Source organism: Podarcis erhardii, assembly GCF_964252035.2.
Source record: "Podarcis erhardii genome assembly, chromosome: 1".
Lineage (NCBI taxonomy): Eukaryota > Metazoa > Chordata > Lepidosauria > Squamata > Lacertidae > Podarcis > Podarcis erhardii.
The window spans coordinates 21,283,491-21,355,579 of NC_138497.1; the positions used below are offsets into that span (position 1 = coordinate 21,283,491).

The following is a 72,089-nucleotide window of genomic DNA, read 5'->3' on the forward strand; positions in this document are numbered from 1 at the left end:
GCCTGGGATTGATAAATGAGATGGTCTGCTGCAAAGGACTATTCCGTGATAGCAGGCAGAAAGACATCGTCCAAGAAGAGAACTCAGTGGAATACAGGGAATTGGCATTGAATTTATTGCACGGTCCACTGTTATGGAAACTTTTCAAAATGTGCTGAGCTCTTCATCATATATATATGTGTGTGTGTGTGTGTGTGTGTGTGTGTGATGGGATGATGAGCTGCTTGTGCGTAAAAGCTTAGTCCCTCAGAGTTTGCTCAGTGTAGCAAAGCTCTGTCTTTAGCGGAGCCCTTAAGCATGGCTCCGTCAATCGCTGGCAGAATCCGACAGTGGGTGTTTACGGAATTTACTCCAGCATAAAAGCTCCTTGACGGAAACGCGTCGTCTGGATTCACGGTGCGACAGTTTCCGGCGAGGAGTGGGTGTACCTATGGGAGGTCCTGAGACTTCTCCGCTGTTATCGCTAGAAGACTCCCTGAGCCATTCCTCCGCCTCCCTCTCTCTCTGATCTCCCATTCTCCCCCTGCTGGTGCCTTCCTCCGCTGCTGAGTCTCTCCTGACTTCTGAGAGCCCCTCCACCTCCTGCCTTTCCGATGGCAGTTCCCTGACAATATATATATGCATGAAGTTTTCTGGTTAGATATTCATCTCACAAGAGACTTAATAGTCTAGGACTAGATTTTCTTTAAGAACTGGAAGAGGGGCCATGGCTCTCTGGTTTTGCAGCGGAAGGCCTCAGGATTATTCCCTGTCACATTCAGTTAAAAAGATCTTAGGTAGCTCAGCTGGGAAAGGCATAGGAATACAGGAAGTCAGATGAATTGGTCTCTCTATCCCAGTATTGTTGCCATGGACTTGCAAGAGGCTCTTCAGAATTTCAGAAGGAACTATTCCCAGTCTGTTCTGGAATTGCTGGGGACTGAACATGCAAAGCATGAACTCTCTTACAGAGCTGCGGTCCTTGAAGCCCCTCCCCACCCCCACCCCCACCCCCGGTGCCTGGCTGGAGTATTTCCATCATACAAAACCACCTTAGGAAATAAGGGCCGTCTGAAAGCACCGTAAGAAATGTTGGACCTGCAAGCTACTGAACAAGCTTAGCAGTAAAAATGGCAACATGCGAATGCAATTTGTAACAAATTCAATGTTAATGTGCTCTAATTTGATTTGACATCAAACTCTGAGCCTTCATCTTTTATATGATGACCCTTGCCAAGATGCAATTTTATTGTGAAGTCTTAAATTTTACCTTTGGTACATTTCCAGCAGATGGAAATTGAAAAGGGAAACTTAGAGTGCAAAACAGTGGACACATGTAAATCAAAATTTGACTTTATGATTACATTTTATTTTTATTTTTTTGGCCCCTGCTATCTCTTTGGCGAATATTTATCTTGAAGGCCATCACTAAATAATTGCTTGGTGTCCAGAGCTCTTTCTTTTTTATGACAGGCAATTCAAAACCTTCATCAAGGTCAGTTGTTAAGGTGCCAGAATCTTAAAGTTTAATCATCGCCAAAGATGAGAATTATGCCCTTAAGAGAAGCTGCTGTTAACCGGGGAAAGCATTTATATATACACACACAGTGATCATAGTAATTTCTAAAGTGAGCATCTGAGAATTTGCTCTGACTTATTCTCTCGGGGAAATAGCTATTTGTTCACTCACTTGCTGGACAGCTGATCAGAAGAACAGGCCAAATCCAGACCAACAGTCACCCAGGCCTCATTCAAAACAACTAGACCAGTGTTTCCCAACCTTGGGCCTCCAGCTGTTTTTGGACTACAATTCCCATCATCCCTTGCCACTGGTCTTGCTAGTCAGGGATGATGGGAGTTGTAGTTCAAAAACAGCTGGAGGCCCAAGGTTGGGAAACACTGAACTAGACAAACCTAGTGTGTTTTTCAGTTGATTTCCCCTCAGATATGTCTGGAGCAAACTGAAGAACAGCTCTGTGTCTCCTGAAAACCCACACATTCTCACCAAGAGGGAAAAGAAATAGGCAGGCAGCCTGGTAGGCAGTGTTTTTAGAAATTTTGTTATATTGCAGCTGTATTTTCCCCCCTACTGTATAGTAATGGAAGCTGATGCTGGAGGTTAGGTTAGGAAAAATATATGGGTGGTGACAGCAGTAAATCACACCAAGCAAGTTGGAGTTAACTCTTTATTAGCAAAAACAGAATCTGTGCAGGAGTGTCGGCATCCAGCCAGTCTGTGACAGGTGGAAAGAATTAACCCCTCCCCACCTAGCACGGCTGTTCCACTCGAATTTGGAGCTCCACATAGCTACTTTAAAGTGTAAATCAATACACTGTGAAGCGCTGTAGGGAGATCTGGTTTTGTAACTGGGGGGTGCTGCAGACATGGCTTCCCAGCACTGATATCCCTGCAGCTTCCTGGGAAGGGGTGAGATGAAGCAATGGGGAGTTTGGTGCTGTGCAGACACACCAGCAGAGCCAGTCTGCTGTTCCTGCTGGCGTGTCCGCACAGTGCTGCCACCTCTCCTTTCCAGTATGTTACAATGAAGCTAGTGCCCAGATGTGTGCCATTGCATCACACCTCCCCCCAAACCTGGCATCCTGCCTAAAGATACAGTAGTTGTCATCATCTTCTCCATCATCTGCTCTTGGATTTGGCATTCTTCATTCTTGATTACATCTTATTGTTACTTTTGCTTTCCAGTACCCTTCCACAACTCTGTAGTCTTAATACATTCCTTTCAGTCTATTAAGGTATGTGCTACCCAACAAAATTTCCAAGCAGTTAATTCCATTACATTTTTTCCTCTTTTTATTGGATTAGAAATGGATTTTCAAGGAAATGGCACTGCTGCAATTTATGAACGCACAACAGGCACTTTAGGAGACAACTGTCTCTCTTGCCTCTGGAACAGGAAACTATTAAATGGGAATTGAGAGAGAATTTATGAGCTTTATTTTCCCGCCACTGGAAACCCCTCAAGAACCTGATCTGAAAAATAGATTACAGATACTTCTCCCAGTATTTGGGAGACAGTGCCATAATTACTGTGGATATATAATAAATGCAAGTGAATGCAGCCTAGGTAGGTCATTAAAAAAAAACTTGCCAAGTTATTTTAGCAGAAGCAAGATTTGTCTGTGACGGGTTCTGCCAATGTGTACAATTGTGGGCCAAACAAGACTTGGCTTCAATCATGTCTTCTGCTTTGGCATATTTGCTTTAAAAATAACCAAGCCTTTGCCCTTGCTGCAGTCTTGATTTGAATCACCCTCCTGCATCTGCTATTTGCAATGAGAAGAAACTTCCATTGGCACTAAAAGGGGAAAGCTTCCATTAACGTTAATTAGCTACTGGGTCCAATACAAAGTGCTGTTTTTGACCAATAAAGCCTTTAACGGCTCAGGACCACAATACCTCGAGGACCACCTCTCCCCATGTAAACCGCCCCAGACTCTGAGTTCATCTTTTGAGGCTCTTTTTTGTGTGCCTCCTCCATGAGAGGTTCAGAGGGTGGCAACATGAGAACGGACCTATTTTGCAGTGGTTCCCCATTTGTGGAAGGTTCTCCTCAGGGAGAGTCACATGGCACCTTTGTTATATACTGTATTTTTCGCTCTATAGGACGCACCCGACCATAGGACACACCTTGTTTTAGAGGGGGAGAACAAGAAAAAAAATCCTCCCCCTCTCCGCTCAGCGCCCCTTCAGCGAAGTGGCAGGAGAAACAGAGCCCCTTCCATTTCTCCTCCCGCTTCGCTGAAGGGGCGCTGCGCAGCTCTCCCTCTCTGCTGAAGCCAGGAGAGTCTTGCTCTCCCAGCTTCAGCAAAAGGAACCCGAAGCCTTTGGAGCGCAGCACGAGATCCCGCTGTGCTCCAAAAGCTTCAGGTGGCTATCCCTGAAGCCTGGAGAGTGAGAAGGGTCGGTACGCACCGACTCCTCTCACTCTCCAGGCTTCAGCGAAAGCAACACATAGCCTCCGGAGCGCAGAGGGAGCGTTCCCTCTGCGCTTCGGAGGCTTCGCGTTGGTATCGCTGAAGCCAAGGAGCTTGCATTTGCTCCATAGGATGCACACAAATCCCCTTAATTTTCAGAGGGGGGAAAGTGCATCCTGTAGAGCGAAAAATGTGGTGAAGCTTCTCTGTGCCTAAGCTGAGCAAGCCCCTGTGCTGCTCTGGCTTACACGAGGTGGTGGCAGGGTGCTTGTTAAGATGCTCAGCTGAGGTGTGGAAGGCTGGCTTCACTTGAAATATTTGGGGCACCCGACATTTGCTTCTCCATCCACTGGCAGAGGAAGAGGGGTGCGGGGGAAGCGCACCGCCCTCGGCAGCATGATCCCAATGGGGTGCCATCGCGGCTGCCCCCTCCCACCCATGCTGGGTGCTATGCCCCCACAGGTGGTGTGCCATGCCCCCAGGATGCGTGCCACACCACTGCAGGCAGCATGCCATGCCCCCGGGACGTGCGCCAGCCCTGCCCCACCTGCTCTCCATCCCCCAGTGCCGGAGCATGAAGCTCTGCCTCTGTCTCCATCCCCTTTTACGCCTGACACCACCCACCCCTGGCATATGGTCCTTGGGAGGTTACATAGAAGGAAAGATGGCCCTCAGGCTAAGAAGTGATTCCCCACTTCTCAGGTAGACCCATACATACAATTGTTGTGAACAGTGGATTCCCAAAGGCCCTGTGAAGTTTTAATGCAAATCTCCCTTGCAGAGGACCACAGCGCCTGGAGAGAGACAGCCAGGTCATGTATCCATAGGAGTGACCAGAGGAGGAATGACCGCTGGGAGGAGCACACAGAGAAGAATTGCCGTGGTGCATCTGCAGCAGCACAGCCAGACACCAGACCCTCCAAGTGTCCCTATTTTCCAGGGATATCCCTGATTCAGAGAAGCTGTCCTGGTTTCTGATTTGATCCCACTTAAGATGTCCCTATTTTCACTGTCTGAAGGCAATCATGTATAGGATTGTTTAATGTTTTATTGTGTTTTTCTATATGTTGGAAGCTGCCCAGAGTGGCTGGGGCAACCCAGTAAGATGTGTGGGGTATAAATAGTAAAATTATCATTATGGAATGGGATGTCCCTATTTTCACTGGAGAAATGTTGGTGGGTATGCCAGACACCTTTATCTGCCCCAGCTGCAACACAATATGTCTCTCCCATATCGGTCTCTACAGCCACAGCAAAGACTATAAACTTCTAACAGCTTGACCTCACCTACAACGGTGCACCACTCCTCCACAGTCTCCTGAGACAGGTATATGTATGCCAACAACAGGATGCGTACAAATGTAGAAAAGATAAGCTCTGTGACCTTCCACAAGAGCAGTAACTGGTGATAATGGCACAGTCCTTCAAGCTTTGCAATGCTAATTTAACACCTGTACTGAAAGGGAACACATTGGCCTAAGTTGCATCCTGACTTACTTACAAACACAGCTACCTTTGCTTAATACTATTACTATTACTACTTAATATTTAACTCTCAAAATAAATCACCAGGGTAGTTTGCAAAAACCATTAAAATACAGTAAAACAGTATTGAAATAAAGATGCAGTATATGAATATCATTTCCCTCTTTGTTTCCCAGCAATGAATTTTTTTGACATTAAACTGCATGTTGGAGCAGCTTTGAATTGCACACATTTCAGAAGTTATTAATGAAATTAATACCCACAATGAAATTAATACATAGGCAGACTAACCCTAAAGATTCTGTCCCATCCACCTCGTATTTTTACATTTTCATATTAGCAATTGTGTTAATTAGTACTCTGAACATCTCCTTAAAATATAAAGAAGTTCATCCATCCAACATTTTTTTTATTTAGAAATGTTTTCACACTTACACACCCTAAAGAGATAAGCAGAAAGGTGTGATCATGTTCAATTATGAGGGACATCTTCTAAAAGACAACGTTTTTTTTCCTGAAATAACAAACTATCATTGGCAAGCTACTACCTGCAGTTAATGATCTGTTTATTAGTCAAACTCTCCAGCTGTTAGCACATGAGAAAAATCAGCTAACTTCTGATAAGCATCAGTTTAGACTTGTTGCGAGTTTGGTGGGGAGTAGGTAGGCTGTATGCCGAGGCCCTTCTAATTCTTGGATCCAGCATGGATTCAATTGCTGGAAGAACCAGGCCAGCCTGGTAGTAGCCCGCTAAGTATGGGTCCTTAAGGGAACAAAGAGAGTGGCTCTGTCCTACACAGCAAATTGGTGGGCATCCCTAACTCAACTGTCTATTGGTTAGAAAGAGAAAAGGTCAGAGTTGAGAACTGAGTGATGAAACCTCCTTCCTTGGAGATTTTTAAGCAGAGGTTGGATGGCTATCTCTCATGAATGCTCTAGCTAGGATTCCTTCGTTGCAAGGGGTTGGACTAGATGACCCCCAGGATCCCTCCCAACTCCACATTCTGCTGTACCCCATTCTGAAGGAAACATGAATCCTGGAACACCTGTCATTTCACACCACTTGGAGATTGGCATGGCGTGCAACACTGGTGTTAGAAGTGGGATCCGTGTTTCCTGGAGGAGGGCCTTTGAGCGAGGAGTGCCTGGGTCAAAATGGAGGGAACTCCTTGAGCAGCTGATGAGTGGTTGCGAAATTACTGTATATTTTCTCAAGTCCTCAGTGTTGCCTCTTGTTCACTGCTGAAAACCAGGCTGCTGTTCTTTAGGGAGCCAGTGTGGTGTAGTGGTTAAGAGCGGTAGACTCGTAATCTGGTGAACCGGGTTCGTGTCCCCACTCCTCCACATGCAGCTGCTGGGTGACCTTGGGCTAGACACACTTCTTCGAAGTCTCTCAGCCCCACTCACCTCACAGAGTGTTTGTTGTGGGTGAGAAAGGGAAAGGAGAATGTTAGCCACTTTGAGACTCCTTAGGGTAGTGATAAAGCGGGATATCAAATCCAAACTGCTGCTGCTGCTGCTGCTGCTACTACTACTATTCTTCTTCTTCTTCTTCTTCTTCTTCTTCTTCTTCTTCTTCTCCTCCTCCTCCTCCTCCTCCTCCTCCTCCTCCTCCTCCTCCTCCTCCTCTTTTTAGGATGCCCATGCAACTTTAAGCAAAAATAGAGCATGTGAATCAAGTTGTTGAATGGTCCTCTTTCTGTGATGCGCAGGCTCTTTGTGGCAGACTGCGGCCAGGACTTGGTAAATTTGGCAGGGTGCTTGGATGACTCTGAGTTGTAGGAGAATCTTAAATCTCTTAAATCTCTGTGTTCTGTTCAACTCTATGCACAGACAGGAGGCTCATTGCATAGATCCCCTAAATACTTTTTATGGGGTTTTCATGTATACAAAAACCAGGTGTCCAGGCCTGATGTTAGTAGGCCCTACTAGCAGCAGGGGAGACTGAAAAACTGTGATACACTTTAATGTGAATACAGGCTATCCAGTGTACAATTTGCACACGAACTAAAATCTGTACCCAGCTAGCTCCTGCAGCTCACTGGTCCTCAATATCTCTTGTAATATAAATAATAATGACTTTGCTATGACTCCATTCCAGAGTTGTTTAAAATATGCTATGGCTGGATTGTATTTGGTCATACCTTTCAAAAAGTCCCCATTTGTTACCTTTTTTGTGGTCAGAGTTGCCTGAGAGATCAGGCAAGAAAGTTAGAAAGCCTAGAAGCATGGCAAATGGAAAAAAATAGGACCCACAGGGAGTAGTTAATTCTGCAGTATCATATGGATACGGGGTTTTAGTTTAGCTCCTTAGCATTTGGAAATTGCATTGAATTCCCCAAACTATCATTACAAAGAACAGACTACACCTCCCCTCCTGAATACATAAATTAGAACTAAAACAGGGATGAAGGCGATTCGGTCCTGCGATTTAAATGAGACCTGGTCGAAGGATGAGAGATTTCCTGGTTCCATGAAACACAGTTACTTTTGGCTAGATATTTCTGTTTTATTATTTTACTGTGCATCCGGCCCAGTCGCTGGTTACTGAAACTAGCTATTTATGTCACTGTTCCAAATATTTATTTTATGACTCACCTATTTAGAGAGGCAGCATGGTGTAGTGGTTAGAGTGTTGGACTAGGGGATGGCACCCTAGTCCGAAGCTCACCTTGAGCTTCGAAGCTCACCTTGAGCCAGTCAGTAACTTTCTACCCAATCCTTGTCATCAAAAGTGATCACATAGATAATACTGTAAGCAAAAATGACATTGGGACATAAAGCATTCATAAAGCTGTTGTTTTTGCATTGGGCTGTTTTTTGTCCCAGAGAATAGAATGTGTTTTAGTAAAAACAAATGTCACGTGTGGGTTTTCAGGCTGATCCAGGGAAGCTGATTTAGGCTGCAATCTTATATCCACTTACCTGGCTTGTGGGTAGACCTCTATACCTCTATAGGATTGCACTGTGACGTATCCTTCTCTGAACATATCAAACATGAAAGGAGCCCCTTGCAGAGGTATCTGAAACTCTGGAGAGCTGTTGCCAGCCAGTGTAGACAATACAGAGCTAGATGTAGTCTGACTCACTATAAGGCAGCTTCCTCTGTTGTATACTAGGCCTGAATGTGGCCGAAAAAGAAATTCTGGAAGGCAAAAGTTGTAGATTAGGAAGAAACCTCATACAACTGGAAACTGATTTGCATTATACTGCATGTGATTTGGGGTCAAGGCTATTTGAAAGACTGCCCTTTCTTGGATGAACCTGTCCATCAATTGCAGTCATCTTCTGGAGCCCTGGTCTATGTTCCTTCACTAAGGCTGGTCCTTTTCAATGGCAGCACCCCAGTTATGGAACTTCGTCAAAAGGAAGGTTAAAGGTAAAGGTAAAGGGACCCCTGACCATTAGGTCCAGTTGCGGATGAATCTGGGGTTGTGGCGTTCATCTCGCTTTATTGGCCGAGGGAGCCAGCGTACAGCTTCTGGGTCATGTGGCCAGCATGACTAAGCTGCTTCTGGCGAACCAGAGCAGCGCATGGAAACGCCATTTACCTTCCCGCTGGAGCAGTACCTATTTATCTACTTGCACTTTGACATGCTTTCGAACTGGTAGGTTTGCAGGAGCAGGGACCGAGCAACGGGAGCTCACCCCGTCGCGGGGATTCGAACTGCCGACCTTCTGATCGGCAAGCCCTAGGCTCTGTGGTTTAACCCACAGTACCACCTGCGTTCCCAAAAAAGGAAGGTTAGAGTGGACTTTTTCCTCATTGTTCTTTAGGTAGGCAGTTAAGGCATTTTTGTTGTGCTAGATTTTTAATGTGTTTTCATTGTATCAAGTTGTGAATGCTCATGTGTGTGTGATATTTTATTGTTATAGATAGCTCTGAGGCCCTGAGGGTAGTATTGATATTTATTTATTTTTTACAAATAAAATGATAGTGACAAAACACAAGCCCAGACCTGTGGACGCAGAATGAGGTAAGGTTTCTGGTGAGCCTACTCTTTTTTACATAAGTTTTTATTTTCATTTCCTAATACAAAAAAGCAATAACAACAGCAATAAAGAAGGAAGTGAAGAGATCAAAGCAGGATAGAAAAAGAAAAGGAAGGAAGGATCAGACTAGAGAAAAGGAGTGGTAGTATTCCAAAAACTGTATTATAATTCCAGACAATTGTTCCTCATAAGTGTATCCAATAATGTTTTTCCAAAGGAATCCACAAGAAAAGGGTAGCTACCAATTATGTTCCTTTACTTTAATGTATTCAATTATGAATACCAATGCCAAACTTTAGAAAAGTTGCAACCAGCCTATTCTTGTGATTGCAATTTGTTTTAAACGGTATTTAATATTATATTTTGATTTGCTGTCCCATGCCCTAGGACCTTGGGGGTGAATAGTGGGTAAATAACAACAACGGGTGGGATGTGGGTGGCTCTGTGGGTAAAACCTCAGTGCCTAGGACGTGCCGATCGTATGGTCGGCGGTTCGAATCCCCTCGGCAGGGTGAGCTCCCGTCTTTCGGTCCCAGCTCCTGCCCACCTAGCAGTTCAAAAGCACACTAAGTGCAAGTAGATAAATAGGTACCGCTTTATAGTGGGAAGGTAAACGGCGTTTCCGTGTGCTGCGCTGGTGCTGGCTCGCCAGAGCAGCTTCGTCACGCTGGCCACGTGACCTGGAAGTGTCTCTGGACAGCGCTGGCCCCCGGCCTCTTGAGCGAGATGAGCGTGCAACCCTAGAGTCGGACACGACTGGCCCGTACGGGCAGGGGTACCTTTACCTTTAACAACAACAAAAAATAAAATAATGTGAAGCTTAAGAAGAATAACAACTTGGAACTGTTGACATTTGTAATAAAGGGGAGAGGCAATACAGTATATGAATTTTTCTCCTAAAACGCAGCATGCTGAACTTGAAGCACACATGGAACCTGCATTAAACCCATTTTGCCTCTGGGTGTCCACCTTCACAGACACCTTTGTGGGATTCTGTCTTCTAAATTAGTTTTCACCCCCCCCCCTGAGAAATATGTCCTTGTTATTAATGCATTCAGAATTACTATTGCATCTGAACTGTATAGAAGTGCCTTGCATCCATCTCTTGCTATAATCTTGACGAGTGTGTGTGTGTGTGTTTGTGGGGAGGGGGTTGCCTTAAGGAGCTAACAAAAGGTGCAGTGTGTCTCAAGAAATCTGTGCATGACAAACTGACATATACAATAAATATGCATTTCTTTTACTACAGTAACAGATTGCAATTATATCACTCCTTCCAATCCCCTTCCTAGATTCAGCTTAGCCCCAGGAAATAAACATATTGAGCCGTCTGGCACCAGGCAACCCTCCCAAGTCCTGTTCTGTCTAGCACGAGGGTGAGACTTCTCCCTCCAATCAACATTAGGAGTGTGTGTGTGTGTGTGTGTGTGTGTGTGTGTGTGTGCAGTAAGTGGATTTATTCAGTAGCCCACTGGATTTATGCACTTTTGAAATTCATTGCATTTGGTAACCTAGGAAAGGAGTCGGCCCTTCCCCTGAAAACAATGAACAAGTGAGGTGAACACATTTTATTAGGATGGCTAATCTTCCTTAGACTTCTGTGTTCTTCTACAGGTGGTCAGAGGTGGTGGTGGTGATGGGAATAGGAGTTGCCACCAGATTGTAAACCCCTTATTTTAAAGTCAGTCCTTTTCCTATTGAGCAGGAAGCAAATGTTTCTCTGTACGCAAATAATTTTCTGTATGCAACCTGACAGAGTTCTTTCCTCTGACTTTTGTCAGTCTTTACACAGGCATGAAGGCTGCTGAAATAATGGAGGATCTTGTAGGGTAAAGCCCTAAAAATATGGAAGTAAGTTCCATGGACATGAAAGGCAGATTCTTGATAAACATGGATATGATCTGAATGGTGAAGAGGTTTCTCTAAGTCTGGCATCCTTGTGCTTAAACATACTCCTATACATGCTGAAGGTAAAGGGACCCTGACCATTAGGTCCAGTCGTGACCGACTCTGGGGTTGCAGCACTCATCTCACTTTATTGGCTGAGGGAGCCGGCGTACAGCTTCCAGGTCATGTGGCCAGCATGATTAAGCTGCTTCTGGCGAACCAGCGCAGCGCATGGAAATGCCTTTTACCTTCCCGCCAGAGTGGTACCTATTTATCTACCTGCACTTTTATGTGCTTTTGAACTGCTAGGTTGGCAGGACCTATACATGCTTACTTGAGAGTAAATCCCATTGAACTCGTTGGATTGCTTCTGAGTACACATGCATAGAATTGTACTGTAGATCAAGCCAATGGAAAGAGATCACTTAAAGCAGGGACCTTCAGGCTTTTCAGCCCTGGAATATACTAGCAACCTGGGATCTGATGTAAATTGTTTATATGGGCAAACTTTGGGCCTTCAGATGTTTCTGAGCTACAGCTCCATGCTGTCTGGGAGCTTGTGAGAGTCATAGATTCTACAATTCGAGTTGGAAGGGACCGCAGGGGTCATCTAGTCCAACCCCCTGCAATGCAGGAATCTCAGCTAAAGCATCAGTGACAGTCCAACAACATCTGGAAGACAACAGGATAGCTGCCCCCGATCAATGTGGAATTTCATTTTGGCTAGAGGCAAGGGCCCAGGCATGAGCTAGAAGGATTCCTAGCAAAGATTCCAGCTACAATTATCTGTTACAATTATATATCGCCCTGTGATTACAGAGGCAGATCTAGTCCCAGTTGTTGTTGTTGATTAATTAATTAAATTTATATACCGCCCTATAACCGCAGGTCTCAGGGTGGTTACTACAAACAAGAACAACTGCAAAAGTTCTCAGAATCACTGCCCAGGGCTTCTGTAGCAGATGGACTTTTTGTCCAGCACGGCTGTTCATTCTCCAATGTAGTTCATGGAAAAAATTATATTAAAATCTAAGTTCTAAGGATTTATTTTTTTAAATACAGCATTTTAAATATTTTTGCAAGGTGTTCAGAAATGCTGGGACAGAGCAGGATATAAAACTGATATGCGTTAAATAAAGGAATGCATGTTTCTATCTCTGTGCTAGTGATCTCGTCCCCACCTTAAAGAAAATGCTTGTAAAAAAAATAAAATTGAAGTGATGCACCAAATGCCTAGACCGAAAACCTGTGGTCCTCCACGTGGTGCTGGACTACAATTCCCATAATCCCTGGACTAATGGCCATGCTGGCTGGGATTAATGGGAGCTAAAGTCAAGCAAAACTGGAGGGCCAAAGGTTACCTGTTCCTGCCCTAAAGGAGCCACCTGAGGTCAAGGCATAACCCAGTTGCAGGTGTCCCATCAACTGAAAATGAATGCCTTCACACGCAGGAATCTTTGTGGATTGCTGTAACTCAGAGGGAAAGCACATGTTCTGAGTGCGAAAGGTCCCAGGTTCAATCCCTAGAATCTCTTCCATCTGAAATTTTGGAGGGTCTCTACCAGTCAGGGCACTGAACTGGATAGACCAAGGACACCTTCCTGTCTTCTTCTTCCTCCTCATTCATATATCCTCAATGTTTGTTCCATCAACAGGATGGGGAACGAACCCTGTTTTGAAATGGAGTTTTAGAAAATAAATACAGTGGGAAAGTCATTTGCAATCTCTGTGTTTACAGGTAAAACCAATACAGCAAGGTTATCGGTGGCCAGTTTTTACTTTGAATTAATATACCCAGCAGGACATTTTAATAGATATCTGTGCTAAAATGATAACTTCCGGCCCTAACCCCCCCCCCCAACACCTTGTAACGCTTTGCCAATGATTGATCTGTCGGAAGACATATATTCAATAGCACGCGTGTTATGTTATGTTAAGTGTTTCTGCACTCTAATTTTCCTTTATCACAAGGCGGGCAAATGACAGTGGCTGCACTTTAGTGCTGTGATTCATCCATTTCCGCCAGAGAATAAATACACATTCTCACCTCATTTGCCTTCATATATATCTCTGTATCCAAATGGACATTACTTTTTGAAATGCCCCCCTTGTCTCCCTCCCTCCCTCTTTCTTTCTCTTGCTGAAATGCAGCAAAGACTGTAATGGTAGGTGCCAGTTTTTTGAATTACTGGGTGACTGCTTTAGCTGATCCTAAAAAGCAAGTGTCTTTTTCTACCGCATAAAAGGGCTGAAATGTTTACATATCAAAAGGCTATAGGCCAATTTCTGTCAAAATTATACATGAAGTTAAGCAGTACAAGCAATTTATTTAAACACTAGTCATTGTAGAAAAATTCCAAACCATATGCTCTTTTTTAGCAGTCCCCCCCCCCCCACAAATGCATTTGACCCATGACTTGGCAGAGACATGCAAGCTTCGTAATTTACTTGAAATTTCAAATCCCCCTTGACATTTCAGGCAAAGATCTTCATTAATAAGGTTTATATGAATGAAAACTTTAGAAGCCGATACTGTTCGAGGGAAGGGTTGAGGAATGGGCTTTTTCTGTTCTTTTCTTTTGCTGTGTGTTTTCAAAATGGACTTGACTTTCCTGATCAGTTCAAGAGAAGTTTATTCAGGAAATAAATCCGACCATACTATAGGGGACTTGAAGCAGTTCTCTGTGGGCACAATGCCCATACATGGAGGGATCCCTACAGGGCATTTCAGAGCTGTATTTTCTTGCTCTCCACCCACACCAACAGACACTCTGTATGTCAGGTCTTTATGAGGAGGATTGTAGGCACTGAGAATCATAGAATTGTAGAGTTGGAAGGGACCCTAAGGGTCATCTAGTCCAACCCCCCTGCAATGCAGGAATCTCAGCTACAGCATCCATGACAGATGGCCACCCAACCTCTGCTTAAAAACCTCCAAGCAAGGAGAGTCCATAACCTCCCAAGGGAGACCGTTCCACTGTCAAACAGCTCTTACTGTCAGAAAGTTTTCCCTGATGTTTAGTCAGGATCTCCTTTCTTGTAACTTGAAGCCATTGGTTCGAGTCCTACGCTCCAGAGCAGGAGAAAATAAACTTGCTCCATCTTCCTACATTCATAGAATTGTAAAGGCATCACAATCGTCCTCTAGTCCAACCTCTGCAATGCAGGAATCTTTTTGTCCAATATGGGTTTCGAACCCACGAACCTGAGATTATGAGACTCATGCTCTACCAACTGAGCTATGGAGAGGAAAGGCTGGGTAGGTGCACATGGGCTTCCCTTTCCCAATCATGGCAGTGAGTGCCAGTGGGATGGGGAAAACATTGTTTTCTTGAGCCCCACAGGGGTCCTTCTGCATGCGGGCACTGTGCCCATGGAGGACTGGATCCAGCACTAGGCGTCTTTTGAAAGGACACAGGTAAAGACTTCCTGAACTTTGAGAAATCAGGGAAGAGGGCATTGTTAATTGCACTGGAACATCTGCAAACAAAGGGAGCAATAATAATATTTACGGGGAGGCTGAGATGTTCTCTATACTAAGCGCGTTGAACTTTCAATGAGCCCTTCATTAAGTATTGATATAGTGCATGGGTAGGCAAACTAAGGCTCGGGGGCCGGATCTGGCCCAATCGCCTTCTAAATCCGGCCCGCAGATGGTCCAGGAATCAGCGTGTTTTTACATGAGTAGAATGTGTGCTTTTATTTAAAATGCGTCTCTGGGTTATTTGTGGGGCACAGGAATTCGTTCATATTTTTTTTCAAAATATAATCTGCCCACCCATAAGGTCTGAGGCACAGTGGACTGGCCTCCTGCTGAAAAAGTTTGCTGACCCCTGATATGGTGTATAAGATAGCTCATAACAACAGCAGTAATAATAATTAGTTATCATATCTTTACTCATACATTAAGTGCCACACGGGTGTTGGCACTTAAGGAACATAAGAAAAGCCCTGCTGGATTGGACCAAAGGTCCATCTGGTGCAGCGTCTTGTTCACACTAGGGACCAGGTCTTTGGAAACCCTACAAACAGAGCCTGAAAGCAGCAGCATTTGGTATCTAGAAGTCTATATGGCCATGTCTGCACCAGAATAGTCTGGCCTCAGATGCCCTAGTGCCTCCCTGGGTTCCTTTGGGAGGAAAGGCTGGATGTAATTTGAACAAATAATAACAAATTGTGATTTCCAAGCTGGACTACTTCACTTTGCTCTACATGGGGCTGCCCTGGCAGATGGTCCAGAAGCTGCTGCTAGTGCAAAATGCATCTGCTACATTGACGGGAGGCAGCCTGGTGAGATCATGTTCCACCAGTCCCAAAAGTGCCGCATCCACTGCCTGTGAACTACCAGGCCCAATTGCCCTAGCACACAAAGCCCTAAATGTCTCGGGACCCAAGTACCTAAACCACACCTTCCCTAATACCAACCATTTCAGCATGTATGATTAGCAGGGAAAACCCTGTTGGTGGTGATGCTGCCAGGTTGGTGCTGACCTATGACAGGGCCTTCTTGGTGATGGGCCCCCCCATTTGTGAAATGCCCTCCTTGGTGAGATGCGACTGTCTCCCTCATTATCAACATTCCTGTTTGCCTAGGCATTTGATGTCTGAAATATACCATAGTCTGGCAACTATGACATTTGATGCTGTGATTGTATTATAAAATGTTTTTAGATGCTGTTAACTGTTTTTAAATTATTTTTATTTCATATTTTAATTGTATTGTTCCATCACTTTGTTGTTGCTGCCCTGGGCTCCTTTGAAAAGAAGGTCTTGTTAGACCTATCCTCTATAAATTTATTTTAGTGCTTTCACAAGGCCAATCTAGTAGCCATTGGGACATACTGTGACAGCGAATCCTTGCATTAACAGTTAACTACGGTTCGGACTTTGGTTTTTCTGCACCATTTTCAGCTGGTGGACTCATGTTCCAGTATTATGGGGCAAACTAAGGCCTGGGGGCCGGATCTGGCCCAACCGCCTTCTAAATCCAGCCTGCGGATGGTCTGGGAATCAGCGTGTTTTTACATGAGTAGAATGTGTCCTTTTATTTAAAATGCATCTCTGGGTTATTTGTGGGGCATAGGAATTTGTTCATTCCCCCCACAAAAAAAATAGTCCGGCCCCCCACAAAGTCTAAGGGACAGTGGACTGGCCCCCTGCTGAAAAAGTTTGCTGACCCCTGCTCTACACGCTTGAGAATGTTATTTGTCCCTCCCCACAAGCTTTCCCCCACCTCCTTCTAAACAAAAAGATCCCAAATGTTTTAGGAAGAAAGGTGTTGGACCTCTGGATCACTTCAGATTCTCTTTCTGGTACCTCTGGTACCTTGTAGTGTAGCATTCCCTTCCTCTCCTTTTTTAAAAAACCTGGATCTCCCAGTGAAATTTGTGTTTACTCCATAAGCAAGCCTTAAACGGCTCAGGACCGCAATGCCTCAAGGACCGCCTCTTTCCATATGAACCTGCCTGGACCCTGAGAACATCTTCTGAAGCCCTTCTTCGTGTGCCTTCTCCTTGAGAGGTCCGGAGGGTGGCAACGCAAGAATGGGCCTTCTCTGCAGTGGCTCCCTGTTTGTGGAATGCTCTCCCCAGGGAAGTTTTCCTGGCGCCTTCATTATACAGTGGTACCTCAGGTTACATACGCTTCAGGTTACAGACTCTGCTAACCCAGAAATAGTAACTCAGGTTAAGAACTTTGCTTCAGGATGAGAACAGAAATTGTGCTCCGGCAGCGCAGCAGCAGTGGGAAGCCCCATTAGCTAAAGTGGAGCTTCAGGTTAAGAACAGTTTCAGGTTAAGAACAGGCCTCCAGAACGAATTAAGTTCTTAACCCGAGGTACCACTGTACACCTTTAGGCACCAGGCAAAAATGTTCCTTTTTACCCTGGTCTTTGGTTGATCTGATTTACATCCTATGCCCTTTTAAAATGTTTTTTTTTGGGGGGGGGAGCTATTCGGTTGTTGTTTTTATTTTTATTTCTTGATTTTATTCTGTGAACCGCCCTGAGGCCCCCAGGTATATGGCGGTTTTTAAACTCAATAAATAATAATAATAATTTAATCTGAGAATCAAAACTAGTCAATGGCACCATCTTGCACAGCCTCCTGACCCCAAACTGTGCACCAGGGGAGACTACCAGTTAATCCAGAGTATTTGAACCTCAGCCAGTTTTAAATGCTGTCTTTAGGGACAATTTATTGGAAACCAGTTCTAGTGAAATCGATTGGGGTCTTTTCTAAGCATCAGTGTCTGGGTTACTATAAGTAGGTAACAAGAGCTGGACCAGGCCAAAGGCCCATGTCTAACACCCTGTGCTCTAGTAACCAACCAGATGATGCTGGGATAGCTCAGTCAGTAGAGCATGAGCCGCTTAACCCCAGGATTGTGAGTTCGAGCCCCACTTCGGGGAAAATATTCCTGCATTGCAGGGGGTTGGACTAGATGACCCTCGTGGTCCCTTCCAACTCCATGAGGCTATGATTCTATAATTCTCTGCCTGCTATGGGAAGCCCAAAAGCAGGATCTGAGCGCAAGAGCACGCTCCCCTCTTGTGATTCCCGGCAAGTGTTATTCAAAAGCATACTGCCTCCGACGTGGACCCACGACTCAGTTAAACGTCTTAAAATGATTCGTGTGCCAATTATTTTTATCAGATTTTTTTTCAAAACTCATTTGACACGCTGGGTGTTGTTGTTTTGTGTGGATTTAGCTAGCCAGTGTGCTTGGGGTAGACTTCACGGGCGCGCACGGGTGTGAATTCAGAACGACTCTGACGTCGAACTGAATACACCGTGTCAAGACAGACGCGTCCATGAGCCCGTTGTCAAAGTCCGGCCTTTAAGCAGGATGTAAATCGATCTGATGGGTTTACACCAAATCTGGGGCCTTTACCTGCTTGTGGATACCGATCCGCACCAGGTAGAACTCTGATTCCTCCCAGTAATCCGCTTTGCTGGGGGATTTAAAAACCTTCAGTCATCCTTCTATTTACATAAGAGGTTCCTTCAGCGGGTGACTTCGAAGTAAAGGTCGCAGAGTTTCTGGTTTTATTATAATCTTTCGGAAGGGAACATGCCCAAAGTCATGACATGCATTAAGCATCTAAACTCTTTGCTCCCCTTTAGCCATTGTCCCTCAGACTCATTTGTCACAACGTTGTAAAACTCCCCATTTCTCGTCTGCGTGCGCTGCTATTACGCGCGATAGTCCTGATTCCTATAAGGTCTAGCGCGGATACGACCCAAGTTCCATTGAACTCTCCACGGGGCTTACTTCTGAGTAGACACCCCTCGGATTGCGCCGGCAATCTCGTCCTCTCGGTGTTTGGAATTGTGCGGATGATGGCACAGTCAAGGATAAAAATCCGGGGCGGACGCGGGGATTTAGGTTTGAGGAATGCGCAAAACCTGGACACCGAATACGCTCGGCATTCATTCCGGAATGAAATTGTTTGGCTGCTTAGAGAAATTGTGGGCTATCTTACCCCGGCGTCGCAGCGCATACCTATGAACATACTACTGCCCTTTTCTTTTTAAAAAATGAGATGGCCAGCGCCTTCAGCGCTTTCCAAGCGATGGAAAATTCCTTGCGGGAAAAAATCTGCACAGTCCCTTATTGATCATCCTGCGGAGCCGAAGGCACCGGGAACGCGCTGTTCCCTTGTCTAGTATTTGGGTTCATTGTCTAGAGCGCTGGACAAATAGGGGATCTCGCGAGGGGGTGGGAGATTGAGTAGCAAGGAAATCTGGAGAAAGGGAGAGAGTCCTTTTTCTCTTTATTTTGCAAACCCCATGGAAATAAAAGCACAGCAAGCAATCACCCTGTAGAAGGACGCCTGCTTACATTGAACGAGAAGTATTCCCGTTCTTTCCAATTGAAATGTTGGTTCAGAGTGACCATCTTTTCAGCAAACCACATTTCCATAGACTCGTGCGTCGTGATTGCTTCGTGGGAAATCGTGTTGGGGTAATAATATTGAAAATCACCGCCGTGCTTACTTGATTCCTCCTCTAACAGCTCCTCCTGCCCTTGCCGAGCTCCCTCTTTCCACGCATCCTCCAGCCCACGCTGTGACTCTGGCCCCGGGAACTAACAAGCCCCACACCCGCTCGCCAGCAACGCGCCAGTCGCGCGAAATTTGCTGCGCTTTCATTTGTTATTCCAATGTCATCCTCTTCCAATGAGTGACAAGTGATTGTTTATTTAATACGGAATGTAGAACTGGGATGGGAGGCGAAAGTGAAGAAGAGGGAGAACAGAAAGGGAAACCAGAAATTCACCAAAGTCCATCCAAGGGGGGCGGTGGAGCCAGACAGGTAGTGCTTCAACTGGATGGACCACGATCCGGAGTAAGCTTGCAGGAATTACCGGCAAAAGCGAATATGCCTGTCCCAACGTCTGTCTGCATGATGTGCGCGAGGCGAATTGGGATCTGATTCTTGAACAATATGAAAAACGTTGAGCGCGCACAGTCATTGGAGCGGGGATTCAAAATAAAGTTGTTCTTAATGATGATGATTCTGTTTCGTAATAGTCGAAAATCAAAACCTAAACAGAAATAAGATGTAAGTCTCACTGATTTCAAAAGGCTTAAATTGCAGCTAACCAATTTAGCAGGGGAATTTAATAATAATAATAATCCTAAAACTCAATTTCTGATTTCAATGGGATTTGTTTATCAGGAAGTGTCGCTACGATTGAGGTGTTAACGGCCCGACCCCTAAACTCAGATGGGGCCATAATATTTTAAACCAATAAAGTTTCCAATTCAGAAACAAAAAGAAAAAAATTATGTGTTCCAGCACCACTCCCCAATTTATCGGAATGTAAGTCCCACAGAACTGAGTTCCGTGAAACTTACACCCAAGAATGCTTGCAGTACAGTGGTTCCTCTGGTTACATACGCTTCCGGTTACATATGCTTCAGGTTACAGACTCCGCTAACCCAGAAATAGTACCTCGGGTTAAGAACTTTGCTTCAGGATGAGAACAGAAATCGTGCAGCTGCGGCACAGCGGCAGCGGGAGGCCCCATTAGCTAAAGTGGTGCTTCAGGTTAAGAACAGATTCAGGTTAAGAACGGACCTCCGGAACGAATTAAGTACTTAACCCGAGGTACCACTGTATTAGGCATATTTATTTGGCTCCTAAAGTCGTTTACTTGAAAGTAAGCAGAGCCGTGGAAACCGTTGGATTTCCTACGGATGGAGGCGATAGCTGTTTTGAGCTCAGGTAACTAGAGAATTTTAAACCGAATTGGACTCCCTTTTGATATGTACTCCGATCCGCTATCTGGTGCTTCCGACCTATATCTCGTCAGCTGCTTGTAGGTTTCTGCATGAATCAAGTACTGTACACCTTCTCCTCACCTGGCTGCTCGTTTCACGAAGGACTGCTTTGTATCCAAATATCTGTGCTGTTGACTCGCCACAGATTTTCTCATTAAAGAGCTCTTGTGTCCCGAGGAGCAATTTTCCAATGGGGAGAGGAATAAATTAAAGGACGGGGGGAGGTATTGCTAATTATATAAACACGACCAGCCTACAAGTGAACCTCCGCAGAGCTCTGCTTTTGTAATAGCCAACTCTCCCGTCCCATTGGATTAGTGAATATATTCCTTTCTCTCTCCAAAGCCTTCCATAGGCACGTAGCGAAACTGACCAGCGCTGCCTCAGTCCCTCGTTTGCGTGTTAAAAAGGCTAGAGATGTGACCGATTCGTCGCAAAACAGTCATAACAGAGCATCCGATCAGATCTTCTGTCTTCCAGTGACTTCTCCCTAATTTTCACAGGCGGCGTGCCTCTATTTATTCCACTTTTGATGCGCCACAAATTACGCACAATGTAGGTATACATGCACACGGGGAGGGGGGGAAAGAGAGAATCCTGCCCCTTTCAGACTCCAAAACTGTGGCATATTTTTGGTGAAAGGATCTCGACTCTGGACCTTTCTTTTTTTTATAAATATTTATTAAAGTTTTTAAATATAAATGCACAAACAATAAACAATCTTACTTCTGTCACAAACATAATTTCACCTTTCTGTCCTGCATGGATGGTTAATAAAGTGAAACGCTGACCCAAGTTGAAGCAGAGCAAAAGCGCGCTCCACTGCAGCTAAACAGCAGTTTCATGTTGCACGCCTGGGCTATAGTCGTTGGAGCCGTAGAGTCGACGTCTCGACTGCATCGGACCGGGAATGATGCGCGCGGGTGGGGGGGACTTGGGTCGCAGAAATTGCCAGGCTAGTCCCCTACTTTAAAAAATAAATAAAAACGGGCTGTGTTTATTTTTTGCTAACTAGTCTGGAGGTGCCAATCAAAGCGATGCAATCACTTTGCGGCATCGATGAAGCTGCGTTCAGTTTTGATAGATAGATGTATATACATTAATTTAGTGATTTCCACATTAAAACTTAATACTCAGGTGCTTGTTGGGGGTGGGGTGGGGTGGGGTGGGGGTTGCGGCAGGGGAGTAGTTGGTAAAACCGACCTCATGCGGAAATCTAAAGATTAAAAACTCTGGGGAAAGTGTCAATAAAAATGTATTTGTGATTTTTTAAAATTTTCTAAACTACCGTAGAACTACTCAGAAAATTTTGAAGACGTTTGAAGAAAAAATACGCACAAACATACACATATTCTAATTTCTTCAAATATATCGTGTTGGCCACAGGCATTAATGCCATACGTTTGTACTGTACTCATTTTGATTAATTGTATTTAGAAACTATATTATCTATGTACTTTTACTGAAGAGAAAAATCTCTGCCCTCAAGGAGCTTACAGTTAAGCAGCTCCATTCATTCAGGGCCCCTTTCGCCTCTACCTAGATTTACTTGAACAGATCCAGTGCGCCTCTAAATAGACTGAAATTAAACTGCTTTCTTAGACTACTTGTCGGTCACCTGAGCTGGGGAAGCGGTGAAAACGAAGGAAGATGAAATAGAAATAACGAGAAATACACATATGATTGTGTGTGTGTCTCCTGCGACGTGAGGTTTGCTTAGACTAAGAGAGGATAAAAGAAGGCTTAGATGTCACATTTCCTATGCAAGCCTTGAGAGAAAGGAATTCTTTTGTTCAGTTTTTTTTTTAAGAAGAAAAATAATAATCATTTGTTCCTCGTAAACAGCCCCTAATGGCTTAGTTTTGTTTCGCGCGGACAATTTCCTACCTTCATTGATGCAGGGCTGATGGGGTAAATATTCTAATCTGATTCAGTTCACCTCCTGCGGATCGCTGGAGACAATCGTGACAGACCAAGGGTTTTGCAAATCACAAGGACCCGGCTACCAGGAGAGACGGTCGCGTCTTAATCAACAAGAGTTTTTAAAGGACTTAGCCGACCCACCCCTTCACCAGAAGGTACATGCGAAATGTAAAGAACCACATCAGGCCCCATACATACATACATACATACATACAATACTTGGATGACTGGAAAAGAGATTATTTTTTGAGATGGTACCCCAATAGACCCTCCTTTTTCACATGTTTGTCGAAAACCACATTTGAAAATATTCCCCAACATTTTGAAGGTGCAAAAGCACCATATTAATTTCTACACCTCTCCTGCAACTACTTTTTTTTTTAAAGTAACCATTACTTTGTGTGGGATGTGTGTGTGTATACCAACCTAAAGACAGTCGTAATGGCACAGATCTGCAATCCAAAATCCCAGACGAAGCTAAGAACCATTAAATCCTGTCGGTATCAATGGGTGTTGACTTGCGGCTCTTATACACGCTTACTCAAACGCGCCCCGCGGAAACCCGAGCGACTAATGCGCAGTGGCCGGGTCTTGACTTAACCTGATCGCAGCTTCGGAGAGGTCCATTTCCGACCGCAGTCCTATGGACACTGGCCGGCTCGAGGCTAAGGATCACCGGACTCATCGGGGCTTACTTCTGAGTAAACCTGCAGAGGATGGCCATATGGGCCTTTCGTTCCGTCCGCGGCATCCTTCACGCCTATAACCATGTCGCCATAGACGGCAACAGACTGAGCACCAAATCGTTCACGAAATAAGAGTTTTGCTAGGTAGGAAGTTCAGCGAAACATTATTTCGGGTTCAGCTGGGGGTGGGGCAGGAAAAATGGGATAAAGGAACACACTCTATGCAACATATGTATCAGTGACCGGAATGGCTAAAGGGAAGGAAACGCTACGCTCTTTGAAGCAAGGGGTTTACCGTCGAGTAAAGACAAAGCCGATCGGGGAGGGGCTGTAATGGACTAAAGATGAATATTCTAAACCTTGTTTCCCCACTTTCACTCTTCCTCCCCTCCCCCCCCCGCCCCCGCACACGCACGCATTTCTTGCAAGAACTCGGGAACATCTAACCCCGATCCTAAGCTCATTTATGGACGGCAGGGAAGTCGCCCTTTCGGATCGCGACAGAAGCTGATGAATTAGCTAACAGCCTCTTCAGCAGAAAAATAAGCGGGGCACTTTCGGAGCCGGCCGGGAGCTGGTGTTAGGCGATTCTCCGCAATAACATTAACCAGATTAACCCGGGCAACAATTAGCGATGGAGGGCAGCAAACAGCGAGAGATCAACCCTAAATCGCGGGGGGGGGGGGCGGGGTGCGAGGAGCGAGCTCGCCGAGAGCTGGGAAGAGGCGAGAGGCGGGGGAAAAAAAGAGAGATCCGCTAATGGAAAGGATTACGTTAATTTCGTTAATTCTTAATGCACAGAGACCCGTCTCTCTCCCTTTCCCTCCTCCCCCAGACGCGCCCACCAGCCCCACCCCTCCACTTTCCCTCCTCCCCACCGCCACCATCTCTGCTGACTTTACTTTGGTAAAGATGGAAGGGGGGGGGGCGAAGAGAGAGAGAAATCTGGTTTTATTTGTGATCTGATCTATAACCAGGAACTAAATCCAGGATGACGTCGCCGGGGTATAAAAAGGGAAAGAGGGTCGGGGTGGAGTAGAGACTCCCATGCAGTTGAGATCTGAGGAGGAAACGGACCAGAGAGGAGGAAAGGGGGAGTGGAAAGGAGGAGGAGGAGGAGGAGGAAAAAGAGGAGGGGGAGAAGCGCGCAAAGTGACCAGGAAGGACCTCTCCTGGCTCGCTTGCTTTCAAAAAAGAAAGCGCTGGCGGACAGGCCCCCCCTCTCCCTCCCCCTCCCCCAAATAAGCCTGGCGCCCCGAGCCTGGGGAAACCTCAGTCCGCGTTTTTCCTCGGCTCCGCCGCCGCCGCGCACGCTCCGCTCCGCTCCCCCTCCGCCGCCGCCTTGCTGAGCGGAGCTTCTCCTTGGCTCCGTCGGCCCCCGCCCGCCCTCCCTCCGAGCCGCGCGCTTTGGGGGCTATGCCTGCGGGCATGTTCAGCATCGACAACATCCTGGCGGCCAGACCCCGCTGCAAGGAGTCGGGGCTGCTCCAGCAGCAGCAGCAGCAGCAGCAAGCGGCGCCTCAGCCGAGCGCGCCGTCGGTGGTTTTCTCGACCAGCCTGCACGGCGGGGACTCGCTGTACGCCTCGGCTGCCGCCGCCGGCGGAGACTACGGCGGATATTACTCGCGGGCGGTGGCCCCGGCCTCCAACTTGCCCGCGCTGGGCGGATCTCGACTGGGAGGCTATGGCAACTATTACTACGGGCAGCTGCACGTCCAGGCGTCCGCCGTGGGGCCGCCTTGCTGCGGCGCGATGCAGCCCCTGGGCGCGCAGCAGTGCTCCTGCGTCCCGGCAACAGGTAAGTTAATAAGAATGCTAATAATATAATAATATTAACCCTCCCAGTACTAACTGCCCTATTCACTTTCAACCCAGAGGGATGAGGAGGGAATGTAAAAGAGAGAATCAAAGTTAACCACCACTCCCCGTACTTTTTCCGCTTATTTCGCTTATGTTTACGCGCGCCCCTCCCAGCGCTTCCAGACTTTCCTTTGCGCTTGGATAATGATTGAGTAATGGCTGTCATTTACAGGACGAGGCTCCGCCGCCGCCGCTCCTCTCCTCTGCGCGGTGGGGAGAACGGTCCCCTGTGGACTTTGTTCGTGGGAATGAAGAATAGCCCATTCACTTACAATGAGGGAAATTTGCAAGGGTGTGGGAAGCGGGGAGCTCAGTTTGCTGCTGGTGACCCCGTGCATTAAGGCTGCTTCCGTAAGGCACAGCTAGTCCGGTCCGGGATTCTGTTGCCTGGTCACTCCACGGCGTGACAGAATGCTGCGAAGCAGCGATACATTCCTTCGCATTGGCTGAAAATGACGTTTCATATTCGAACCAAGATGGCTTGTGATCGAAGTCGGTTTGTGTTGAGAGTTGAGCTGGTTGGGTGCAGTTCTCTGAAGCGGCTTTTTCCCCGTCCCTTCGCTTCCCACCCTTAAGACATATACCCGCTCTGACGACCCGCTCAGAAAGGCAGGTTTGGAATCCTTACAACTTCCAACATTCCTGGGAGTATTTAGATTGACTTCTGAGTAAAGCTGCTGTCCTAAAGCATATTTATGTGGCCGTCAATGCAATTAAAGTAAGTGGGACTTGCTTCTGAGTAAACAAATGCTGCAAACGTCTTTAGGATTGGAGTGTAAACTTCTGAGGCGGCGACCTGCTCTCCTTAATTTACTTTCAACTTTCCAGTCCTATTTTTTAAATAAGTATTTTTTTTTTTAGTCCCACTGAATTAAATAAAACTTCCAAGAAAATATATCTGAGATCGAGATGTAGATCACTCCATAATAAAATAAACAAATCTGGCAAACCTGATTTTTGAAGTCAACCAATGGGCAAATCCGATCCACACCCAGTTAAAATGTGGGGGTTGGGGGTTGGGGGGTGAACCTGATTCAAAATACAATCATCAACACATTTATTTAGGACAAAGTTAAATGTCATTGAATTTAGTGGGGCTTCCTTCCACTGACATCTGATTAGGTTGCTAACCTGGTTGAAGGCAATGAGATTATTCTAAAATACATAGAAGGAAACGTTAGTTTATTAATTGAACTTCCCGCCCAAAAAATATGTGAGGGTCAGAGGCACAGTTCAAGTTCGGTTATTAATCCTGTTCAGTTTGAACTGATTTTGTCTGGATGGCAATGGAGATTACAGTTGTACCCCAACTTCCCTCCAAAGAGTTAGGTGGGGGCATATATTGATGGGCTGGTAAAAAATCCCCGCACTTTAACGTGATCCCAGTTGTGGGCTGTTTTTTTTGGGGCTCCTGGGTGAATTCAGCGGGGAATTTATTGCTTCGTCGTTGAGAGGCTTGGACCCTAGTTTCTGACCCGCTTAAGCGGCCCTAGCCGGTGAGCTAAATGCATGCCCCCTAATGCGTAAACTCCACTGAACTAAAGTGGAGAGTGAAACGCAATCGGACTCAGTGGGACGTCTATCTGTGTCTATCATTTTGGAGAGGGTCACGTGTGGAGTGGCAGTCAGCATTTTCTCCATGTGTGAATGAGACTTGCTTCCGTCTTCCAGGGCAAATCTGGAGTAAGCGGGATGGGCGTGCGCTGCAGCGCCAAGCCCAGACTCCGCATCCCTGCAAAAGTTAGTGGGAGTTTTCACCAAACTGAAACTTCCAAATTTGCTCCATAACCTTTAATCAGCTTCTTCGTGGCCTTTTGCCCCTGGCTGGTAACTGGTTGGTAACTCTCGGAGTTGGCAGGCCGTGCTTTTTCGTGGGCTCCGAATCCAGCTCAAACGGTACCATATCACCTCCTTTCGCCCCTCTCCCTTTCTCTCTAGGCTACGAAGGAACCGGGTCCGTCCTGATGTCTCCGGTGCCCCATCAGATGCTGCCGTACATGAACGTGGGCACCTTGTCCCGGACTGAGTTGCAGCTGCTGAACCAGCTGCACTGCCGTCGGAAAAGGAGGCACCGCACCATCTTCACGGACGAACAGCTGGAGGCTCTGGAAAACCTCTTCCAGGAAACCAAATACCCAGATGTGGGCACTAGGGAACAGCTGGCCAGGAGGGTCCATTTGCGGGAGGAGAAAGTGGAGGTAATTGGAATGGGCTTCTGGGCTTCATTGCAAAATGCAGGCGGAGGGAGACCGGGGGCCGTTTCTCCCTTATGCCATCCAAGGGGAGGGCGAGTGATGGTGGGGGTGGGAGGGAGAGAAGCAACCCGTAGATTTCCAAAGGAGGGGGAAAGTTTGCGTCTTAAACCGACTGCAAACTCGCTTCTGTATTTCATTGCAGCGCCTGGCACGTCCTTGGTGAGGAATAATATGTAAGGCTTACTCAGTAGTAGCAGTAGTACTTAGTACTCAGTAGTACTTAGTACTCAGTAGTAGCAGTTACTCAGAAGACTGAGTAGTGCAGCAATTCTGTACCTAGTTTACCTGGGAGTAAGTTCCGTTGAGCTCTGTGATGCTTACTTCTGAGTAGATATGCATAGGATTACTCCGTAATTCTCCTTACCATTGTCATTCGGCCCCAATCCTGCACTGTTTACCCTCAAGTGAACGCAACTGATTTAAATGAAACGTAATTTTAAGTATGTGTGTTGAGGACGCGTTTTAGGCAATGGGATCAACAATTCAGCGGGTCCCTGGATCGCAGCTTCAGTTCCGCAGATTCCCAACTTGGACCGGCACTTTGCATACTCAGCGTGCTCAGTCCTATTCGCGTGGCGCGATCCACAACTTTGAGAGTTTAACCCTAAAGCAGTAAGTTTAATGGAACTTATTCCTTGATGAGTGTGGTAGGATTTGCAGCTTCCCTCCACTTCAGATTTAGTTTTAAGAGGCACCGAGTCCCCCTCTTAATACTTTGGGACTTCGGTTTGGACGATGACTTCTGTGTTCACTGGATTGTAGACTAGGCTTGCCTGTCTAAAGACAGCCGAAATACTTGCTCACAACAACTGCACTTATTTATAGAGCCCGGCAGTGCACTAGGCCCAGAGTAAAACAGTACTAGGCGGTCCTGGGAGGCGTCGGCACGCCGATCCTACACGCATTTGGTGGAAGCAAGTCCCTTTGAATGCGGGGAGACGGGCAACTGCGTCCGATCTTGGCCCGGGCCATCCTGTGCCAGGTAACGGAGAGAGAAGGGGGTGGGGTGCAGAGCTAGACAACGCCATCCAACTTGCCTCTGTAGCTGCGACGCAAAATGCCTCGCTTCGCTTCCCAGGTTTTAAGATGCAACTCGCTCTGCTGGTCAAATGTATTTTTTTTGCAGGAGCTAAGCACTTTAGGCAGAACATATCAAACCTGTATTTTGCACAACTTCTGACACACCCTTGGCCCTAAAATCCTGGGAACAGTAGGATAACCAGCAGGGCTATTTGGATAAACTAATGGTAACACTCCCCATCCTTACGCTGTCAGTCCTGCAGTGTTGGCTTGAAAATAACCCCGGTTGCACAGCGATCCTGTAAGGTATAACACTTCCCAGGTGCGCGGAAGCAACTGCAGCCGCCGTCGAAGTAGCTCAACCGGGAGTTGAGGTTGCGCGGGGGAATGATGTTAGATTCTACCTTTTGCGCATATGCGCAGTGAAATGCAAGACCCGTCTCTTAGTTCGCGGCTCTGCGTTGAAGCTCTAGGCTGCATAGCATCTTGTTCAGACGGTAATCTGTTCACACATGCATGTTTACGTCATCGGGGTGTGTGAACCGATTCCACCAGAGGAAGCATTACGTTTGAGATGGCGTGGCAGTGCAATCCTATACATCCCAGTGCAATCCTATACATGCCTACTCAAAAGTCCCATTGAGTTCCCAGGGAAGTAGGTATAGCATTGCCGCTTTTGTGGCGTTAGATCCGTAACGGCTGGTTCGCACGTGCAGCGTCAGAGCTCCATGCTGCTGCAGCAGCCGTGCAAAACTGAAAAACGCGGTGCAAACAGTGTTGTTGCAAGTATTGACACCTTCCCCTCCCCTCCTTCACTTCCTCGAATGGCAGGTTTGGTTCAAGAACCGCCGGGCTAAATGGAGAAGGCAAAAGAGGTCTTCTTCGGAGGAGTCAGAAAATGCCCAGAAATGGAATAAAGCTTCCAAAACATCCCCAGAGAAGCGACAAGAAGAAAGCAAAAGCGATTTGGACTCCGACAGCTGATACCTTTTCCCTCACCCGGAGGATAAATTTGCTGGGCCGGCGGAATGGACATAGCTTGCCTGCACAACTTGCACCGAGAAGGAAGATGCTTAAGAATTCTTGCACAGACTCTGCCTATGCAGGAGGAGGGAAAGGAGGACCGTATAAATATATAAATATATCTATCTGTATATAATGTACACATGACGACCCTGGGAGCGATCCCTTTTAAATAAAGCGTGTTGCGGAGGTGTTGCACAGGTGGGTGTTTGGGGTCGCTTGCTTTGTTTGGGTTTCTTTGACAGACCCGGCTCCGAAGAATCACAGGCCGGGGTGGGGCCCACAGCCTTGTTTAGTCTGCGGCTCTTTTTTTGTTTGGTTTGGTTTCCATTGTTTTGGCTGGCTGGGTTAGGAAGAAGGCGGGGTGGGGAGAACGGAGAGCCGGAGACATAAAGCTGCGCTATTGGTTATTGATTCCCAACTCTGGGAAAGCGATGCTGGCTTTATGCGCTTAGAAGAGAGAGGTTGCAAGGCTGCAAACGCGTACAGAACAGCACACACTTCCTTGCCAGTAAGCCCCCTCGAACTTCTGGGACTTAACTCCCGAGCAAAGGTGCGCGCTGGGATCCGCTGGGATCTTCAGCAGGGCTCCCCAAACGAAAACCACAAGCAGTCCGTTAGGATTTGTTCCCTAGGGCGGCCGCTTTCTCAGAGTAATCCAGGCTCGCAGAGGACATTAATCCCAGGCAAACGGCAGTCAAGTTCAGCGAAAGTTGTCCGAGTTTAAACATTTTATCCTTTCAGTGGAACACAATAATAACCTTTAACTTGACCGGGCTGTAAAACTAAAAAGAGATCTGCTCCGATTAACGATAGGAAATGGCAAAACCCCGAAACCGCACCCGTTCTTTTTTCTGTTCGCGGGAGTGCGTCCCGTCGATTGCAATGGGACTTATTTCCAAGGAAGTTTACTTAGGATCTCTGCCTTCAATTAAAACGGGAAAGGAGGAGAGCAGAGGGGATAAAGGAGCTGCTGGCTTCCTTAAACCTGATCTTGAAATGGTGGGGAGACGCAGAACTTTCCTGGGCTTCTGGTAAGACTTTTTATTGAGACCGGGATTTTACCAGGGATTTAACCTGGGCCTTCCAGCGCTCTGCCGCTGAGCCACGCTCGTTTCCCCAAAGGCTTTAACGTTTGTTTATTCCCATCGGCAGTATCTGATCTGGAGGGGTGCGGGGGAAACCCACAAAAACAGCTGAACGTTTTACTGCACTTTCGCCTTTCCTAGTAACCAGCTTCATTTAATGCTGCTAGGGAAATGGTGGTGGGAAGCGCAGAGTTTGCTGAACGCCACTTATTCCATAGTTTAGCACGCGAAGGAATTGCTGAGCAATCCGAAAACCGCAGCGTCTCTCTCCCTATTTCCTCACGAATGATAATATCGGAAAAGGTATAGTTGTTGAGGCATCTGAGGCCAAACCAAGACTCGTTGGAGAGGGTTGTGCACCGCGAGCAATACCAATCAGCTGTTTATCGCATTTGGTTATGTGTCCCCCCCCCCCCATATCTGTACTGTTCCTTAGCGCATGAAATCAGCCTATTTACAAAAGGGATGAATTATTTGCCTCCTTGAATCCGGAATCCCGACTGCGATCTTAGCTGATAGCCGGTGTTAATGTTCCGTCAACATTTTGCGCTGTGAATGCCATGTCAGACAGACCCATTGAAATGAATGAGCATGACTGAGCGAGGTCCGTTAATTTCAATAGGTCTACTCTGAGTAAAATTTAGTTGACTGCCACTCAAAGATTCAAGCGAAAAGGAAATCTGCCCAGGCACATACCTTCCAACCCCCCAAATTATTGAGCACCTGCCACGAGTGACGCAAGTCATCTGTGAAGGGCCACATGAAGACTCAATAATCTTGTTCCCTCTTAACCTTTCCCTTGGCCCGAAACAGGGCTGCAAGCCTATACCCACTTACCTCCGAGTAAGCCCCACTGCGTTCAGTGGGATATACCTCTGAGTAGACATAGGATTGCGCTTTAAGTCTCGTCGATTACCTGTTTCCTGAAGGGACAAAGACCACACACGTGCTTCACAAAAGCTCACTGCAATTCTATCCATTTCTCCACAAAAATAAGCACCACTGGGTTCAATGGAGCTTACTCTCAGGTAAGTGTGTAATGTTACCTGGGCCCCTTCTTCCCAGTTAACAAGAGCCTTGCAAAGCGTGCAAGATTGCGGGGGGGGGGGCGTGGTTGCTTGTGTAGGTGCTTTTCTCTTTTTGCATCCCGAAAAAAATCCTACCATTCAAACGATCAGAGCGTCAGGGTCAGTCCTCTGGTCCCTCTTCACTGGCCCCAGGGCAAGAAGGGTGATAGCTGGCGATGGGTCCGCTCAGCTAGAGCCCCACCGGATCCAGTGTTGTCAATATGTGCGTTAGAATCATGGAAACAGCAGCCATGGAATGCACATTTCCATGCTCTGAGCATTGGCTAGCGTGCACAATGAAGACTCAACACTGACAGGCAATGGTGGAGAGCAATCCGTAAGCCCTCCTCTCCTTTAAACTGCTTGGAAAGAACTTGCCCAATAAGTCATGCGACCAATGCCATGATGTGTCATTAATCACCTTCCCAAATCTTGCTCCTTACCCAACCCACAGTTCTGGAACAGCTTCCTCCTTTAAAAAAACAAAACAAAAAAACCCCCCACAAATCAAATTGAAGGAGAGTGAAAGTGCCCCTGTTAGGAACAGAGGGTGTTGCCTTAAGTTACACCCACTCAGATCGTTGGTTCAGGGGATATTATTCAGACAGAGGATATTATTATTATTATTATTATTATTATTATTATACCTTTTTACTTGACAGGAACTCAAGTAAAGGTTTACAGCCAAGGGCTTACAGCTACAGGCTTACAGCTAAAACAGAAACAGCTAAAAACATAGGAAAAAGCAATCATTAAAAAACAATTAAACATTAATAAAATATGCACACACACAAAACAAACAGATCATTACAATAAGATATCTACACTTTCCCACCCTTATAGCTGCAGAAAGAAAACTGCTACAATAAAAAGTCTAAACAAAAGACACATTGCATAAAATGTTCTCATCATATTCCCCGCCCTAATTGGAGATGTGGGGAATCAAACCTGCAGTCTTGTGCGCACAAGGCTTGCTCTCTTTCACTTAGCTATGGCTCTTCCCTTCAGTGTCATTACATGAAATCTATGTTTCTATTGATTGGTTTTATTGTACGCAAGTCTACTCCCCACACTTTCTTACACTGTTCTACTTGAAACCTGGCTCCTCAGGATTCACTCCTCCAGAACAGCAGCCCAGAGCCTTCTCCCTCAGCAAGTTTGATGTGGATTAGAGCCAAGAGTTTGTCAGGCAGCCTCCCTGATCCATGGCGAGATGGGCTTTAGAAGAGACGGGGAAAGGCTACAATAAAATGTGCAACTTTTTTGTGTTCCTGTTTCATAAGGGCCTGGGGAGAAACCAAATAAATCCAAATTAAGGAGTGACCAGAACACTTCCATACTACAGTGGTACCATGGGTTACAGACGCTTCAGGTTACAGACGCTTCAGGTTACAGACTCCACTAACCCAGAAATAGTACCTAGGGTTAAGAACTTTGCTTCAGGATGAGAACAGAAATTGTGCGTCAGCAGCGGGAGGCCCTATTAGCTAAAGTGGAGCTTCAGGTTAAGAACAGTTTCAGGTTAAGAACGGACCTCCAGAACGAATTAAGTTCTTAACCCGAGGTACCACTGTATATGTTGCACCTTAAAGAGCTTTTAAATTAGCACCCCAAAATATTTGACCCCATTGCAGGATATTTGATCTCTTCTTCAGGCCAGGCTCCCGGGAAGAAGTCACAGCGATACCTGGACCATAATGCTCATATTCAGGTTGTGGAATATTCTCAGTTCTCCTTCCAGCATATTATCTGGACTTATACCTGATGTCATCCTATACATGTTTACTCAGAAGTAAGTCCAATGGCATCCAATGGAGCTTGATCCCAGATTCCCAGATAAATCTTCTGGCCTCCATTGAGCATCATAAGGTAAATAATGGTATGCAAAAAGCACCTTGGAAAGCCTCTGGGTTGAGAAATGGCAATGTGAAGTGGCCTATATACCTTTCTGTACTATTCTCTAGCACAGTTATGATGGGAATGTGGGCCTCCTGATCCATGACTATTGGCTGTGCTGGGTGGAGCTGATGGATGATGGAATCCAGCAACACCTGAAGGAAGGGGGTGGGGAAGCATAGAAAATATTATTCTAACTCAGTATTTTGCATACACCACCTACTCCCATTCTTAAAATGCAAACAATATCAGGAGCTCAAAGTTCATGAAAACAAACCACCCTCATGTAGCTGTAATAATTGTTGTGAAATACGGTGTAATTGGAAATCCCAAATTCTGCATATTTACTTGCTCCATAGTAATGCTGAGCAGGACTTTCTGTGCGCCTGTCCCTTTTCTGTGAAGCAGGATTCCTGTTGAGATAGGACAGGAACCTACTATCACTACTTTTCAGAAACAGCTGAAGACAGTTTTTTTCTGACAAGCTTTCACAGCTGGAGAAATAGGTGTTTATTTTTGCATTGTTTTAAAACCTGTATTCTGTTGGCTTTTTTTAAAAAAATAAAGGTAAAGGTAAAGGACCCTTGACAGTTAAGTCCCATCACAAACGACTCTGGGGTTGCGGCGCTCATCTCGCTTTACTGGCCAAAGGAGCAGATGTTTGTCCGCAGACAGTTTTTCCAGGTCATGTGGCCAACATGACTAAGCCGCTTCTGGCGAAACCAGAGCAGCACACAGAAAAGCCATTTACCTTCCCGCCGGAGTGGTACCTATTTATCTACTTGCACTTTGATGTGCTTTCAAATTGCTAGGTTGGCAGGAACTGGGACCGTGCAATGGGAGCTCACCCCATCGTAGGGATTTGAACTGCCGACCTTCCAATCGGCAATAAGTTATTTTTGTTATGTTTGGTACATTGCCTGAGATATATATGTGTAGGGCAATTAATTACTCAGTGCAAAGACACATGGAAATGCAAATTTATTTATGCTGCACACAGTCTTAGGTCATGGCAATAATAGTAAAAAGAACCGCAAAACACTAAATACCACCTGTACCACTGGCAGAGAATTGGTGCCACCATTGATGCCAATTTCCAGTAAGATCTTGTGGAGTGTGTGAGATCTCATAAGATTTTAGTGAGATCTTATGAGATCTCACCAGAAATCAGTGCTGATGCAGGACCTACATTTCTGCAGGTCGCAGTAGGGTGGACGGCATGGCACAGAAATGGTGGCAGAATGGAGTAAAATGGGACACACTGTCCCTGCATAGATACATGTTCCAGTCATGGCTAAGAAGCAAACTTTCTAAACAACTGAGCCCTAGAACAATCGAACAACACTGGGAGCATCTCAAAGCAATCATAGGCTGCTTACGGGATTCCCAGAAGCATCTGATTGGCCTTTGGCCTGATCCAGCAGGGCTCTTTGGTTCTTATGCATTTACTTTATATCCTGCCTTTCCCTCACAAAGCTCTAGGTGGTGTACATCAAGTTCCTCACTAGAATCATAGAATCATAGAATCATAGAATCATAGAGTTGGAAGAGACCACAAGGGCCATCGAGTCCAACCCCCTGCCAAGCAGGAAACACCATCAGAGCACTCCTGACATATGGTTGTCAAGCCTCTGCTTAAAGACCTCCAAAGAAGGAGACTCCACCACACTCCTTGGCAGCAAATTCCACTGTTGAACAGCTCTTACTGTCAGGAAGTTCTTCCTAATGTTTAGGTGGAATCTTCTTTCTTGTAGTTTGGAACCATTGCTCCGTGTCCGCTTCTCTGGAGCAGCAGAAAACAACCTTTCTCCCTCCTCTATGTGACATCCTTTTATATATTTGAACATGGCTATCATATCACCCCTTAACCTCCTCTTCTCCAGGCTAAACATGCCCAGCTCCCTTAGCCGTTCCTCATAAGGCATCGTTTCCAGGCCTTTGACCATTTTGGTTGCCCTCCTCTGGACACGTTCCAGTTTGTCAGTGTCCTTCTTGAACTGTGGTGCCCAGAACTGGACACAGTACTAAATGGCCTCCATACTTTGTTTTTTTTTTTATAATAAATTTTTATTGAAATTTTTCCATAAAAAACAATAAACCAATCCATTTATATATCACATATTTCGCCTTGTTTGGACCTCCCTCAACTTCTCTGACAATCTTTCGTAGTTCAAATCCTCTCCTCACATTCCTTCATTAAATATTGCCATTAAATGTTATATTTCTATCCTTGCTTGCCTTTTGGCAATACTCCTTCTATTTTCACAAAGCTTCTTTGAAACACGCTAGCGTTGTGCTATCCTCACATATGTTTTTCAAATACTCTGTAAATTTCCCCCAGTCCTCAATGAATTTCTGGTCTTTTTGGTATCTAATTTTCCCTGTTAATTTGTCTAACTCTGCGTAGTCTGTTAGTTTTAACCTCCATTCCTCCAAAGTCGGAACCTCTTCTTGTTTCCACCTCTGGGCCAACAATATCCTTGCTGCGACGATAGCATATTGAAACAGTTTACAGTCTCTCCTACTTATATCCGTTCTTGTTATTCCCAGCAGAAAGAGTTCTGGTTTCTTAACAAAGCTATATTTTAGCATTTTCTTTAGTTCATTGTGTATCATCTTCCAGAACCCCCTTACTTTTTTACAGTCCCACCACATGTGCATAAATGTACCTTCCTTCTCCTTACACCTCCAACATTTATTACAGGTTTTGTACATCTTTGCTAATTTTGCTGGTGTCATATACCACCTGTAAACCATCTTCATTACGTTTTCTTTTAATGTGACACATGCCGTAAATTTCAAGTTTTCATTCCATATTTTCTGCCAATCACCGAGGTCTATGTTGTATCCTAAATCTTTGGCCCATTGAATCATAACTACTTTCACCTCCTCATCTATTGTGTGCCATTCTAACAAAATTTTATACATTTTAGAAATTGTTTTGGAGTCGTTATTCACTATCTCTGTTTGGTATCTCGAATCTTTTTCTTTATACCCCTTTTCTTTCACATCCTTTTTAAACATTTCATTTATTTGATGGTAATGCAGCCAATCAAAGACATATTCTTTGACTTGTTCGTATGGTTTTAATCTCCACTTTCCTCCTTCTTTCTCCACCAAATCTCCATAGGTAATCCAATCGCTTCTCATATTTTCTTTTTTGACCCCCATGACCTCTAACGGGGATAGCCAATGTGGCACCCCCCCCTTCCAATATATTTTTGTATCTGTCCCAAACTTCCCATAACGATTTCCGGAAGATGTGGTTTTCAAAAGTTTTATATCCCTTCTTCTTTTCTTTCCAAAGATACGCGTGCCACCCAAATGGCCTCCATACTTTGATCAGATTCAGAATGAGATCAAACCTACTTAGCTCCAGCAAATTTGTCACTTCATGCCTTCAAGATACAATTTCCACTGTATCTATCAAATGCTTTTTTATTATTAAAAACAAACAAACAACCCCCATACCAAGTGCCAAATAGTGTTGAATATTAAATATTATTGCATGCCAACCACCAGATACTGTTAGTGGTTCTCAAATATCTTGCAATCAAAGTTTAAGGAGGGATTTGTTTGCAAGGGGACCATGCTGAATAAGATATCATAGGCTAAGGTATAAACACTGATAAACCTGGAATATTGTCCAGATCTAACTGTTAATGGTGCAGCTGCACTACTCATGAAAAGATTTAAGGCAATCCAAACTGAATTCTTTGGAACTATTTCTTTCTTTCTGTTTTTGTGAACTCCCCGGTGATCCGTACCATAAAGAATTGTGGCCTGTACCATAGCCTTGGAAATGCAAAGGGCAGGGTCAGTTATACTACTTCCATATTTTCTTCAAAATTATAAAACCGTGTTATCTGCCCTGCCTCATTTTAGTGAAATATTTTCATGCAATAACACTGTTTGGCACATGTACGATGGCAAGAATTCAAAATTTGACAAAAGTTTTGAGCTCATTAACTTCTTTCATAGTATTGGCAAGGAAGGTAGATTTCGCAACTGGAAAAAGCTTGATTTTTTAAATACAAAAATAGCCATCTATGGGGGTTTTTTTTTGGTTTTTTTGAGAACACAGTGGTAGAATGTAAGCCCTCCAGTGTCTCTTAATCTTTATTTCTCTTCTAGCCATAATGAAAAATTTCCTCAGACTTGTTTAATAACATTTTTTTAAAACAAAAAATGCTACTGCCATTAAGTGATATCTGCACCAGAGTCATCCTATAGCAGGGGTCCCCAAACTAAGGTCCGCGGGCCGGGTAAGGCCCAAGGGACTCGTTTATCTGGCCTGCGGTGACCCCCACCACCCGTTGCTGCCACCCGCTCTTACCAGTGCTGCGCTGCACGGCTGCCCACTTCTGGGTCGGAGGAGCACCGGAAATAGCTTGTGCGCATGCACATGCGTTATTTGCGCATGCACAAGCATTATTTCTTGTGCACATCCGGGTCAGAGGAGGCCTGTGCACATGCGCACAAGCTATTTCCAGTGCTCCTCTGACCTGGAAGTACACCGGAAATAGTGTGTGTGCACGCGTATGGGCACACGACCTCCGGCCCGCTGCGCAATCAGTGCTGGAGACACTGGCCCAAGGTGCAGTAAGTTTGCTGACCCCTGTCCTATAGCCATTGTTGATACCTTGGAGGAAGGAGAAATATGTAGTGTTTTTCATCTTTAATGGAGATGAAAAGTAAATTCTATTGAACTGAATGAGAATGTACTAGATGGGTTTAGGATCAGGGCAAATATTTGATAGATTGCCCCCATATTCATTTTGTGTATGAATTTAAAACAGATTCACACAATGATCTGGTTCAGACCATCGTCTCTTCTAAACCATAGTTTAGACTATTGCAGCCAAGTTGTGGCAGGCCTCAGGTGTGCTGTGATCTCTTCCTCCTTTGAACAAGGAAAGTGAAAGCTTCTGCTTTCGGTTTTGATTAAACTACAGTTTCACAATACAGAATTCAAAGAACTGTGTATGAGTTGTTTAATTATTTTGATACTGCTTAGGAACATTGGAAACGACCTTATACAGAGTCAGATTTTTGGAGGCTACAGTTCCCATCATCCCTGACCACTGGTCTTGCTAGCTAGGGATGATGGGAGTTGTAGTCCAAAAAATAGCCGAAGACCCAAGTTTGGGAAACCCTGATCTACACTGATCTGCAGTGGCTCTCCATGATTCCAGATGGGAGTCTTTCCTAGTCTTAAATGGAAATGCTGGGTTTTGAATCTGGGATCTTTTGCATGCAAAGCCCCTGTTCTTCCTTTGAGCTAAGGCCCTTCCCCCTGGGTTGCTATTCTTGTTAGTTTGTTTATCTTGAATTAGAATAGACCATAGTTTCTCGATTTCATTACCGGAGGAAGAAGTTTAGTCAAAACTGAAAGCAAATGCCGACTCATATGCAGAGGGAAGGGTAAGTATGAAAGCCTGAGGTTTGCTGCAACCCATTCACAATGGTCTAAAGTAAACCATAGCTTAGATCAGGGATGAAAAAGGTGTCACACTCCAGATGTTCTTGCGCTATAACTCAAATCATTGCTGGTCTCTAAAGGGTCACAGGTTCCCTCTCCGTCTCTGTATTAGTCAATGGTCCAGGGTCAACCTAAGGGTTAGTGAGCCCAGATGTAACTGATAATACTGAAGATTAATCATGAGGATTCCCTAAATTGAATAGGGAAGTGCAGGATATTTATTTTGAAAGCATGGAATCCTTCCGCTTCGCCTTTTAAATTACTGAATTTAGTCTTTACCCTCATTGCCTTAGTGGCTTGTTTCATGTAAAACCGCTTGCAGCCAGCATTGCCCCTCTGATAACTTGAGGAGTAAGTTTGTGTTAGTATGGAACGGGATGATGAGGGGTTGAAGCTATCCATACACACCGGTTTCGAAACATTTGGAAGTAAAGGTAAAAGGTCAAGGACCCCTGGACGATTAAGTCCAGTCAACTGCACACAGTAGTAGGGGCTGGATCCAGACCAGCTGTTCCACGAACAGAAGGGCTCCTTCCATGCACAGAATTGAGTCAGATAAAGTGGAATCTCCTGCTCTGTGAACGATACATTTCCGGATCTGCTGGTGGGAGGGAGAGACACAATTCTTGCTGAAGCCCCTCTGTCCCTGGAACTACCAGCACCACCGCCCACACTGTTTGGGAGCCCCCCACCCACAACCCTCTGGAGAAGCATTTTTGGGCACAGGGGGGCTGCAGAGGAAGAGAAAGGACTAAAGTTGTTTGTTGTGCTCTCTTCCTATTACTACTCAGGTGTTTCTGTGCGCTCTGGCTTCCATCACCGTGTTCCAGTGCACCAGAAGCAGTTTAGTCACGTTGGCCACATGACCTGGAAAGCTGTCTGTGGACGAACGCCGGCTCCCTCGTGCTGAAGCAAGATGAGTGCTGCACCCCATAGTCACCTTTGACAGGACTTAACCAGGGGTCCTTTACCTTTTACCTTACTACTCAGATGTAATGTCCTTTGGGGTCAATAGGGCTCGATAAGTATATACAGTGGATGCTCGGGTTGCAAACGTGATCTGTGCGGGAAGCACATTCGCAACCCACAGCATTCGCAACCCACAGCACCGTGTGTGTGCATGCACGGGTTGCGATTCGGCGCTTCTGCACGTGCACAAAGCACGATTTAGTGCTTCTGCGCATGCGCGGCTGCTGAAATCTGGAAGTAACCCGTTCCGGTACTTCCGGGTTTCGGCATGTCTGTAACCCGAAAAAACGCAACCTGAAGCATCTGTAACCCGAGGTATGACTGTATAAATTTCAGCAGGAACAAAATAGGCAAGGACCTAGCACTGGATCAGCTTTTGGTTAAGAGGATGTCAATCTTTTAAATACACCAAACAAAGAAGCAAATGGTATTAGGATTAGTGGAATCACTGGAAAAGGTGGAAAACTCGCCCATGCCAAAGAGAGTCTGTAATATTTCTGCATCGCAATGTGCATTTTTATAGGTCTTCTGGGCTTTATCTGCAAGATAGTCTAAGTGAACAAAACCCCTAGGAGATTTGAAGTGCATTACACTTCAGATGTCTATATTCCATTTATGCCATGTGTTTTCTTACTTTGCAGACCCTGGAAGTCTTGAATGAATGCAACTAAGAGTGTTAATCAATTTAGTTTCAGTCTCCAGGGTTCCCACTTACCCAGGCCTGACGTTAAGGCTGCAATAGGACAACAATTGTAGCTGCAGTTTGTTGGGCTGGAAGTTCACATTTTCGGGACTTAATATCATGTAAAATATGGTCACTTCCAGACTTCTAATATCCATGGAAGGCAGGGAAAGCAGGGCAGATGCTGGAAATTAATTTAATTCTTATAGGGTATGACTAAGTTATGAACCAATACATAAAGAGTGCATAGAAAAGAAGTGTTTGTGAATTACAAAATAAGGTGTATGACTGTACCATGCAATTGGATTTCATAATTATGAAATATAGGCTGAAATTCTACACACACTTCCTGGAGGTAGCTCTCATTACATCCAATGGTGATTATTTCTCAGTAGACATGCATAGGGTTGCAGTGTCAGCTTTAAGCAAAGGATGTTAGCTTTCTTTCTTTAACAAGTATTAATTTGGGTCCTATTTGCTTAAAGTGTGACTTATAGATATCAGCTGCTGATATTATATTTGTTATTATGTATTTCATAATGATGCAGTATGCTGATATGTACATGAGCTGGACTAAGAGACCCATTTTAAGCAAGCTGGCTCAGAATTAATTTCCTTTATGAAATAACCCATATTATAAATCACCGGACTCAATCACAGTAACCACCATATTGCAAAGATCTCTCTCTTTCTTTGTGTGCGTACATACATATATTCATTTCACAGATTTTATGTATTTATATCTGAGCATTTCCACCTGACTTTTCCATTAAAGGAAAATGTCCCAAATAGTTTACCAAATGTGTAAATACCCAATGAACAGACAGTGCTCATGCTACTAGATGTCCCTGTTCCCAATGCCCTCCAGAAGCTGTTAGACTCCAGCTCCCATCAGCCCCAGACAGACGGACCAATGGTCAGGGATGATAGCAGTTGTAGTCCAACAATGCCCAGAGACTCCTCATTAGCTACAACTGGCCCACAGAAAGCTCTGTGGATACTGATGTCCTGAAAGTGGGAGTCCACCAGCTGTGTGCAGGAAACGACATATTTCAGGTCAGTGTTGTAGTATGGAAAGGGAAGCTGTGGATCTGCAGGACCTCATTTTCCTTTGACATGCCCCACAGATGGGTATCAAACCATGACAGCTGGCACGGTAATTTTCCTTGCAATGGAGTCAGCAGGAAGAGGAAAAATAAAAATGGAAGGGGGGAAAAGAGAGCAGACTGGGCTCCACTAGCTGCCCTGGCCATAACTAGACAACAGGGCTTCAGCTGAGGACTTCTATTTCCCCCTAACATACCCCACCATAGGATTGCTAGTGCTGCCCCACAAACAGAGAAAGTCCCATCAGTGGGGATTACCTCTGAGTAAATGTTCATGGGATTGGCTGCTAAGCAGTACCTAAATATTTGCATGGAGTGTCTTTTCTTTTCTTAACGGGAAATGTTTTATATGTCTGCAAGAGAGCTAAGGGTTTCTGCGCAGCGAACACACAAACCTTTTTGTATGCGGAGCCGCTGGTGCAGCATAAAATATTTTGGTCCATGCATAAATCACAGCCATTTGCCCATCAGACACTTAGTCCAGGAGGGAGCCTGGCTTAATGAAATGCGATTTTAAAATTCAAGAATACATCACGGAAATCATTTCATGAAACCTTGTACATAATCGTTTGCAAACCTCCTCAAATAAACTCGGTGAATATATTGATAGCAAGGAGAGCCGAACAGGGCCCAGAGTGAATAACTCTTCATTAAGAAGAGCAGAGAATTGGAAAGTATCAATCTGGTGCCAAATGGTACCCCGTGGTGAATAATTACGGCCAAGCTGTAAACCCCTTAAAAGCTACAAGGCACCACTATAATGAAACACATAGCTGAAGTTTACAGTATGTATATATTGAGGGTTTATGCTTGAACATGTAGCCCTTTCTGTTCTTAATGTATAGTTTCCACAAAGGGCTTGTAAGTGCTAGAGCTTTGATTAACAATATCAAATAAACTACGGCTATTGTTATCAATGTACATTTACTTAAAGCAAATACTGCAGTTTGATGCTAAATGTTTTATTGTGAGTGCATCTGTGTGTAAAGCAATTGTTGAGAGAGAGGGGGGGGAATCAAACTTGGTGCTTCCTTTTGTTATACAGAACTACAGTGGTACCTCGGGTTAAGTACTTAATTCGTTCCGGAGGTCCGTTCTTAACCTGAAACTGTTCTTAACCTGAAGCTAATGGGGCCTCCTGCTGCCGCCGCGCCGCCGGAGCCCAATTTCTGTTCTTATCCTGAAGCAAAATTCTTAACCTGAAGCACTATTTCTGGGTTAGCCGAGTCTGTAACCTGAAGCGTATGTAACCTGAAGCATATGTAACCCGAGGTACCACTATAATCAATAAGTATAATCAAATCAGAGGATTGCCTGGGACCTTAATGGACATATAGTCCACCCCCTGCCAATGCAGGAAGCCTCATGGATGAGTGGAGACCAGGCTCTCACTGGTGTATATATTGTCTGTTTGGCTAGAAATGAACATTTCATCCAGTTTTAGCAGAACTGACAGAATTTTGAAGGCAGAGAAAAGCTCTATGGTTTTGGGCTACAACTCCCATCAGAGAAAGGGCAATAGGTTGATGGAGGCTGGTCTACTGGCTTCGCTAGTATTTTTTGTTCCTCCTGCTTTTGTTTTCAGTCTCCTCTTAGGTTGATCACGAAATCAGTGCCTCCAACATTGCTCCAATGAAAATAGGGACATCCTATTCAACAACCCCAACAACACCAACACCAATGCCCATCTGACTACTCAGGGCAGCTTCCAACATATATAAAAGCATAATAAACATTACACATTTAAAAAGCTTCCCTATACAGGGCTGCCTTCAGATGTCTTCTAAAGGTTGTACCTCCTTGACTCAGGGGTTGCATCACTCCATAACCTCCACCATTTCTCTGATGAAAATGGGGACATCCTAAGGAAAAGTAGGACATTACAGGATCAAATTAGAAACCAGGATGGTGTCTGTAAATCTGGGACTGTCCCCAGAAAATAGGGACACTTGGAGGGTCTACAAAATCACTAGAATTTTCTGTTCCTCCCACTTTTCATTTCTGTCTCCTCTTAGGCTGATCACAATATAGCCTGTGAATTCCCTAACACAACTACAGCTTATGAACTGATCTGGAAAGGATGTTCCAGAAATCATGGAGGCTCTTGAGATCTTACGTTTATGAGAAGTCCAGACTAAAATGTCCAAATGTGCCAGTTTATTCAATAAGCTTGAAGGAGATTACAGTGTAGTTTAGACCCACAGATAACTTTGCTGTAAAAACACCTGCTCACTTCAGCTAGAGCCTCTACTCATAGGGGGGATACTGGGCCAACACTAAGTTAGCCTCTTACCGCATTGGAGAGAGAGACAGAACCCAATTCCTCGCTCCCCACCCATCAGCATCATGCTGCTCAAATATTTCCTGGCATTTGTCTATGCCAGATTTGGAATCTCTATTTGTATACTTCCTGGTGCAGCTGCCAAACTGTCATTAGCAATCATATTTACAAACCATTTGGCTTCTGAAAACTTGTAATGTTAGCCAATGCGCCATATATCAAAGCCACATATGCTCAAGATGTCATTTACAACTGCCATAAACCATAAAGCTGGAGCTCGGATATGTCAAAGCCTTTGAGCCACACAGAAAGAAAGTCGGGAGGGGGAGGAGGAGGAAGAGGAGGAGGTGCAACAAATGGAGGAGAAGGATTTGTAGGCAGCGGGACATGATCAGATCGGACAGTCTGAAGTGAGCCAGGCTGCTAGGCTGAAACTGGAAGGAAGGGTGGTCAACTGCAAGGGAAAGGGGAACTTGTGGTGTTTAAGTGCTTTTTTGTTTGTATAAAAAATAGAAAGAGGGTCAGCCCTAGAGTGGGATTTGGGATACCCAGAGTCATTCCTTCCATAGCCATCACACACACAATTTAATTCCCTTAGCATTTATGAAGACCACATGGCCCCCGTGAAACACAAGGGACAGGAATCAACTGATAGGCCACATCAGTGGATGTGAACAAGGCTTCCTCCTCTCCTGTCCCTGCATCTAGGGTGTGTGTGTATGTCAGAAGACCCCATCATTCTACCTGGACATAGGTCCAGCACCGAGGGCCTTCTGGCGGTTCCCTCACTGTGAGAAGCCAAGTTACAGGGAACCAGGCAGAGGGCCTTCTTGGTGGTGGCACCCGCCCTGTGGAACGCCCTTCCACCAGATCTCAAAGAGAACAACAACTACCAGACTTTTAGAAGACATCTGTATTTTAATATTTTGTTGGAAGCTGCTCAGAGTTGCTGGGGAAGCCCAGCCAGATGGGTGGGGTATAAATTCTTCTTCTTCTTCTTCTTCTTCTTCTTCTTCTTCTTCTTCTTCTTCTTCTTCTTCTTCTTCTTCTTCTTCTTCTAGCAGGTGAGGGGAGGAGAGAGGGCATTGTTCCATCAGGCAAGCCAAAACACTTGCCCCGAGGGAACAATTGCCTTAGCATGATGTTGAATTAGTTCAGGAACCCAAGGGAACCCAGGAACCCATCACTTGCCTGCCCCTTGCCTACATATTTCTAGCTCTCTTCTTTGGCCCATTTGGATAAATGCACATGCTTGCAATCAGGCACACATCTCACCTGCAATGGAAGGCTCCTTCCAAGTCTTTTTTTTCAGCAGGGGAAGGGCTGGTGGGGAGGAGGGGAGGGGAGGCACTAGAGAAGACCCTTAAAGGCTCCCGTACATCTATGGGTGCCACACCAGCAATCCCTGAGCTGTATCATTCATTGGAACAAATTATGAGGACTGATTCTCAAGAGTACTTTAGGGTAGGGTTGAGCAGAAATGACCCAGTTTTCTCTGATTTTGTTTTTACTCAGAAAAACACATTACATTAGGGAAACTGGTTTGCAAAAATGTGTGTATGAGGCAAAACTGCATAGCAAAAATGTGTCTACTGAATGCTGACGAATTTTTGTGACGACTTAAAGAAAATTGCAAACTGATGTGTAAATATAGGGAGAGGAACTTAAAACTGGAAAAATGAGAAATTGAGGGAGACCAAAGTTGTCAGACTCACCCATTCTAAGTAGAGGAGGAGAATATATGACAGGCACCCACTATTTGCACTACCTGGAAACAACTGAAGACATTTTTGTTTCAACAAGCATTTGAAAAGTTATTTGCCTTAGATGTTCATTTTGTATTATGTTAAAATCTATCTTCTATTTTTTTGTTTTGTTTTGAGAACTATTAATATTATTTACAGTATTGCATTTATATTCCACCTTTTTGTCCAAGGAGCTCTGGGAGCCATACTTTGTCCTCCCCTCCACTTCTATTTAATTCCCAGAACAACACTGTGAGTGCCTCAAGATGAACTTCATTGCTGGGTGGCAATTTGGACCCTAGTCTTCCCAGTCCTAATCCAACACTCTAACAACTCTACCACACTGTCTCTCTGAAACGAGTGTGTGAACACATTAGAGATGGATGCTTATACAAATCTTCCTTTAACACTTTAGTAGGGCTCCAGTGTTAGAGATGGTGCAGTCCCTCAGTCATTTGGTTCCAACACCCATCACTGGGGGCTGTTGCCCTCATAGCATCATTTGTGGAATGTTTTAATACAGTTTTGCTGTAGAACGCTTTTCTTTCTATCCTCCTTTCTTCAGGGACATATATTAGAAATGCACTACAACTGTAGATCTGGATCTCGGTTAAGAGCCCAAAATAATTTCTACTTGCATAGTGTGATAGAAAACAGTAAAATGGTAATCCTCCTTGGCTAAAATTCCTGCTCTCCACCTGACTGCCCAGATTCACACTGCAACAAACTGTTCCTCTGTCCTGTTCACTAGCTGAAGGGTGTGACATTCCAAAGACTGGAGAGGGATTTATATCCATTAAAGGATGATTAAGTCTTTTGCAGAATCAAGCAGATGTGCTGAGCCTCATTCACTTTAATCAAACCAGCAAAACATGCTAGCTTAGAGCTAGGAATCAGCAAGGCATGTTGTTTATGTACAGATTCAGCAGAACTGTGGATTAGTGCAGACTTTTACCGAGCGCTCAGCCATGTTCAGTGTCCTGGTAAAATGGATCTGGAACACTTACTGCCTTACTTACCTAAAAAAATTATTAGGCTCTAAAGTTAATTCTGCTAAGGGTGCAAAAATTATTATGTCTCTGAGCTCTTGGCTTATGGTGCCTTTGTCCAACCCGATATAAACATGCACTGATTATTAAATAATTTTTCACACATGTCTTCTTCCAAAAAGTTGCAGTAAAGGCAACCCTATTTTGCGTTATCATCCTATGCTACCTTAACGTTCCTCTGTTGAACTGAACAAAGTTTCATATAAGCTGTGAAGAATGGAATGTGCAGTCATAAATAAGTAAACTCCAAAAACCATATTAGAAATTCCCAGAACTTTTGCCAGGACATGGATCTGTGTGTCCAATATCCAGATGGAAGAAATGCATGCATTTAATATGAGTACAAAACAGATGCACAGGATATGGGGAAATATTCATCTCCTACGATGAAAAAATAATTCAAAATACAATATTTGGCTTCAGTCAGTCAAGTATCACTTCAGTAATAGTGCATCACCCAGTAGAGAATTATGGTATCAATTTTTTTATTTTTTTGCAATACCTTATCCAACAGAACTTAAAAAGAAAGAAAGAAACAGACATTGGAATATCAATCAACTCACAACAATCTTTGGGTTTAATTTAGGAATAATTTAGGAATTGGTTTCAATTCCTTCCATGACCTTCCTCACCGTGTCTTTGCTGGGTTAGAAGGAAAGATTCCCTCCACCAACAGGATCAAAAAGAACTTGAAAAAGAGCAGATTGGGCCAAGAGCCAGATCAATCAAGATGAGAGATAAATAGCTAGGTATCAGTGCATCTGAAACTTTTTAAAATAAAAACTTTCAATAGAAAACAAATGAAACATAAGCCAGCAATGTGTCACTGCAACCCCAAAGGTAAATGTAATTTTAAGTTCCTACAAAACCACATTGTACTAATTTATGTCATGAACCTCTCTGCCTGCTGCTGTAGCCCAGTAGTATGAAGTCCAGGATTCTTCAACCTTGGGTTCCCCAGTGTCATTGGATTACAACTCCCACCATCATCAGCCAATGGGGACCCAAGGCTGAAGAACTGTGGTCTAGTCTGAGTGGAAGTGGCTCTCCAAGGGCTTAAGTGAAGGCGTCATTTTCAGCTTTGCTCTTACTCAAGATGCCAGAGACTGTGCCCTCACTCCAAACTATTGTTCCTCTTCATTGTATGAAAAGAGGGTTGTTAAGAGCCTATGTTGTGTACATTTATCCTAAGACACAGTAATCCCTCTCAAGTCACTTCTGTCATTTACAGTAGCCATCAGCAGGACAGTAGCGCTTACCTGACTTTCTATCACCGGCCAGAGTGTTGGATCACACTGGGTCAATCTTGCTGCCAGTGTGGTGTAGTGGTTAAGAACGGTAGTCTCGTAATCTGGGGAACTGGGTTCGCGTCTCCGCTCCTCCACATGCAGCTGCTGGGTGACCTTGGGCTAGTCACACTTCTCTGAAGTCTCTCAGCCCCACTCACCTCACAGAGTGTTTGTTGTGGGGGAGGAAGGGAAAGGAGATTGTTAGCCGCTTTGAGACTCCTTAAAGGGAGTGAAAGGCGGGATATCAAATCCAAACTCCTCACCCTTCACCTTCTAGGTAAGCCACAGAGATGCCAGGGACACGTCAGGAAAGTGCCACTGTCTTGCCCTGCTGGTGATTTCTGATTCATCTACAAGACTGAAAAACTTAATTCAAGTTTGGACTAGGTTTCACAACGTCAACATTCTGAAAATGCTTATTTTGTGTGGAGTGGGATATCTGGCAGTCTCACACTCACAGTCATAGGCCTCGATCTTGCTAAAGTTAGTTTAGACAAAGGCTGCAATCCTATGTACACTTACTTAGGAGTAAGCCATGTCAAATTCAGCAGGACTCACTTCTGAGTAAGCATGCAGAAGATTGCACTGCAAACTCTGTTGAAACTGGAACTGATGTAAAATTCATCTGAAGTCACTTTTTTTGCTGAGAAAAGTTGTGCGGTTTTTCTTTTTCTCATCCCTCGCCACATACCCTCAAATGGCTATTAGCCAGGCTGGTGAAAATTATTATTGAAACTTTTTAGCTGCTTGTTACCTAAAAGGTCTCCAAGCAACTTACATTTAAAAACCTAAATGCAAAGGCATTATAACATTGGGAAAAAGAGAACATTAATATAAAACATACAACATACAAAAAACAGGGGTCCCCCATAACAGCCATAGGAAGATTGGTCAGCACATGAACCATAAAGTAGAATCGGCTCAGTCCATCAAAGGCATGGAGGGAAAGGGAGGAATTTGATGTTGCTCTAAGGTGATAATTCTCAGGGCAAACAGTTCAGCTTCACAGGTGGCATGATGCCCTCTCCCCCCCTCATACTGCTCCCCCACAGCCATTTTCAGGGGCAAAGGAGGCACACAGATGGAGGAAAGGGTGGAAATCCCCACTGCATAAGTGGAAGTCCTTCCACATGGCTTCCACTTACAAAACTCATTAGTTGAATTCCTACTCTGTCTTTATCTGGTGCTGAAAATATGTTAATAAAGGTGCCAGGGAGATTGGACTGGAGAGAGCATTCCATGGAGGGGGAGCCGCAGCTGAAAAGTCCCTCTCCCTTGTCATCTCCCACTGAGCCTGCCTCAGAAGAGGGACCCAGAGAAGGGCTGCAGATGAAGCTCTAATAGTAATAATAATAATAATAATAATAATAATAATAAATTTTATTTATATCCCGCCCTCCCCAGCTGAAGCTGGGCTCAGGGCGGCTAACAACAATCGAAATAATCCAACGATTCTAAAAACATTTCATTATAAAAATTAATTAAAATCAAATTTATGGCAACCAATAAGCAAAATTCTGTGCAGATTGCCAGAGGAGGGGGGTCAGGCTGCGCCCTGACCAAAGGCCTGGTGGAACAGCTCTGTTTGCAGGCCCTGCGGAAAGATGTCAAGTCCCGCAGGGCCCTGGTCTCTTGTGACAGAGCGTTCCACCAGATTGGAGCCGCGGCCGAAAAGGCCCTGGCTCTAGTTGAGGCCAGCCTAACCTCTCTGTGGCCTGGGATCTTCAAGATGCTTTTATTTGCAGACCGTAAGTTCCTCTGTGGGACATACTAGGAGAGGCGGTCCCGTAGGTACGAGGGTCCTAGACCGTATAGGGCTTTAAAGGTTTAAACCAGCACCTTAAACCTGATCCTGTACTCCACCGGGAGCCAGTGCAGCTGGTATAGTACCGGATGAATGTGATCTCGCAGCGAAGACCCAATAAGGAGTCTCGCCGCGGCATTCTGCACCCGCTTGAGTTTCTGGGTCAGTCTCAAGGGCAGCCCCACGTAGAGCGAGTTACAATAATCCAGTCTGGAGGTGACCGTCGTGTGGATCACAGTGGCTAGGTCAGGGCGAGAGAGATAAGGAGCCAACTGCTTAGCTTGGCGGAGATGAAAAAATGCTGCCTTTGTTATAGCTGTAATCTGCGCCTCCATAGAGAGGGAGGTATCGAAGATTACACCCAAACTCTTAATGGATGGTGCTGGCACTAATTGCACCCCTGCAAGAGACGGGAGTTGCCCCCTCTCTTGCGTCTAAGCATCTAGGTAGGTTCAAATCAGGACAAAAATGTATTACAGGTGGAGCTAATAGAAGATTTGGGTGGTTAGATAATGAAAAAAAGGAGGCACTGGGAGAAAAGGTTAAAATATCTCCCCCTCTAGCCAGTGGCTTGGCATGGGTTGCCAGTGCCCGGGGCTGCGCAGATTCAATTGCCTAACAAGTGATTGCAGCCACAGAGATAAGAAAAGAAGAATCGTTCCTTTGTCTGGAGAGGTTACTTCCTGATTCGCATGGAGAAGCTGTTTTCACCAGAGCCCAGTGACAGACGCACACAGCAGTGTTGATGCAGCACCAGGTGTTGAAATTTTCTGCTCCCTAACAATTTTGTGCATGGGGCAACTGCCCCTGTGGCCCCCCCCCCCCCATGCTACACCGCTACCTCTAGCATTGCTGCTCCCATCAAAACTGGAGCCTTCTGGGGCTGCTTTTAAATAAAAGTTGAAACATGGAGAGATCTGATCACAGATCTCATGCATAGTGTGTATTTTAGCCCGTAGAGATAGGGTACAAGTTATGCTACCCTCATGGCATGCTGCCCAGCTCTGACTGTACAGAATGTTAAATGCTTCCACATGCTGTCTGTTCAGTCAAGGTTGACTGGAGAGGCATGAGGCACTGGGTTGCCCTTTGCTGTTCCTCCACAATACCCTCGGCAGATCAGCACGTTGCTAGAGGGAAGGACTCGTTGGCTGGCTTCTCCTTGCATTGTTACGTTGTGAAATTAATCTTTCCTGTCCCCTCCCCTCCCACAATCTGGGATTGTGTCTTCGGGATCAGTCTCCATGGCATCCCAGTTCTTTCCAGCTTTCTGCTTCTAAATAAAGAGCGATTTGACCTGTCTATGAATCTGTACTTATTACTTCAAGGGTTTACTGAAGACAAAGCTACACATACCCACTTCCTCGGGGAACTCCCTGCAGTCATATATCACCATAAGCTATCTATAGAAAGCTTGCAAGTCCTAGATAGGATTTGGGCTGATATACTTAACTGATGCTCTCTGAGACACTTAAAACTTCAGAAATGCATTTTATCCCAAATCCACATCTTTCCAATTTGACATAGCAAAGCCACAGAGTAAGGGGAGAGGGGGAGAGTGAGTAGAGGGGAGGATTAATTTGGCCAAGAAGGGTATATTTGGTACAATGCCTGGATCATTTAATTTTCTCTCTCCAAGCACCACTTCAATGAGGTTCATTTTACTCCCACAAGTTATTCAATCCCTGCGGTGGAGAAAGTCACCCTTCTCTGATGTGGAGTACAGGGGAAGCCAGCTGCCAACTTGTGTTTGTTTAAATGGAATATATGCTATAGCAGTGATCCCTCTGTAAACATCTGGGCCCATGAGTCTCCTGCAGCTTTTGGGTAATCCCAAAATGAGTCCAATCCCATAAAAGTAAGAAAACCCAAACCTCTATGACACATGGAGCCCTAAACCCATATGTGCTCCTAAGAAGGGGGAGTTGCTATTACCGTTTGATTGGCAATGCAACCTAAAATGATGCATGTTGCTGAACAACATTGAGATCAGAACATCAATAGCATAAGTGAAAAAGAGAGAGCAAAATTATACTTAAACCTTCCTTGGATTATTGGACCATCGACTGGCCAGAATCTTGACAAATTTCATTTTTGTTCAAGATCCTTGAGAATCTTCCCCCAAATTACCCCAAGTTACCTTGAAATTTGGGGTACAATGCACACCACTAGTAACCAGAATATTTGTACAGAGGTTTGCTATTTACTTCGTGACAGCTATTTAAATCTGTGGGAAGACATGAATGTCAAAATCTTCTCAGCACCGAATGAGAAATTTCTCCCTTGAACTTCAGGAAGAACAACTTCAGAGCTGAAAATGTTTCCATATTAAAAAAGCAAAGAATGTGTCAGGACATTAAAAGGTCAGTTGTGACAAGCGTAGAAAAGGAAAACATGGCTATTCTCTTCATCTACTCTTTCACTCGCATGGCCTTCCTGAATTCAACCCAAAAGTCATGTGAATTTTAATTCTATCCAGAATTTTTCCATTGGCAAACCCACCCCTCTCCCCCAGTTATGAACATTATAACCTAGAAACTTGGGAGAAGGGAGCCCAATCCATTTACAGGCTCAAATCCTGGTATTTGAAGTTGACATACAACAGCAGCTTTGTAAGTGCACGGGCACACACATCATTTTGTGAATCCCTCTGATATGGCCAATAGCTCAAAAATTCATAAAGGCAAATTCCAGAAGAGAAGCTGTGTGAACTAGTTCATAACAAAACCAGGAACCTTGTGTGTCTTAAGGACTATCATATTTATTGAGACATGGTTTTGTAGGCTAAATCCCAGTTTGGTGCATGAAGTGGTCACTTAAGTAGGTAGAAGTATTAAGTAGGGCTATGCACAAGATTCAGTTCAGACCCTGATTTGGTGCTTCTTAAAACAGCCAACCTCAGTCCTAGGTGCTTTGCAAGTCTGCCCGAGTCAACTTTGTTTTTCTAGTTATTCACTATTAAGAGAGAAAAGAACAGCTATAACACACCATCTTTTGACAAAGGTGAGTGAAATTTGCCAACTAGGCAAGCCTACTAGTCCCTCTAATGTGGATAAAGCCAACCAAATCACAGCAAAAAATAGATCCAGGGGCTATATTGCTGGACACCTTTGAAGTCTCATTAAAAACACACACCAATAAACCCACATCTATAACTTTTTATTTTTGAGCAGAAGTGGATGAAATGTGCAGGCAAAGTCATCCCCTTTGAGGGCATGAATTCCACCAAATTTCAGGAGGATTGCTGCACCAGTTTTCCTGCAAGGGCAGACATTACAATTTTGGGTCATGTAACAAAGGACTAACTCAATTACGAGTAAGGCTGTCAGTCATGAAGGAGTTCTTCCCTGCTTGTCTTCTTGTCAGCCCAGGGAGCAGCACTGTTTGTTACCTTCCTCCACCTCTTTAGCTCAGTCTTGTCTTTGTAGAACTGAACAGAGAGTTGAGTCCATCACTGACTCTAGCCTCACCTACTGTTGGCCTCCCCATTTTCTCCTCATCAGCGCCACTGCATCAAAAAGATATTGGTACAGCAACCTCTTCTTCTGTCCCCAGTATCATAACTTTTAAAGTGATTTACCACTTAGATAATGGGATGCTGGTGGTGCCTAGGGCTTGCCGATCAGAAGGTTATCAGTTTGAATCCCCGCGACGGGGTGAGCTCCCGTTGCTCAGTCCCTGCTCCTGCTAACTTAGCAGTTTGAAAGCACAAAGTGCAAGTAGATAAATAGGTACCGCTCCTGGCGGGAAGGTAAACAGTGCTTCCGTGCGTTGCTCTGGTTTGCCAGAAGCAGCTTAGTCATGCTGGCCACATGACCCGGAAGCTGTATGCCGGCTCCCTTGGCCAGTAAAGCGAGATGAGCGCCGCAATCCCAGAGTCGTCTGTGACTGGACCTAACAGTCAGGGGTCCCTTTACCTTTACCTTCTTGCCACTTAGATAACTGCCATTATATTGAGAGTAAGTGGCTAGGGACAAAGAACAAGGCTGCAGAAATTCATTTTACAGCTGCTACTGGCAGGGTCAGTCCACCCACAATGCAAGATGAGGCGGCTGCCTCAGGCAGCAGGATCCACAGGGGCATCAGATCCAAGGAATGCATTGCCCACTGCTGCTGCTGCCACTACAATGACAGCAGCAGCTGTGGAATGGTCCTTGGAGGCTGGATCTGAAGCCTCCTTGGTAGTCCCCCGCCAATGCTCCTTTTATAGTGGCCTCTTGGCACATAGAAGGCGCTGCTGGTCTCTTCCCACCCTTGTTGTTCCCAGTGTATATCTTCATTCCTCGCTTATTCCTAATGTAGATCTTCACTTGCTGCTTCTTCCCTGAGCATTTTCTGGTCTGCCTCAGGTGCCAAAATGTCTTGGGCTGGCCCTGAGAGAGAGCTTGGTCACTGACTTCAGCGGCAGGAGGCCACATGTCAGAATTAGCAGAGGAAAAACTGAAGGCCACGACTGTTTTGATCTCCTCCCGGTTCTTGCCTCAGTAAAAACATTCCCTCTAACGCTGCAAAGAATGAAGCAGAGCTGAGCAGCCGTGCAGCAGTGACTGTTATTCTAAATACTTTTGGTATTTATGAAAAATTGCCAAGATTCCATTGTAATTTATTTAAGTAAATCTTGGTAAGTGCTTTTCCCGCCCTGCCCTGAAAATGATTTACAAAGTGTTTGTAACCCCAAGGGTTCCCAAAAGCCTCTTGGATGTCAAAGCAGAGCTATTAATCTTGTGATTAGCTTTCTCAAAAACCGTATTTGTGGCCTGATTAGCAAATATTTGTTAGCATTCCCATTTTCTACAGAGAATTGTCACGCTGACACCCCACCCCCTCTCGTTTTAGGAGCGTTATGCAGCTCTGGACTCAGAAAGATGATACATTTGTCACATATCTGTAAAGTGGAGGGCTGGAAACAACAACAACAACAACAACAACAACAACAACAACAACAACAACACCACACAAATTGCCACAGTGGGGTTCTGATCCAGATTGAGACCCTAGCATGGGGGGGGGGAGTTAACAGGGATTTAACGCTTTGTACTTCACTATGGTCCTGATCCAAATAATTGCTGAAATTTCCCTAGGAAACAACCTTCCATGGAACTGCATAAGAATTTCCTCCCTCCACTATTGTAAGTAATGATGCACTGATCTGGACCCCTCACTCTTAAGGGCACAACAATGCCATTTGTATAGGTAAACTATTATGTAGCTTGGCCCTGTGTTCCTCTTACATATCCAACCCAGAAGGGCCAGTCACATTGCACAAATACATTAGAAGTTAAGAAGAAGCCTAGCCTTCTGTTTCCTGTAGTGGCCAACCAGATGTATCTGGAAAGCCCACAAACAGGACATGAGGGAACCAGCCACAGCTCTGTGGCAGACCACCTGCATTCTGTGCTGGTTGCAGGTTCAATCCCTGGCATCTTAACCTGATGAGAAGTCTGCCTGAAATGCTGGAGAGCTGCTGCCAGCCTGTGTAGACAATACTGAGCTAGAGGGACCAATGGTGTGATTTGGTGTAAGGCAGCTCCTTATGCTTTCCTTATGCTCTCACTATTGCTGTTGTTTGGAGCCTGGAGCCTTTTTCAATGTGCTGCTGAAGGGAATGACATGTTACACTATGAGACAGGGCCTTCTCTGTGGTGGCACCCCAGTTATGGAATGCTCTTCCCTCTGAGGTGCAGTTGGCGTCTACTGCATTTTACTGTATGGAGCTGCCTTGTACTGAGTCAGACCATTAGTACATCTAGCTCTCCAGGGTTTCACATGGGGGTCTTTCCCCTGCCCTATCTGGAGATGCTGAGGATTGAGCCTGTCATAGGTGCCTGCTCCCTGGGGCCCTGGGTGCTGAGCACCCACAAAATTCCCCAGGAGGGGGCCAGGCACCCACAAATTGTGGTGCACACTGCATGGCACCCACGGCCTCAGACATCCATGACCATGGAGCCAAGTTGGCCCTCCGAGAACCTGTGATGTTCTGCATGCAAAGCTTGTGCTCTGTTATTGAGTCTAAAATCCCTGGTAGAGGACAAGGATCCCGAGATCACGTAAAGGGTAGCCAAATTCTGTGCGATTGCCATAAAACTTAGGGAAGAAGCTGTGCTATCATAATGATTAAGGTTTTAAATGATAATTTTAGGTTATATGTTAGTGACTAAGTTTTAATTTATATATATTTTTAACTGTTGCTATATGTATCAGTATTGTCCCTGTTACACCTAATTGCAAATTCAAATGTATCCCTATTGTGTTTTATGACTTCCTTGATATTGTATGTTGGCTGGAACTGGTCTGTGACTGAAATAATAAAATTCAAATCAATGCTCTGTTATTGAGCCCTTGCCCTTCTCTCAAAGCAATCTTCTTGTGCAAGCCAAAGCATATGAACATTTGCAGATTCTACTTATTATAGCACCCATGCACCTTCATTGACTGAACAGCACTAAGAGGCTACTTCCATCTCCTCATAGTTCTTTGGATCCAACCAACTGGGGCGGAGGAAGGGGGGTGTAGTCTGCCCCAGGTGACACCACTGAGGGGAGTGACAAAATGGTGGGCAGCATTCACCGCGGGGCCTGCAGTGTACCCGAGCCACGCGTCTCTCCTGGGAGTGACACAGTGGCTTGGGCGCCTGCAGGCTCCATGTGCCCCAAACAGTCCGCCTGCCACCTCACCCTCAGCTGTAGGGCAGCTGAGTGGGAGGAGGCAGGCAGGCTCCTCAGAGGGCCTGTGGAGTGTCCTGCCCTGGCTGGCCCCACCCCTGGGCTCAGGACAAGCGCGCCGCACCAGGCGCCCAATCGGCTTGCTCCGCCACTGGATCCAACCCACTGGGTGTTTTTTAGCAGCTGCAATGTACTCCTCAGGATATATGTCAATGCAACAAGAACATTAATTTTTTATGCTACCCATCTGACTTGGTTGCCCCGGCCACCCTGGGTAGCTTCCAACAAATTATAAAACCACAGTAAAACATCAAACATTAAAAACTTCCCCATACAGGGCCGCCTTCAGATGTCTTCTAGAAGTCAGATAGTTGCTTATTTCCTTTATAAAATAAATTTGTAACAGAGTAATAATATTTTTTAAATAATAAATTTATTATTTATACCTCTCCCATCTGGCTGGGTTTCCCCAGCCACTCTGGGTGGCTTACAGCACATATAGAAACATACTAAAACATCAAACATTAAAAACTTCCTGATAAAGGACTACCTTCAGATGTCCCCCCCCCCCCGCAAAAAAAAAAAATTAATTTCTGAAAAGGTAACAGTAACATGCTGATCAGTCAGGGGATTATTTTTTGAACTGAAACAGCACGATGAAGATTCGTGATAGAATCTTTTGGTTGATCCCAAGAAATATTTATACTTTGTTACAAACCTTTTCCAGGGAACACGGCCTTGCATGAAAAGTCAGAAGCAGAAGCTGCAACATTTCTGTGGTCTGTTAGGAGTGAAGCAAAACTGAAGCCCATTCAGAATAAACAAACAGGTCTTATATGATGGGGGTTCAAGAGGTTATGCCATGAAAGGTCACAGAAATTAATCGAAACGTGAGACGTGGGAGGCCAAAAATGGGCATATTCTTGGCAGAAACTATTTCTGCATTTTATTCTCCTACAAATTTTGAGCCTAGTGCTGATAGATGTTCAGATCCCTCAATTTGGAAGTGCCTGCTTTAGTTATTTCCTTCATTTTTAGTTGTAGTTTAAGAATAGGAGAATTTAAGGAGAGCCTTACTGGACCAGAAAAGAAAGTCATTCATGAGAATGCTGTTGTGCTTCTTGAATGCTTCCCACAGGCGTGTGGTTGGTCACTGTAAGAAGAGGATTCTAGACAAGAAGAGCCATTGGCCTGGAGCAACAGGTTTTTATGTTCTTAAGCATATACTAGAAATACCTGGAACTGCCATTGATGGACAGTGAAAACTAGGGCCGGTAATCCTTGGATTTCCTTTGGATAGACTGGTAAAATTTTAGCTTTACAGCCAAAATTCTCCAGAAATACAATCAGTGCAGAGAACATATGAAGTGCTTCCATGTGGGTGACACGTAGTATTCTAGCCGTGGGTGGATGGAGCCCACAGAAGAATATGCTGAAAGGACCACTAGGGGGAGCAGGATGGCAACTTCTTCCCAAGCATTATTTGGCAGTTGGTTACAGTGGCCAATATTTCAACGGATGTGGTTGTGGGAGATGAGGCCACAGAGATTTGAGCCTCCCCATTCATGCCCCCAGGATCTGAGCGCTGGAATCATTCCTCTGTGTGCTGCCTTCTCAATCTGATAACTTTGGCCTGGATGTACGTACCTAAAACATGGCCTGTCTGATTCATTAAATGTCAAAGAGCCCTGCCTCACATGTTTAGGGATTATCATTCCCTCTGGAAAAGTTGTTTCAACTCATGCAAAGAGAACATTTTAGAAAGAGCTCGATTGTTTGTGAGGCTTTGTCGAACGAGCCCAGCAACACTTCCCAGAAGTGATGTTTCCAGTATGCTACATCAACCCAGATACAGGTGTGCTGTTTGCCATCTTTCTGGTGCAATGCAAGTTTGTGAGTGTGATACCTGACCACTTTTAATTACCCGCTTTGCTGGGGGGTTTTCTGGAGGGGCCCATCACACCCTCTGACAGTCCTGAAGGGGCATATTGAGGCTGTGACAAGCTCCATTGGGCCCTCCCACTTCAGGGGTGGGCTCTGACGGACCCCACAATGTTGGGCAGAACCCTGTGTGCCTGGGGGAGTCACTCCACTCCCTTGATCATTTGGTTGTCCTTTTAGTTCATACCTAAGCCCTATGAAAGAGCATTCATGTATGTTCTGGGGTCTGTAGTAGCTACAGTTGACAGCTCTTTGGAACAATGCCCTTATCATTTGTTAGAGTAAGAAAACCTCTCTGGTTTTGTATTTGATAATCAGGTGGTATATTCTACAGTTGTGCTGTCACCTCAATTCAGCTGCTAACGGAACTATTTTCTGAGGTTAATTTAATTTGATTTTTAATTGGTTGAAAATCTGTACTTAAGGTAGTTTAGGAACTGTCAGCAAAGTCACTTAAATAACACAGATGGGATCCCTTCCAACTTTTCAGTTCTATGAAATGCTCCAAGACATTGAAAGAAAACACTAAATCAAATGGTTGAAGCTGAAAGCAATTGTTCTGGAAAAAAGGAAAAATGTATGTGGCATCCCTTTATCTCCCAGAACAAAGGGGATCCTTATATTCCTAGGGATGTGGGTGGTGCTGTGGTCTAAAGCACTGAGCTTCTTGGGCTTGCTGATCGGAAGGTCAGCAGTTTGAATCCGCACGATGGGGTGAGCTTCCGTTGCTCTGTCCGAGCTCTGACAACCTAGCAGTTCGAAAGCATGCCAGAGCGAGCAGATAAATAGGTACCACTGTGGCAGGAAGGTAAACAGTGTTTCTGTGTGCTCTGGTTTCCGTCACAGTGTCCCATTAAACAAGAAGTGGTTTAGTCATGCTGGCCACATGACCCGGAAAGCTGTCTGTGGACAAACACCGGCTCCCTCAGCCTGAAGCGAGATGAGCGCTGCACCCCATAGTTGCCTTTGGCTGGACTTAACTGTCCAGGGGTCATTTACCTTTTACCTTATATTCCTAGATGGCCACAGTCTGAGGAGCTTCTCTGAACAGGTGCTCTAGACCAATTACAAATTGTTTGGAGCAGTATATCAATGAGCTTAAATTTAAAAGAGAAAAGATGAGGCTAGCATACCTGGGAGGGAGAAAGCTGGGGAGTCACAACTGAAGGAACAAATAGAACCACTCTAGAACCAGGAAAACTTTGCTGCAAGGTTCCATTCCAGACACGAAACCTTTTATAGCCCTTCCTGTCTAGGATGGCCCAATGGTCAGTGTAGATGGGCGGGCCCAGTTCAAAACCTCAGAAAACTTCACCACACAGGCAGATGCCTCAAATCTGAAGTTCTGTGGCATACCACACTGGAAGCTAAATACAGACTTGAATGTCCCCACAGCCTGCAGCCTCAGATAAACAATCACACCCAGAGGTGGGCACTAGCTGGTCTCTGCCCAGGGTTGCAGAGAAATGGCAAGTCTTGGCTCCAGACTACAAGGCTTTCTCTAGTAGCTTTACAGCTCATTCTTCTCATTTAGATATCTTTCATTCTGAACTGGTTAATAATGAGGAATGTGCCTCTTCCTGAATGGCTATTATCCCCCCCCCCCCCACACCATAAACTATGTTTCCTGATCTGGAAAAAATGCTCGCTGGCTTCAATTTCTTTTCTTTTTCTCAATTGCGCTGCTCAGCCCAGGCCACACATTTTCTCCCTGTGAGTAAGGCTTCTCAGAAATGTTTGGTCAGTTCTCCAGAGCAAGTAGCATTGGAGCAGTGGGCTGCTTTGTGAGATGATTATTCACAAATAATGGTATTTTAAGTGTAGCTGGCACCAGACCCCATGGCCTGCTTTTAATTCACTGAGGACAAAAGAGAAGCAGTACCAAGGGCCAAAAACTTGCCCCAGCTCTGTTAAACAGAGAGTAAATTAAAGTAAGGGTGGATAACCTGTGGCTCTTCTCCAGATGTTTCTGGAGAAAACAAGGCATTTAAATAACTATTGTACAACTTTAAACAGTTATGGCTTCCCACAAAGATTCCTGGGAGCTATAGTTTGTTAAGGGTGCTTTTGGGAGCTCCTATTCCCCTCATAGGGACACGGGTGGCGCTGTGGGTTAAACCACAGAGCCTAGGACTTGCCGATCAGAAGGTCGGCGGTTCGAATCCCTGCGACAGGGTGAGCTACCGTTGCTCGGTCCCTGCTCCTGCCAACCTAGCAGTTCAAAAGCACGTCAAAGTGCAAGTAGATAAATAGGTACCACTCCGGCGGGAAGGTAAACTGACCAACTAAGTTTGTTCTTGGCATAAGCTTTTGTGTGCATGCACACTTCTTCAGATAACTCTGAGAATTGTAGCTCTGTAAGGGGGACAGAGGCCTCCTAACAATTCTCAGCACCCTCAACAAACTACAGCTCCCAGGAATCTTTGGGGGAAACCATGATTGTTTGGAATACAGTGATACCTCGGGTTAAGAACATAATTTGTTCCGGAGGTCTGTTCTTAACCTGAAACTGTTCTTAACCTGAAGCACCACTTTAGCTAATGGGGCCTCCTGCTGCCGCAATTTCTGTTCTCATCCTGAAGCAAAGTTCTTAACCTGAGGTACTATTTCTGGGTTAGCGGAGTCTGTAACCTGAAGCGTCTGTAACCTGAAGCTTCTGTAACCCAAGGTACCACTGTAGTATAATAGTGCTATAAATGTATGGTGCCAATGGTGCCTGGGTCAAAATTTGCTCCAGTGAGCTAGTGATGATAATCAAGAAAGGATCAGAATCAGAACAATAAATATAGAAAGTAAATAGTAAAGTTTATTTAAATTAAAGCAGAAATGATTATATATATGTATACAAACTCAGCAGTAACTCAAATATAATAATAAAAAGGATGTATGAATCAGTTTATGAAAGGAAAAAAAAACCTATTATACTGGCAAATAAAAATAATCAACGCAACAGATATTGCACTCTCCTGAAACATCCTTACAGCAATTTAAGCTAAATATTAAAGAGGTGACCATTGTAGCTACCAATCCAAGAAAGATTCCATGAACTCAAGATGCAGTGTTTGGATCCTGAATGGTCCAAGTGGGAAATAATTTCAGATAAAATGGAGGGGAAATCTTTGGACTATTGAACATTTAGACTCACAAGGGAACAAACTAGGGTTGCCATATTTCAAAAAGCTCTTTTAAAGGAAATTCATCAAAATCTACACTTCCAACATGGGTTGCCGTACGTCCAAATTTCCCCAGACATTTAAGTGATTTCCGCCCGGGAGCTGTTACAGATGTCTGAATCCCAGCTATGTCTGGGAAAATCCAAACGTATGGCAACCCTAGAATAAACGGAAGGTAAAACCAAAATAAAAAAGATTTTAGGGGTAAAAAACCAAAAAACCTGTGTCTATTCAAAGCAGTTCATGAGCCAAACATCCAGACCCAAAAAGGTTAGTTCAGAGAAAATGGCCACGAGCAAGATAAAAAAACTGAAAGATGGATATGCTCAAAGCAATGAACCCCTTCTCCTCTCAACCAGAAGGCAAGAGGGCAAACTGGGCTCCAAAGATCTCAGAATAAACATTACTTGGAGCCAAGCAAATACAAAATTAAAAATAGTAGAAGAAGACACCTCTAGCTATGAGTGCAATCTCTTTTAGATCCCTCTGCTCCTCCAAATCTCCCTGTTTTCTCAGTCAATCTTTTCTCTCACCCTGCCGTTTCTCACTAAAGTTCAGTTATGTATTAGTAAATGACATCAGGAGTAGACTCCTGTTAAGAAGGGGTTTATTATCTTTAATTAATGATTTGGGGAGGTTGGCATATTCTTGAGCCTTATCAGGGCATATTGGGATTCTCGAGTCACTCAGAGCCAGTGTGGTGTAGTGGTTAAGAGCGAGAGACTCGTAATCTGGGGAACCGGGTTCGTGTCCCCGCTCCTCCACATGCAGCTGCTGGGTGACCTTGGGCCAGTCACACTTCTCTGAAGTCTCTCAGCCCCACTCACCTCACAGAGTGCTTGTTGTGGGGGAGGAAGGGAAAGGAGAATGTTAGCCGCTTTGAGACTCCTTAAAGGGAGTGAAAGGTGGGATATCAAATCCAAACTCTTTTTCTTCTTCTTCTTGTGCATGACTCTTGTTCATGATCTCAGTTCAATGAAAGCCTTGCCAAACCTTCTGTTCTTGTGTTTCAGCACAGGGGCCAGGCAGACCAAGGCTCTTCTGCCCTTAAAACAGGCATCGAGGCCTACCTCAGTTATAAGCCAGAGTTTCTTGACCAAAGTTAGCTTCCATTCAGTTCCAGTTTTTGGGGTGATCACCCTCAATATGCAGATTCACTCTCGAAATGACCTGACTCAAACTTCTGACCTACGCTGTCATACCTGAGAAGTTTAGCATGGGCTTTAGTTTCACAATAGTAAGATAAATTAACTCTCCACGGCCTCCAGGAATAAGTCTCTCTTTTTATTAGCTCACAGGAAAGATATTTGAGTCTACCCTGTTTCTCATACCTTCAAGACCAGAAAGTATTTCAATAGTTTTGTGGAGAAGCTACGTGACTCTTTCTCCTTCACAACAGAGAAACCCTGTGGTGGGAAACCACACGGTCATATTGACTCAACGCGTGCAGATTTGCACCCCCCCCCCCAAATTGAGCTCAGTAACAGACTACAGTTCCCATGAATCCCAGACAACACTGGTCAGTGGCAGAGGTTGTATGAGTGAGTTCTTATGTCCTGCCACATGGACAACCTAGTCAGCATGTGACCTGGGCCATGAAACCAACAGATCCTGAAGCAAATGATACAGCAGGTTATCTACTTAATCGGTTTGGACTAAGGTTGGAAACCTTCCCAGTCTAAAATAAAACTTGTGGTTTGTAGGCAAACTAACACAACATTGCAGAGTAGTCAGAGGTGACATTACCAGAGATAAATTTTATGGTAACTGGTCTCCCTTCATTTTTTCCAATAATTTCATTTTCATTAATTAATTTCATTAATTTCTCACCAGAAGGATCTAGACCACCTTTTTAAGAGATATGTTATCTTGAAATTTTTCTCAATATCCTGCATTTTCTTTATTTAACTATCACATCACTGACTCTCTCCCAGGTTTAAAGAAGGCCGCTGTTAACTTTGCAAGTCTGTTGTTGCAACCAGTCCTATATATGTTTGGCATTTATAGATATATTCTTTCCAAAGTGTGTAATGAGGCTGCATGGTTTACTTATGCACCCCCCCAAAAAAAATGATCTTTGAAATGTTTTGTTTGCTTTATATAAGTTTGCTTGTTTTAATATTTGTCTCTATAATATATATCTATATATATATATAGAGAGAGAGAGAGTGTGTTTGTGCAAATTTTAAACTCTGTTGTTAGCTGTTCCTGCAGCTATAAACACTTGAAAAGTCCTGGATATATATATTCCTATATACATAAAAATGCAAGCCTCTCCTTGTTCAGCCCCGTTTGACTTCATGCAAATCCAGGATTGTGGTTTGGAGCAGGAGAGGGGGCCGATTTTGAAATGGTGGTTTTAAGCAACAGCAGAGGTTTCAATAAAGCAGAGATGGAGAAACACAGGAGCTGTGAGAATATTGGGGGGGGGTGAGCAATGCTAGAAGGGGGCAGCAGCCGTGTGTGTGTGTGTGTGTGTGTGTGTGTGTGTGTGTCTACACACAAACACACGTATATCCACTGCAGGTGGATAGTTTTTTTTTAAAGGCTAGTTTTATTACCAGTGAGTGTTGCTGAATGGCAATTTATGTGAATGGTAGAATTTAGACTTTCCTGGCTATTGTGAGTTCCTTTTCTTTAACAATAATATAACGGTATGTAGGTGAGCATACCCCCCCTTGCTTGAAATAGCAAATGTAGAAGCCCTATTATTTAATCCCCCATCTAAAACGCCAGCAGTCTCTCTTAGATCACAGGTTTCAATTAGAAAATTAACTTGCATGTCGCTTTGCCATATTAAAAAAAGCTGATTTCCTCCCACTGCCATACAGATGATACATTGTTACAAGGGGCTGAAATTACACTTAATATCCTCTACATAAAAAAGAGGGAAAGGCACACAAGGCTTTTCCGCTTCGTTTGGCTTAAAGCTTTAAAAAATAATACGTTTTTTACAAGCCTAGCTGCAGTTTTTATTCCTCTGAGTCACGTGCGACCCTTGAAAACCATGCACTCTCCATGGTTCTCAAAGCATAAAATAGGCAATAAAATGTTTTTGAAGGAATTCTTACTATATTTGGCTTTGCAAAATAAAAGGCCCCAGTACGTTAGGCCTAATATCATTAACTTTTTTTTTGCGGTTTTCATGCAATTTGTAATCCAGAAATCTTTGGTATTAGAAGCTGAAGTGGAGGGTGGGGTGGGGGGGAGGGGAAAGGAAGCTAAAACAACAACTATATATGAATATGAATACATGCAGCCAGCATTCCATTTTTTTCCGGGAAGGAAAATGATCTGGTATTACAATTTTATGAAAGGATGGCTTCCCAGGCAGAAATTTGTGAAGAAGAAGAAGAAGAAGAAGAAGAAGAAGAAGAAGAAGAAGAAGACGACGGCGGCTTGGAAATTCAGTAAAATCATAGAATCTTAGAGCTGGAAGGGACCCAAAGGTCATCTAGTCCAACCCACCGCAATGCAGGAATCTTGGCTAAAGCATCTATGACAGATAGCCATCCAATGGACTTGTAGCTTGCTGTCTGCATTGGACCCCCATTAGGAAAGGCCGGTATACATGACCACTGGAATGGATTTTCTGTTGGGAAGTGGGGAATGCAAGAAAGCTCAATAGTGTTGGAAGCTTCAGGAATATACTGCAGCAGAGGTGGGGAATATCAGGCCTTGGGGTCAAATTCAGTCTTCCAGCCTTCTCTATCTGGCCCTTGGAATTTCCCCCTGGCCATAGACCCTCTTTCCAGGTCCTGCTCACTGGCCCTGCTTCAAGCCATAAATACTTTTGCCTGGCTGGGATGTTTTCTCAAACTCAATGCATCTGGTCTGCCTGACTAGGGGACAGGGAGGAATGTATGTATGTAGAAACTTGCCAGCTGTACAAAGGCCACAAAGAAGTGGCGTGCTGAAAGAGGGCGCTGAACCTTTCCACTTATCACTTCTTTTCAACAGCCGCACCATCTTGCCCAGCCTGTTTTATCCCAACTAAGCATCTCACATTCCAAACCAATCCCAGATGTCTTGCAGCATTGCCTGCTGGTGGAAATGCCAACTTGGTCGTGAATGAAGTTTTTCTTTTTTCTTTTGCTTGCTCATCAAGTTGCAGTTCCAAATCCAGATTAAGAAAGTGGAACGCTCGTGTCATTCAGACTCACTGCCATGCCACGTGAAAACCTCCTCTGTGATGAGCTGGCAGAAGGATAACAAAAGGTTCTAGAAGAATGCCTGCTGTCAGGTTTAATCCATCTTGCCAGCTACCGATGTGTGTAACGAACAGACACAGATCTATCTATTCTAGGCTGCACTGACAGAAGTATAGTGTTTGGATCAAGGGAAGTAATGGCGGCTAATGGATTGAGGTTGAATCCTGACAAGACAGAAGTACTGTTTTTGGGGGACAGGGGGCGGGCTGGTGTGGAGGACTCCCTGGTCCTGAATGGGGTAACTGTGCCCCTGAAGGACCAGGTGCGCAGCCTGGGAGTCATTTTGGACTCACAGCTGTCCATGGAGGCGCAGGTCAATTCTGTATCCAGGGCAGCTGTCTACCAACTCCACCTGGTACGCAGGCTGAGACCCTACCTGCCCGCGGACTGTCTCGCCAGAGTGGTGCATGCTCTAGTTATCTCCCGCTTGGACTACTGCAATGCGCTCTACGTGGGGCTACCTTTGAAGGTGACTCGGAAACTACAACTAATCCAGAATGCGGCAGCTAGACTGGTGACTGGGGGCAGCCGCCGAGACCACATAACACCGGTCTTGAAAGACCTACATTGGCTCCCAGTACGTTTCCGAGCACAATTCAAAGTGCTGGTGTTGACCTTTAAAGCCCTAAACGGCCTCGGCCCAGTATACCTGAAGGAGCGTCTCCACCCCCATCGTTCTGCCCGGACGCTGAGGTCCAGCGCCGAGGGCCTTCTGGCGGTTCCCTCATTACGAGAAGCAAAGCTACAGGGAACCAGGCAGAGGGCCTTCTCGGTAGTGGCACCCGCCTTGTGGAACGCCCTCCCATCAGATGTCAAAGCGATAAATAACTACCTGACATTCAGAAGACATCTTAAGGCAGCCCTGTTCAGGGAAGTTTTTAATCTGTGATATTTTAGTGTATTTCTGGTTTTTATGGAAGCCGCCCAGAGTGGCTGGGGAAACCCAGCCAGATGGGCGGGGTACAAATAATAAATTATTATTATTATTATTATTATTATTATTATTATTATAGTACCACTCTATTTTGCCTTGGTAATACAGTGTCCAGTTCTGGGCACCACAATTTAAGAAGGATATTGAAAAGTTGGAACATGTGCAGATGAGTGCAACCAATTTCTGGAAACCAAGCCTTATGAGGAGCGCTTGAAGGAGCTGGGTATGTTTAGCCTAGGAAAGACAAGACGGAGAAGAAATATGATAGGCATCTTCAAATATCTAAGCTGCTGTCTTATGGATGATGGAGCAAGCTTGTTCTCTTCTGCTCAGGAGGGTAGGACTCGAACCAATGGAAGCAAGTTACAAGAAAGGAGATTCTGAATAAACATCAGGAAGAACTTTCTGACAGTAAGAGCTGTTAGACAGTGGAACAGTCTCCCTTGGGAGGTTGTGGACTCTCCTTCTTTAGAGGTTTTTAAGCAGAGGTTGGGTGAACCTCTGTCCTGAATGTTTTAATTAATATTCCTGCATTTGGACTAGATGACATTCAGGGTCTCTTCCAACTCCACAATTATATGATTATCTATATGAACACAGAGAAACTATGGAACTCACTCCCACAGAAGGCAGTGATGGCCACCAACTTGGATGGCTTTAAAAGAGAATTAGGCAAATTCATGGAGGAAAAGGTTATCAGTATAACTGTTATCAGTAACAGCATGGCTATAATAGCCATGATAGCTTTGTTCTGCCTCCACATCTGGAGGCCACAATGCTTCTGAATATCAGTTGCTGGAAACCGCAGGAGGGGGGAGGGCTCTTGTGCTTGAATCTTGCTCACTGGCTTCCCACAGGTAGCTGTTCAACCACTGGGAGAACAGGATGCTGGACTAGATGGGACACTGGCTTTATCCAGCAGGTCTGTTGTTATGTTCTTGACTGGCCCTGGACAAAGGCTTCCACTAGTGCAGCAGAGCTACCCCCACTCTCCTCCTTCCATAGGAGCTGATTCCCAGGGACCAGGGTCCCTTCAGCCCCCCAATAAAATATTTGAGGGAGGTGCCCCCCCAAGTGGATAGGCATTGTCATTCAAATGGTGCATGTGTGCTGTGTTATGTGATCAATTATGTTGGGCAAGGTTTTATTGCCCCAAATATATTTTTTTCAGGTTGGCACCCCTGCCTCCTTCTGTGCATCACCTAAAAAGGTAAAGGTAAAGGTACCCCTGACCGTTAAGTCCAGTCGCAGACGACTCTGGGATTACGGCGCTCATCTCGCTCTATAGGCCAAGGCAGCTGGCGTTTGTCTGCAGACAGCTTCCGGATCATGTGGCCAGCATGACCAAGCCGGTTCTGGTGAAAAAGAGCAGCACACGGAAACACTGTTTACCTTCCTGCTGGAGCAGTACCTATTTATCTACTTGCACTTAATGCTTTCGAACTGCTAGGTGGGCAGGAGCAGGGACTGAGCAACGGGAGCTCACCCCGTCGTGGGGATTTGAACCACCAACCTTCTGATCAGCTAGCCCTAGGCTCTGTGGTTTAGACCACAGTGCCACCTGCATCCCTTGTGCATCGCCTATGCCCCCCCCCCCAAAATTGGTTCTGGGGGAGTGCTTGGAATACCCCCAGAACAGACCATGGTAGAGGAGGAGGGAATCACTACACCTGATAGCACCATGTTGAATTCCACCCATTGATTCTGAGGAAGGAGGGAAATCGAGTTAGTAGTTGCATCACATAGGTGGTTTGGGTGTGATGAGGGGGTAATTCAAACATTTGAGAGATCTGTGCCACAGTTCAAGACAGATATAGGTGCATTAGCCTCATTGATTTTTACGGGCTTAATCACGTCAGAATAAAACAAAACAAAATGCCTAACTCTGAGCTGGTTTGTGGACTATTTTGGTCCCCCGTGTGAATGCAATGCAAACAGAAATGGGATAGGAACCAGTAATCAAATGCAAAAACTAATGAACAGAAGCTCATATTTGAAATTCCCTTTGCCGTGTCTGTCACAGCCACAGTATTTGTCTGCAAATGCTGTTTCGGCTGGGAAGTTCAGATTACTAACTTTCCAGTCCTTTTTACCAGTTCATTCCAATAACAATTCCAGTTTTTATAAGTTAATAAAAAAAGAAAATAACTTGAGCGCTTTTAATAAGGGAGCGAGGGAAGCCAGAAAATAAAAAGTTGGGACAGCAGATCAGGAAAAGTATCAGTCTGAGCGTGCAGGGTTGCCAAATCCAATGAAGGAAATAAATCTCGAAGCTCTGAGCCTAGTACAATCCAAGGGAACCCTCAGTGATCCCTGAGCAAGAATTATTCAAATTCAGTTTCGTACTTTCTGCTTTTCATACGTGCTACCAGAAGGAGACAGTTTTAAATAACAGGGCATGGACTGTGCATGCAGACCAGACTGTGCTGTAGTGAGCATGTGTAAACACCAACACACACCGGCACATCATGGAGGGCAGGGGAAAGTGCACTGCAATGTTGAAATTATGTAACTGAAATGACATGGGAAGTGAGCTTACATTCCTACATTTATTTATTTATTTTAAAAAATCAGTTTGAAATGAGATTTGATAGTTTTAAAAAGTGGCAATATTACTAACTCCAGTTTAGAGATCTTCTAGTGTTAGGTTGTGCTCCATGAATGGGTCACTCTGTGACGCCAGTACCACTCTGCTCACAGCATAATGACATCAAGACACTTTCCTTATTGTCACTTACTTAGGTGACAGATGGAATGGGGAACCTGTGAGCCTCTGGATGTTGTTGTACTACAACTCCCATCATCCTTGGCCAGTGGCCATGCTAGCTGAGGCTGGTGGGAGCTGGAGTCTAAAAACATTTGGAGGACAGTACTACAAGGAGGCCCACCTGAAGAAAAGCCTAAATTGTGCAATATCCCCCCCCTTTTTTGAGAATTTCATGCTTTGAGTGTCCATGTTTATTTTTGCGCAGAGTTCCTGCATCGTGCATTTTATTCTGTGCATGACAAAAGGGCCCTTGTTCCTTCACTACATTGGCTGGGTAAATATCTGAAAGAACAGTGGTTTGCCTTTGCTATGAATGGTACAGTGGAGAAGTCAATAATGTTCTGTTGGTTGCAAGGGAATTAGTATAAAAGTAGAATTCCTGGATGTCAAGATTCAAGTTTGGGGCAATTACTCTTTGGTGAGAGAAACCCAGCAGAGATTTAAAATCGCAAAATATTCAGCAAGGAAAAACATGGAAATATAGGCAGGACAGCTTACTGTATGGTTTTAACCCCTTCCTGCATTAACTAGACTTTAGCATGTTGGTTATATGAGGCTAATTATCCCACATGTTCTACAATGCACATTTTGCATCTTATCTAGGACTGGCATCTTGGCTGTAAGTCCTAGAACACCTGTTCCCTCCTTTGCTGAGTCCAGCTGACTGACTCCAGCTACAAAAGCTGAGGCTGATGAATAGACATTTGGGTTTAGGGTTTCTTTGTTGCTGTTATAATTATTATTATTATCATCATCATCATCTTTATTTTTAGATCTTATTATGATTGAGTTTGCTCACTTTTTGATGTGTTTTATTGATTTAAGGCTGCTTTCATTATGTTTGTCATTATGTAAATCTTGTCATGTTGTAAGCTGCCTTGAGCATGTTTTTAACTATGGAGATGATTTTGGGCAGGGTTCTCTCCCAACCCTGTCTTGAAAAGCTGAGGATTAAACATGCAAAGCAGATACCATACCACAGAGCTACACCTCCTCCCTGTTTGCCCGAAGAGTGCTATACTCACAGCAGGATAGGATCTGGTAACGGTATGCCTTTTTCTGAATGCGAAAAATATCTCCCAATGGAGGAGATATAACATGTCACATTATTTGAATGAGATGGCCTTAAGTGTTATCTGTGCTGATTCCTTCAGTTTAAGTGATAATCTGAGGTACTTGCGGTAGACATAAAAGAGATTAGAACCACTCTCTTGTTTAATATTCCCATTCACAGGACTAGGAAGTATAAATTGGAAACACATGAGGGAGATATTTAAGAAAATAGCAGTTTCCCATAGACTTTAAAGCACTTCCTAATAGGAACTGCATTCATAATTCTCTCTTTTTGGCAGGGTGGGGGAAAGAGAGGATATAGGGACTATTAGTAAGTGAGAGATTTATCTAGTAAACACTAAGCTACCGAACCTTAAATTTGTTTCCTTTCCTTTGTTAAGGCTGACAAGTGAAAGGAATATTTCTTCAAACATGCTTCCTAATATTCAGTGAGGTAAATGTTGAACAGCTGTAACTTAAAGTATGGAAAAATTAAATGAAAGGCACATTTAGGATTTATGGAGCTGAAAACCAAGAATCCAATGGAAAATGGAACTTTGATGAGCAGAAACTATGCTGTTAATGCCGATTTTTTACTGGTACTTAAAATAATATTAACTCCCAGGCCCCCCCAGACTATAATCTGGAACTATATAGACTTTAGGGTTTTTTTTAATGATGCAATGTTAGTTCTAAAAAAGTAATATGGCTGTAAAATATATTTTAATGTTCAGTTAAAATTAACAGTGACCAGTTAACTAGAAAATGACTTGATTCCCAGAATAACGAAACTCTACAGAAGTCTGGAAGTTTATAAAGTGTGGATGGTTTTCCAGTCAAAACTCTCGTGATCAAGGAATTTTACAGATGTGATGGTGAGACCCACATAGTTGTCTGTTCTCTGAGAAACACATGTCAAAAAACCTGAGAGTCAAAGTAATTGCATTCTACTGAAATTCATTTATATGATAATTTGGGTGTGCAATATATGTTCACATTTTCACAACTACCTTGTGAGTCAAGTTGTTGCCATCATATAAAATGCCAAACATTGTAAAAACTCTGCACAGAGATCAAAAGGCAATGCCTGCCCCGTTTGCTTGCAGTCTTCAAGAGGTGATGTAAAAGGACAAAGTAATGGAGACTGAAGAGGAGAGCAAGCAAATTCAGACAGCCGTTCTTGAAATAACATAACTTTAGTGTCAGTGTGTAGTATCAGAGATGGGACTCAGCTACATTGACAAAGAAAAAGCGCTTTATATGTGTTATAACACTGTGACACCAGATGGTGCTGTAGAGTCCCTTTTTTCGCCAATGTGATTTCCCTTTATGAAGTTTAGAATGCATTTTTCTGAAATGCTTTTTGATGTGACTAGATCCAGGGACAGTGTGGTGTAGTGGTTAGAGTGTCAGATTAGGACCTGGGAGACCAGGGTTCCAGTCCTACTTGGCCATGAAGCTCACTGGGTGACTTTGGGCCAGTCACCATCTCTCAGCCTAACCTCCTCACAGGGTGGCTGAAAGGATAAAATGGAGGGGTTGTGGGGGAAACTATGT

At 44.7% G+C, this 72,089-nt stretch overlaps 1 protein-coding gene and 1 long non-coding RNA gene across 2 annotated transcripts; one reads left to right on the forward strand and one right to left on the reverse strand.

The window, feature by feature from the left end:
* Positions 1 to 19,726: 19,726 nt before the first annotated feature.
* LOC309345471 lies at positions 19,727 to 25,643 on the reverse strand. The gene is made up of 3 exons (XR_014158243.1): positions 25,308 to 25,643; positions 22,454 to 22,568; positions 19,727 to 19,827 (listed from the first exon to the last, which is right to left on the reverse strand). It is a non-coding gene; the product is annotated as an uncharacterized lncRNA (long non-coding RNA).
* GSC (goosecoid homeobox) lies at positions 24,592 to 29,533 on the forward strand (the record flags this gene model as incomplete). Its single annotated transcript, XM_081866070.1, has 3 exons — positions 24,592 to 24,973; positions 26,974 to 27,233; positions 29,142 to 29,533. 3 exons carry the CDS (start codon positions 24,592 to 24,594, stop codon positions 29,292 to 29,294), a joined length of 795 nt encoding a protein of 264 aa, XP_081722196.1. The 3' UTR covers positions 29,295 to 29,533.
* Between the last annotated feature and the right edge of the window lie 42,556 nt (positions 29,534 to 72,089).